The sequence below is a fragment of the Equus quagga genome, chromosome 4, assembly GCF_021613505.1.
Source record: "Equus quagga isolate Etosha38 chromosome 4, UCLA_HA_Equagga_1.0, whole genome shotgun sequence".
In the NCBI taxonomy this organism is placed as follows: Eukaryota; Metazoa; Chordata; class Mammalia; order Perissodactyla; family Equidae; genus Equus; species Equus quagga.
Genome location: NC_060270.1, coordinates 124,039,389 through 124,111,477, shown reverse-complemented (window position 1 = coordinate 124,111,477; position 72,089 = coordinate 124,039,389). Strand labels below are relative to the sequence as shown.

The following is a 72,089-nucleotide window of genomic DNA, read 5'->3' as shown; positions in this document are numbered from 1 at the left end:
AATGAGTAGTTCTAGTCCAAATGTCATATATATGTCTATGTCACTTATTCAGTTCAATTCAAATCAGCTAAAAAGTCACAAAATCTGTTTCTTCATAAAATTGCAGCATTCTGTAAAACATAATCAAATGCACAAATTCTGATTTGACATCTTCAAAAACAGGTCTCTAGGCTTTGATTTACCATAGTCAAATGTGAACCAAAAGCTTACCTTCTCCATTTTGGTCAGTATTTTCTGAACAACCTATCTATGAGGCAATTATATCATTTAAAAAAAAGATAATTTTAAAAGTGCTATAAAATAAAGGCAGTATATTAAATTATTATTGCTATTAAATAATTAATATGTCATTCATATATGCAATTTGTGGGTGTGACTTGTATTTGGCTGCTCTGCTACGATTATTTCAGTTGCTAACCACTGCTTAACCTGGACACAGATTAAGATATACATGGAATACTACCAAATTAATCCGAGTTTGGAATCATATTGAAGTCTCTTAATTTTATAGTAAGCTGATAATGTTTGAAATGTCTACGTACATATATACTTATAAACACACTATAGTGACAGGCATGGAAATGACGGACTTTATAGGGTATTTTCACAAATATGTAAAAGAACACATGATTTTTCTAGTAAATCTAAATTTTCATAAGTACTCACCAAACATAAAACTAGTAAGGGAATTTTGTTATATACTTAATAAACATATTTTTGCAATAGAAAATTAAAGAGCATAAAGGCATTTTGATATTTTTTCAACACGCCTACTAACAGGAAGGTTAAAGGAGCATTGCGTTGTTTAACCAGCTGAATTCATTTACCCTATGCTTTTTACAAGTATTTCTGAGCACATGTTACGTACAAGGCATTGGAGCAGACAGTGAAAATAGGAAAAATACAAAGATTATCTTTTTAAGTAATATATGTTCTCAAAAATGTTTATAGATTTTAGGGATATTGTTTGTGGTCTGATCATATCAAGAATTAAATAGAGAGTAAGAAGCTCAAATTTATTTTGTAACAAATTTTAAACCATGGATCATTTGTGAGCTTTAGTCCAATGAATATCTAGAAGGAATATAGACAATAGTTTGAAGGCGACAAGACCAGACAGGAGATACTGCACTAGTATGAGGCCCTATGGCTACGGAATTAAATATTAAACATGGGAAGAATATAACCTATAAAACATTTTTTCGTCATTGTATGTCATTAAATAGGACCAAATATCTTTTATTTATCCAAAGAACATGAAATCAACAATTCAAAGAGACTTATGCACCCTTATGTTTACTGCAGCGTTATTCACAATAGCCAAGATGTGGAAGCAACCCAAGCGCCCATCAATAGATGAATGGATAAAGAAGATGTGGTATATATGTATACAGTGGAATACACTCAGCCATAAAAAAAGACAAAATCATCCCATTTGCAACAACAGGGATGGAACTTGAGGGTATTATATTAAGGGAAATAAGCCAGACAGAGAAAAACAAACACCACAGGCACTCATATGTGGAACATCAAATAAACACATGAACAAAGAGAGGAGATTAATGGTTACCAGAGGGGAAGGGGGCTGAGGGTAGGCGAAAGGGGTAAAGGGGCACATATGTATGGTGATGGATAAAAACCAGACTACTGGTGGTGAGCACGATGGGGTCTATACAGAAACTGAAATGTAATAATGTACACCTGAAATTGCACGATGTTATAAACCAATATGACCTTAGTAAAATAATTTTTTAAAAAATCTTCTAATTCCTCATTGGAGACATTTTCTCTGGCAGGATCTTTTGCACCCACAATACTTTGACTTTACCTGTATCATAAAACTTACTGTGTTGCATTTTAATTATATATTTACATGCCTATCTCCTTGGCTAAATCACAACTCCCCTGAGAGCATGGACTGGGTCAAATCATCTTTGAAAGCCCGTGCTTAACAAGCGACGGCGAGGAAGTAGTAACTCACTGTAAAAACGTTGTTGAGGGCAGTGTTTATCAACCGACAGAGTGTTGTCTCTACGAGAAACCAAAGGAGAAATACCATTTTCTCTGCTCTCAATATCACAAATAGTTGTGCTTTTTAGAGAAGTTAGATTATTTTTATCTTGAGGAATAAAAATTTCTGTTTGTGTTTCCTTCTTTCCCACTGGCTGTTGGAAAATGAAAAAAAAAAAGTTATGCTCTCCAGAAACAAGTGTATAGAATGCCATTTTATTTTGTGTAAAATACTTACTTCCTGTTTCCATCTTATTTTTTGCTTCCTTATTTCTACTTGCTTCATCTCTTTTACTAATTTCAAATTATTTTCTCTTCTTCAATTATTTACGTTTACGTAAGTCGCCTTAAACCCATTTTTAAACAAACTGGATTAAAATGATTAAGCAAATGGCAGGTGTTCAACAAACATCTTTCCAGTAATTGAAGAATGGATTCTTGAATTTAAAATTAGATTGAATTCAGACATATACGTCTCTTTTAAAATTCTCTTCTCTTACATTAGGTAAATTTTACATGTTCTTTAACCTTCTATCATCAATACAAGTTCAATAATAGAAGTTATAGATAGGACAAACACTAAGTGCTAGAAGCACTCTATACAGGTCTTCTCTTCCACATTTGTAATATAATACATGTAATGAAACTCTTTCCAGAAGATAGTTCTAGCAATTCGCTAAATAATATGAGACTTTAGAATTGTGCTATTAAGATAAAAGTATAACTTGTATTCTTCCATGTAAAATAACTATGATCTAACTGCTCTGAAATTTTTATTTAAAGTCATTTCTTTTGAATTTTTATTACAAATGACCCTTAGTAGTCATACTTTAGTAAGTTTAAGCCACATGAGGAAAAAAAACTATGGGAAACTTTAGGAGCAATGGGTGGAGTGGGAAAGCCCTGTGTTTCTCCAGGATTCCCAGAAGTTTGCATGGACTGAGCTGAAACGTGTCATAGCTAAGGCATTAAAAACAATAACAAGGGCTTCTTTCTCAGTTTGTGGTTCCGACTGCAAAAGTAAAGTTTACAGATGAAAAGTAGGCCGCAAAATCCTTTAGGTAAAATGACACAGCCCAGACCCACATTTTTTTTTAACAGTTTTCACAGATATTCCAAAAACAAAATTTCTAGGCCATTTAATACCTGTATATTTAGCCAAAAATAAGGAAGGATTAATATATTAAGCTACATAATTTATTTCATATTAGTAAATATCTTGCTCTCCAGTCGTTATCTTTGTGAGAATTTCAGGTTGGAAAAAAACCTATAGCTTATATTAAACCTAAAAACATTTGTACAGCATCAGTTTATCATAATACCTGTTCTATATTCATCAAGCACAGCTTATACATGACCCATACCATATTAAGTTTGGGAATTCTTTCCTTAAATAGCTACTAGATACTTGGGTACTCTTATTTATATCTAAGTAGGAAGAAGCAATCTTTAGGGGAAATTATATTCATCCTGTTAAGGAATATAAGACAGACATTCACGTGAACTTTTGAAGACCTCCTCTCCTGAAGAGGAGATTATACAAATTTTTGTTTGTTAAGAACCTTTTCAAAGGTCATCAGTGTTGCACTTTCCAAGGAGATATTTCAGACTTTTACTCCAAAAACTGCCGAATGATCTGTGGAATACCAAGGTACATGAAATGATTGGGTGCACCTCAGCACATAGCTTTTCAAAGAAAACAATAAAGTCAGAAGAGCAAACAGCACGTTGTGATAAATTACAGACATCCTCAGAAGGGAATTTCAGATTTTCCCCTAAAAGATTATTTTCCACTTTTGCAACGTATTTCATCATTCTGTTGCATCATTATCAATAAAACACAGCTTTGTGTGCAATCACTTACATGTTGAAAACATGACAGCTAACTCAGGGATATTACTCAAACAGTATAAAAATTACTTTCAGATCTTTTCAGACCATTTGCAAAATGATCCTTTATTGAACATAAAGATTCTAACATTTTTATGAATTTAGCTTTTATCGTTTGGATACAATGTCATGTCAGTTCAAAATTAAGAACTAATAAAGGAGTTCCTAGATAGATTAGGGAAAAGAGAAATCATTTTCTCATTAGAACTCAAGGGGATTGTTTTCACACAACTTATCTTGGAAAAAGTTTGAAAATATATAATATTTAGTAGGCTTCTTACTCCCTCTTGTGACAGATAAATGAAATGTAAATGCTACATAACAGTTTCAACAGGGTTTTTAGTGAAATTCCCCAACTCTGGTTAGATCATAAATGTTCATTAGAATTTTAATATCTAATATTTTACATGTCTAAAAAGAATTCATTGAAAAGTTCTTTGTGACAGTGACATTAAAAATTTACCTTTTTTGTGATTTCTGTTTATTTCAAGATACATATCTTTAAATGTCTAAATTCCTTGCTAAATAAAACAAAATTAGCATGCCAGATCAAAAGTAGGCAGCAAAATTCTTCAGGTGAATTTAAACAGAAATGACTTGTAGCCAAGGCCCATCTTTTTATCGAATAGTTTCCGCAGATATTTGTACTGTGATATAGCCAGAGAGGTGGCAGAAGAAAGGACTTGTCCTGAGAATGTCAAAAGACTCACAGAAATGCTCCAGTATGCGCAGATCTGGATCCTTAGCATAACTGTGTCCTTTCAGTTCTCAGAGAACAGCTGAGAAAAACCAGTTAAAACTGCCCCAAGTTAAAATATAAGGAGGTGGGAGCTTATCTGAGATGCACTCTTCCCTGTTCCACAGAACTGCTCCTAAGCCTCAGCATTCAGCCTTTATCTCCTCTTTTCCAAGAATCCAAAGTTCTCTAGGGGCCGAGGACCAACATGCATGCTTAAACCTCCCATACTCTATGTCCTGTATTCCATACCATCTCACCATTCCTCATACCTGTCGAAAGTCCATAAGCACCCCATCTATTCCTTTCACGATTGATTCTTTGTGTTCTATTACTTTAGAGATGAGATTAGATAGATAGATACACTCACATACACCCATCCTATATTTGCATTTAACAGGGGTTCCCGGAGATATGATCCTTTAACCCAAAATAGTACAGCATTTTAGGCACCACTGTATATGAAGGAAAAGCATGGAGCACCTGTTTTAGGAGGTACTACATTTGGCACTTTACATACATTATCACATTCAAACTTCATGATATTCCTGTGATGCAAGCTTAATTATCTTCAGTTTATAGGTGAAAAAATAAGACAAGAAGTAACTTACTCAAGGTTACATGTTTAGTAACCAACTAAACGGATCCAAGTTTGACACCCATGTTGTCTGGCTCCTCAGTCTATGTTGCTTACATTTAGCAAATAAGGACATAATTTTGGCCCAGAAGATTTTTCAGGTGATTTTCAGACCTCAAATATAGGTTGTTGTCTTCTTTATCTACATCTAGTGATCTTCCAGCTAAGATGTGAATCACGCTCAGTGCATCAAATATGGGAAAGTTCTCAAAACTAAAGTATGAATATGAGATCACTAAACTAAAATCCGCTCAAATCCCAGGATTTTCATTATTATTATTTATAGTCCTCTAATGGGTGCTTTATTGCATTACGAAATTCAGTGGGGTTCTAGCTGAACTTTATTATGCACCATTAAAAGCATTTGAACATTCACTTGAATTTGTCTACCCATCATTTCTTGAAACTTATTATGATTGAAACCTATTATATATTATATGAGATTATATTTTATATTATATTAAAACCTATTATAATGTGAACACAGTTGTCATGGTCCCTGCCCTTACAGTTTAGCGGGGAATACATATAAGAAAACAAACCTTCAAAGCAGTGGGCTAAGTGCTATGATAGACGTAGGAGAGCAAAGAAGAATGAAGTCAGGTAGTGGACACGGGTCCCGGGCAACATTAGAGACTGGCTTTCCAGGGAAAATGATGCCAAACTGAACCAATGAAAGAGAGGAAGTAACAATGTTCCAGGCCAAGGGAACAGCACTGAAAAGTGGACAAATATTTAAGATTTGTAAGCAACAGGATTTTGCGAGACCTTTGATATAAAGCAGCAGAGAAAGATGAAGGACAGACTGTGGAAGGCCTTTAAATTCAGGCATTTGGACTTGAGCCTAAGGGTAAAGCTGACAAAGTGACAAGCAAAGGAGAGACACAATCTGATAGGCTTTTAGAGGTATCATTCCAGAGAAGAGCTTGGAAAGAGGCCAGACTTGAGGCAGGGAGCCCTACTGGAGACTGTTTCAGCAATCAAGAAGAGAGTAAGTGGTTGCTTGGCCTAAGGTTATAGTTGCAGCGATACTGAGAAGTAGACGTATTTTTAAAATATATAAGCCACAGAATCTTTTATGTATTTGATATAAGGAGGGAGAGAAAGAAGGATTCAAAGGAGACGTTCATATTTCTGCCAATTGAATGAAAATACCATTTGTGAAATATAAAGCAATAAGGAAGAAAGTTTAGCCAAAGGGAGGAAAAACAAGAACATTTCATATTTCAGGAGAAATGAAGTTAGTTTGAATTCTTAAATCTAGATAGTTTGTAATTTGAGAAAAGTGAAGCATGTTTTAAATAAGCGCTGTGGAGAATGGGAGCATGAAATGACTAGAAAAATAAGGAAGGTTTGTCCGGCATCCTGAGAACCCAGGTGCAAGTGACAAGGAAGAACCAGTGCTGGCAGCATCCTGACCAGTGATGTGATTTCCACCCCCAGTGCTCAGCCGTCCCCCTCTGGGGCATGGAGGGGACCATCGGGTTGACCCAAGATTGATGCTGTGCTAGGGAATGAAACAAAATGTCAATGGGGCGAGGAACGGTTGGGGGGAAACGTGGACTGGACACAGCTGAGGAGTCAATGTTTCAAAACCAGATGAAGTGGAGTAACTGAATGGGAGTTAAAACTGGTTCTCAGCCTTGACAGCATATTGGCATTACCTGGGGAGTTTTAAGATCTACTAATTCTTGGATTGCACCTCTAGAGATTCCGGAAATTCTGATTTTATTAATCAAGGATGTGGCCTAGCCTGGGCATCAGGATTCTTAAAATTTCTCCAGGCAACTGTAATGTGCAGCCAAGGCTGAGAAACATGCCTTGAGCTATAAGGATAGGAGATTGAGAACTGGTTGTTTGACTTTAACATCTGAAAGGGGGAGAAGCAGTGAGTGACAACAAGGTCCAGGATGTGGCCAAGGGAATGGCTGACCAGAGTGCTACGGAAGTAAAGGTCACTAAAGATTTGGAAAGAAAGGACCTGCACACAGAGCCAGATGGACTCTAACACTACCCAGGGAGATGGCAAGACCTAGAGCAGAGAAGGTTGTGAGTCAAAGGCTTAATTTAAGCTAATCTTAGATTTAAAAGACAAGTATAAACCAGGTGTTGATGATTCACTTTACAAAGTATACAACATAACTCCTGAAGTAAACCTAAAAATTATTTTATATCTACTTATAAAATATTTATAGTTCATCTTTTTATGTATAAAATACAAAATAAGATCCGTAACACTAAACTTGTGGTATTAATAAAATAAATTCAGATGACTTAATTGACCTTTCCAGGAGGAGAAAATATATTATTGTATCAGTGACCTATAAAACATAGTATATGGAAGAAAGCAGCCTTCTGTTTCAGCAAACGTCCTTTTATGGGAGTGGATTTTAACACGAATGAATGTGCCTACCCTCTTTTCAGAGCTTATATTCATCTAATAAGAATCTATTCCTCTTCCCTGATGTTTATCTACCTCAAGCCACTTATCAAGGTTCGCAGCGAGAAGGCAGAAAATTTCTAGCAATTTTTACCTGGTTCCAAAATATACCCTCCTAGTTCCCAGCAGTTGGTCCAAAGGAGAAAAAATATATAACACTACAAATTATTTGACAGTGTTATAATAGCAACGGCGCCTAGTTAGGCTGGAATCTAACTATGTGGCTGCTGACAGGACCATTCCATTCAGCATGACTATCATAAGGAGCCCCTTTAGGCTTTTCAGTAAACAAATTCCTTTGGTTGCAGTTCAAAACTGATTCATCTTACAGCAAAATATTTATGTAGTTGACATAATTTTGGAATTTTCTCTTTAAATTTCAGAGAATTGTACCCGTTGGAATTATGCTAGATATGTGATGTATGCTTTGTTTTCTAAACTACACATGTTGCATTTGTTTTCTGACATAACGTGAATATTTTTTCCCTCTCTTCAGAATTTCTTGGTAGTTTTGTCAATTCTGATATGTCTATACATTCACTGATAGCTTGTAGACTTGACTAGCTGGGAACACGGCATTAACAGTAATTGGAGAGTCTAATTTCCCAAGTACGTGTTCACTGTGTAGATATAGTTGTTAAGAACTAAATCAAGACAAATCTTCCCCTGCAGGGGTCAAATGCAGCTTTTGATCTAATATTCACCATAAATTGGAATATCATTTAAAGAAGCTCCAAAAAAGAATAAATTGTAACTAGAGTAAAAGTATTTTAAAAATACAAAGAAAAAAATGTGTAAATCATGAAGAGTATATCAGCAACAGAATCAGAAAGGCAAGTGCTGGCACTGGCCTATCTAAGCAGTGTTGAGTAGAACTTATTTCTATTGTAGAAATGCTGATAAACCCTCAGATCAAATATGTCACTTATTCTGATTCCATGTGAACCAAATATAGTTCTGGAAATTGTGGGAAAAAACACTCTGGCCAGAGGACAAGAGTGTTGGGTTATGTTGGTTATTATATTTCTTATTGTCAAATAACTCACTAGCTTTCTGATTTATATACTTCAATCTCTTGTGAGTTTAGTCAGTGTGACTCATCCAACACATCTGACTAATTGTAAAGTATTGGCAAGATTGAGTCTCTGAATCTTTTAAACTGGACTAGAGTGAAATCACCAATGTTGTAATTCTACCTTGTGAGGCCTCTCGGCCTCTTGAAATTGGACCAGCTGGCCTCCCCAACCTCAACACTTCCAAACCTCCAAAATGGATTTCTTTGTTTATAAGAAGAGATTAGATATAACACAAATAATAGATAGGTTCTCCTGTCAATTAAAGTGCCTCAATGTGATGGACATATGAACACTATAATTGAACATTTATATCAAGACTTTCTCTTCCCATGATTCATTTACACAGAAAATGTGTTTTCTAAAAATGAAAACATTTCAATCATGATAAAAAGGGGGAGACTATATAGCACATTTTGAAGCAAAGTTGTTAAGCTATTTTCATAGTATTATTGCACATATTCAGGAATGGACAGAGCCTGCACAGCATCCTTCCTCCCTGGGTTGGGAGGCAGGAGGGGAACAAGGGAATCAACACAAGGACAAGAGGAGAACGAGAAGCAAGGGATGCTTTACTAATATCAGAGCAAGCACAGGATCACTCAGAGCTGTGCCCTCCTCGTGAGATCAGGAATAAGACCTATGAGAAGCCACGGACAATCCACTTTTCCCTACGGTGATCTTCATCTTCCATCCACTCCACTTACACAAACAAACAGGAATATAAAGTTTGGGATCTTACCACTTTCTGGATAGCTGTATGGACAAAGAAAGGTGAGAAAAGGAGGTGTCAGCCCTGGATGCAATTACTATACAGCTTTATAAAGTGGAAAACCAGAAAGAGCCAGGCTGGTGCCTTTTCAGGTACGGGGACCCTCCCCACTTAATTGTGGCCAAACAAGGTGTGAAAGTAAAGAGTGGTCAGAAGGCCCGGTGGTCAAGGGAGGAGGTAGAGGCAGGTTTGGCTCAGAGTGGAGGAGCTGGAAGTTCCCCTAAGGCTACAGCATAAAGGGAAAAACCACAGGCCCTGGTATCAGATAAACCTGAGTTCAGTATCAGTTCATCCCTAATTAGCTTTATCATTTCTATATGATACTCAATTTCTAGTTTGTGAAGTGTAGACAGTAATTTCTACTAGAGATATTATGAAGATTAAACAAATGACTAAAAATAGTGACTGGCACAGAGTAAGTACTCAATAAATGACAGCTTTGATTATTAAATGCTATGTTTGTAGACTATTCATACTTTATTTAAGGGAGAGTTTATCTAAAAGATAAAGAGCCAGGTCTCTTTAATTTATTATGCTTGGTAATCATTTATTGAGCATTTTCATTTATACCAAAAAGAGCTTTAAAATATCTCTGTTAAGAATAATTTTGTTTGTGTGACTTACTATCATAATCGTCCAAAATAATAAGAACTTCATTTCTAATTATCCAGAGACTGAATTGTTCTCTCACATACATTCATTTCTATCAACACTTAAGAGTTTCTAAGAATCTTTGTTTGGGATCAATCTAGACAATCCAGACATAAATCTCTGTTCAATGTACTGCATTCATTTAGATAAATATTCTCAATCTTGGTCACTAGATCATTTATTTCCTTGTCTAGGAAATATATACAGGCCTTTTTTCATTTTCTAAAAATTAATTTTATTCAACATCGCCACCCCCTGGGATTTAAAGTCATGCCAAAGGTTGCATAGCATCAGATTATTTCATCATGGAATTGTGAAATAAAAAAATTGTTCTGCCAAAGGCATTTGGTAGACAGTAAAAGGTGAAACTCAATATGCTCTTACTAACGTATGTCCTTAGCAGCTTGTTTTTAAGACAGCAGTACAGAAGGTCACTATGTGATTAAACTTGAGTAAACTTTAATTCACAGTTAAATTTTACCTCCCTTCTTCTTTTTGTAACTTATTTATATTGAGATATAATTGACATATAGCATTGCGTAAGTCTAAGGTATGTACAACATATTGATTTGATACATTTGTATACTGCAATCTGATTACCGCTGTAGAATTAGCTAACATCTCTATTACATTACATAAATATCATTTCTTTTTTGTGGGGGGAATAATTAAGATCTACTCTCTTGGCAACTTTGAAGTTAAAATACAATATTGTTGTGTATACTCACTATGCTGTGCATTAGATCTCCAGGACTTATTTACTAGTTGCAACTTTCTACCCTTAAACAACATGTCCCCAGTAACCCAACCCCTCAGCCCCTGGTAATCCCCATTCTTTGTTTTTCTGAGTTCAGCTTTTTAGATTCCACATATAAACGAGATCAAACAGTATTTGTCTTTCTCTGTCTGACATTTCACTTAGCACAATGCTCCCAAGGTCCATCTGTGTTGTCACAAATGGCAGAACTTCCTTCTTTCTCGTGACTGAATAATATTCTTTTGTATACATACACCTCATCTTTTTTATCCGTTCATCTGTTGACAGACACTTGGGTTGTTTCCATATCTTGGCTATAAATGCTGCAATAAACGAAGTGCATATACCTCTTCAATATTCTATTTTCATTTCCTTTGGATGTATACCCAGAAGTGGAATTGCTGGGTAATATGCTAGTTCTACTTTTAATTTTTTGAAGAACTTCCATTCTGTTTTCCGTAGTGGCTGAAAAAATTTACATTCCCACCAACAGTCTACAAGGGTTCCCTTTTCTCTATATCCTCACTGACAATTTGTTAACTCTTGTCTTTTCCATGATAGTCATTCTAACAGGTGTGAGATGATATCTTATTGTGGTTCTGATCTGCATTTCCTTGATGATTAGTGATATCGAGCATCTTTTCATATACCCATTGGCCATTTGGAAAAGTTGTATGAGTTCTTTATATATTTTAGATATTAACCCCTTATCCAATATATGGTTTGCAAATATTTTCTCCCATTCTGTAGGTTGCCTTTTTATTTTGTTGATTATTTCTTTTGCTGTACTTTTTAATTTGATGTTGGCCCACTTGTTGATTTTTGCTTTTGTTGCTTGCGCTTTTGGTGTCATATCCAAAAAAATCATTGCCCAGACCAATATCAAGGAGATTCTTCCACAAGTTTTCTTCTAGCAATTTTACAGTATCAGGTCTTGTGTTTAAGTTCTTGATCCATTTTGACTTAGTTTTTTGTGAGTGGTGTAAGGAGTCCAATTTCATTTTTCTAATGTGGTTATCCAGTTTTCCCATAGCCATTTTTTGAAGAGACTGCCCTTTTCCCATTGAGTATTCGTGGCTCCCTTATCAAATATTAGTTGACCTTATAGGCAGGGATTTATTTCTGAACTCTATTCTGTTCCATTGGTCCATGTGTCTATATTCATGTCAGTACAACACTGTTTTAATTACTATAGCTTTGTAGCATAGTTTGAAATTAGCAAGTGTGATGCCACCAGCTTCGTTAGTCTTACTCATGATTTCTTTCACTATTTAGAGTATTTTGTGGTTCCATACAAATTTTAGGGAATTTTTTTCTATTTCTGTGAAAAATGCCATTGTATTTTTGATAGAGATTGCACTGAATCTATAGATGGCTTTGGGTAGTATGGAAATTTTCACCGTATTAATTCTTCCAATGCATGAACATGAAATCTCTTTCCATTTGTTTGTGTCTCCTTCAATTTCTTTCATCAAGGTATTATAGTTTTCATTGTACAAATCTTTCACTTCCGTGGTTAAATTTATTTCTAAGTATTTTATTGTTTTTGCTAAATGGAATATAATTGACATATAACATTATATTAGTTTTAGGTGTACAACTTAATGATTTGATATATGTATATATTTTGAAATGATTACCACAGTAAGTTTAGTTATCTATTACCACATGTAGTTACATTTCTTTTTCTTGTGATGAGAACTTTCAAAACCTACTCTCTTAGCAACTTTCAAATATACAATACAGTGTTGTTAGCTATAGTCACCATGTTGTACATTACATCCCAGGACTTATAAATCTTATAACTGGAAAAAATTTGTAACTTTTGAGCATCTTAACCTATTTTGCCCATCTCCCACACCCTGCCTCTGGCAACCACCAATCTATTCTCTATAAGTTCAGGTGGTTTTTTGATTGCACACGTAAATATCACACAGTATTTGTCTTTCTGTCTGATTTATTTCATTTAGCATAATTCCCTAGATCCGTCCATGTGGTCACAAACAGCAAGATTCCTTCCATTTTATGGCTGCATAACATTCCAGTGTGTGTGGAATATATGTATACACCACATTTTCTTTATCCACTCATGTGTTGATGGACATTTAGGTCATTTCCACATCTTGGCTGTTGTAAATAATGCTGCAGTGAACATGGGGGTGTAGATGTCTTTTCAAGATAGTGATTTGGTTTTCTTCAGATAAGTACCCAGAAGCAGAATTGCTGGATTGTATAGTAGCTCTTTTTTAATTTTGGGGGGAACCTCCATACTGTTTTCCATAGTGGCTGAACCAATCTACAATCCCACCCACAGTGCACAAGGATTCCCTTTTCTCCACATTCTCACCAATACTTGTCATTTCTCATCTTTCTTATAATACCCATTTTAACAGGTATGAGGTGATATCTCATTGTGGTTTTGATTTGCATTTCCCTGATGATTAGTAATGTTGAACACCTTTTCATGTACCCATTGGCCATTTGTATAGCTCCTTTGGAAAAATGTCTTCAGATCTCTCCCAAGTTTTAATTGGATTCTTCATTTTTTGCTATTGAATTGTATGAGTACTTTATATATATTGGATATTAACCCTTTATCAGATATACGGTTTTCAAATATTTTCTCTCAGTTGGTAGGTTGCCTTTTCATTTTGTTGATGATTTTCTTTGCTGTGCAGTAGCTTTGCAGTTTCATATAGTCTCATTTGTAGATTTTTGCTTTTGTTTTGGTGTCAAACCCAAAAAGTCATTGTCATAAGGACAAAAAATCATTGTCATCACAAAGGAGCTTACCTTCTATTTTTTCTTCTAGGACTTTTATGGTTTCATGTCTTATGTATAAATCTTTAATCCACTTGGAGTTGACTTGTGTGAATTGATGTAAAAAAAAAGTGATCCAGTTTCATTCTTTGGGCATGTGGCAGTCTAATTTTCCCAGTACCATTCGTTGAAGAGACTCTCCTTTCCCCATTGTATATTTTTGGCTCCTTTGTCCATATTGACCACATATGAATGAGTTTATTTCTGGGCTATCTATTCTGTTCCACTGGTCTGTGTGTCAGCTTTTATACCAATACCAATACCAATACTATTTTGAATGCTGTAGCTTTGTAACATAGTGTGAAATCAGGAAGTGTGATGCCTCCAGCTTCGTTCTCCTATCCCAACATTGCTGTGATTCTTCGGGGTTTGTAGTTCCAGACAAATTTTAGGCTTGTTTGTTCTATTTCCATGTAAAATGCGGTTGGAATTTTGATAGGGATTGCATTGAATCTGTAGATTTCTTTGGATAGTATGGACATTTTAACAATATTAATTCTTCAAATCCATGAGCATGGAACATTTTTCCATTTATTTCTGTCTTCTCAATTTCTTTCATCAATGTCTTATACTTTTCAGTATACAATCTTTTGCCTTCTTGGTTGAATTTATTCTTAGGTATTTTATTCTTTTTGATGTGATTGTAAATGGGATTGTTTTCTTAATTTCTCCTTCTGATATTTCATTATTACTGTATAGAAATGCATCAGATTTTTGTACATTGATTTAGTATCTTGCAACTTACAGAATTCATTTATTAGTTCTTCCAGTTTTTTGGTGTAGTCTTTAGGGTTTTCCATATAGAATATCATATCTTCTGCAAATAGTGACAATTTTAATTTTCCTTTCCTTTTTGGATAACTTTTATTTCCTTTTTTTCTTTTTTTTTTTTTGTCTAATTTCTCTGTCTAGGACTTCCAATACTATGTTGAAAAAAAGTGGTGAGACTGGGCATCCCTGTCTTGTTCTTATTCTTAGAGGAAAAGTTTCAGCTTTAAACCATTTAGTATAATGTTTGCTATAGGCTTGTCATATATGCCTTTATTATGTTGAGGTACATTCCTTCTATACCCATGTTGTTGAGGGTTTCTATCCTAAATTGATGTTGAATTTTGTCAAATGTTTTTTCTGCATCTATTAAGATGATCATATGATTTTTATCCTTCATTTTGTTAATGTGGTGAATCACGTTACTTGATTAAGGATATCAAACCAGGGGACAGCCCGGTGGCACAGCACTTAAGTTCACACGTTCTGCTTCTCAGTGGCCCGGGGTTCGCCAGTTCAGACCCTGGGTGCGGACATGGCACCGCTTGGCACGCCATGCTGTGGTAGTCGTCCCACATAGAAAGTAGAGGAAGATGGGCATGGATGTTAGCTCACGGCCAGCCTTCCTCAGCAAAAAGAGGCGGACTGGCAGTAGTTAGCTCAGGGGCTAATCTTCCCCCCCCCAAAAAAAAAAGGATATCAAACCATCTTTGCATCCCCAGGATAAAATCCTCTTGGTCATGGTGTATTTTTTTAAAGTATTGTTGAATTCTGTTTGCTAATATTTTGTTGAGGATTTTTGCTTCTATGTTCCGCAGGGATATTGACCTGTAATTGTCTTTTTATTATTGTTTTAACCTCCTTACTCACTATTTGTCCGTTCAGAGATTCTCTTTCTTCCTGATTTGGTCTTGGTATGTTGTATATATCTAGGAATTTACCCATTTCTTCTGGGTTGTCCAATTTGTTGGCATATAGTTGTTCATGGCAGTCTCTTATGATCCTTTGTATTTCTGTACTATCAGTTATAATGTCTGTTCTTTCACTTCTGACTTTACTTATTGGAATCCTCTCTTTTTTCTGAGTTAGTCTAGCCAGTTTTTTCAATTTTTTTTACAGTCTCTATTTCTACTCTGATCTTTGTTATTTCCTTCTTTCTGCTAACTTTAAGCTTTATGTGTTCTTTTTCTAGTTCCTTGAAGTGGAAAGTTAGGTTATTTATTTGAAATTTTTCTATTTTCTTGATATATCCATTTAGTACTATAAACTTCCATCCCAGAATTGCTCTTGCAGCATTCCATAGGTTTTGGTATGTTGTGTTTCTATTTTCACTTATTTAAATATTTTTTACGTCACTTTTGATTTCTTCTTTGACCCACTGATTGTTTGGGAGTGTGTTGTTTATTTACACATAGTTGAAGATTTTTCAGCTTTCCTCCTGATGATTTCTTGTTTCATATCATTGTGGTGTGAAAAGATACTTCATATGATTTTGATATTCTTAAATTTGCTAAGTCTTGTTTTGTGTCCTATCATATGATCTATCCTGGAGAATGTTCCATGTGTGCTTGAGAAGAATGTACATTCTGCAGCTGTTGGATGGGATGTTCTATATATGTCTGTTAGGTCCATTTGGTCTAATGTATAGTTCAAGTCCAAGATTTCCCTTTTGATTTTTGGTCTGGATGATCTATCCATTGCTGAAAGTGGGGTATTGAAGTCCCCTCTATTATTGTATTGTCTATTTCTCCCATCAGATTTATTAGTATTTGCTTTAGGTGCTCTGATATTGGGTGCATATCTATTTATGATTGTTATATCTTCTTGATGTACAGACCCCTAGATCATTATATAATGACATTTTGTCTCTTGTTACTGTTTTTGTCTTAGTCTGTTTTCACTGTTTATAGGTATAGTTATCTCTGCTTTCTTTTGGTTTCCACTTGCATGGAATATCTTATTCCATCTCTTCACTTTGAGCCTATGTGTGCTCTTAAAGCAAGGTGAGTCTCTTGTTGGCAGCATATAGTTGGGTCTTTTTTTTTTAATCAATCCATCCACTGTGCCTTTTGATTGATAAATTTGATCTATTTTTGTTAGGAGTTATTATTGATATGTAAGGTCTTACTCATGCTATCTCATTAATTACTTTCTGATTGTTTTGTATTTCTATTGTTTCTTTTCCTCTCTGTTTCTGTCTACCTTTGTAAATCAGTAATTTTCTGTAGTGGAATGCTCTGCTTCCCCTTTCTTTGACTTTTGTAAATCTATTGTAGAATTTTGTTTTGTGGTTACCATGAGGCTTACATAAAACATCTCATAGACAAACAGCCCATTTTAAGTTGATAGCAATTTAACTTCAATATCCTACAGAAGCTTCATGCTTTTACTCCCCCTTCTTAGATTTTTATGTCATTATTTACCTCTTTTTGTATTGTGTATTTGTTAACAAATTATAGTAGCTATAATTATTTTTAATACTCTTCCTCTTTACTTTTACACTAGAGTTCAGTGGTTAACAAATTATCCTATTACAAAATAAAAGTTTTCCAAATCTGGCTGTATATTTACTTTTACCAGTGTGTCATATACTTTTGTATGTTTTCATGTCATTGATTAGAGTCTTTTCATTTCAACTTGGAGAATTTCTATCATTTCTTGCAAGATAGATCTAGCATTAGTGATCTTTCTCAGGTTTTGTTTGTCTGGGAAAGTCTTTATTTTTCCTTTGTATCTGAGTATAACTTTGCTGAATAGAGTATTTCTTGGCTGGCAATTTTTTCTTTCAACACTTTGAATATGTCATGCCATTCTCTCCTGGGCTTTAAGGTTTCTGCTGAGAAATCCACATAGCCTAATGAGGGATCCTTTGTAGGTTTTAGTACTTTTCTCTCTGGCTGCTTTTAGGAGTCTCTATTTATCTTTAATTTTTGACAGTTTCATTATAATGTGTCTTTGAGAAGGTCTTTTTGCATTGATATAATAGGGTGATCTATTAGCTTCATGAACTTGGATGTCCAAGTCTCTCCTCAGATTTGGGACATTCTCATCTCTCATGTCTTTAAATAAACTTTCTGTCCCTCTCGCCCCCTCTTCTCCCTGTGGAACCTTGATTATTCTAATTTTTTTAATGGAATCCCACACATCATGTTGGCTTTCTTTGGTATTTTTCATTCTTTTTTCTTTTTTCTGCTCTGACTGGATTATTTCACAATTCTTGTCCTCTAGCTCACTTATTCTGTCTTCCATTTGTTCTACTCTGATGCAGATGTTCTCTGTTAAATTTTTCATTCCATTCACTAAATTTTTCAGCTCCAGAATTTCTGTTTGGTGCTTTATGATTACTATCTCTTTGGTAAATATCTCATTTTGTTCATGTATTTTTTTTCTAATGTCATTGATTTGTCCTTCTAAGTTTTCTTGTAACTCATTGATTTTCTTCAAAACAGCTATTTTGAATTTTCTATCAACTAGATCTCAAAATTCCATGACTTTGAACTTAGTTTATTAAAACATTTTTTATGTTGACATGTTGCCCTGATTTTTCATGTTCCTTGTAGTTTTGCATTGTTGCTTTTGCATTTGATGTATCAGACACCTCCTTAAATCTTTATTAATTGTGTTCAGATTGGGTATACTGTTCACTGGTGCTGTTATATCTAGGGTTTTCTCTGCCTTCTGGGTTTTCCAGAAAGTGACTCTATAGCTCATGTTTATGGTTTCTCCTTTACCCACAGATCCTGTTCTTTTTTTCTGATAGCACTCCATTCACAGAACTTTCTTTCACTGCTGCACTCAGAATCATGCACAAGGGAATGGTCACAGAGTGGAGGAAGGTGTGGGTTTAGCACTCAGGGTGTTAGGTGTGCCTGTGGACCTGGTGGGGAGATCCTCAGGGAAGGTACTCCCAGATGCTCGTGGGTGAACTTCCTGCCGAAGTCCTGACTCAGTCAGCAGGAAACATGTCCCCTTAATGCCCTTTGGTATTCTCATCTGCATCTTTCCTGATCTTCTCCCTCTTCCCAGTCATGGAGCTCTGCCTCACTACTGAGTGCTGCTGGAGAGAAATTGGTTTTTCCAGCCACGTCCTACACAACTGGGACAGCTGAGCACTCACTCACCACTCTCCTTCTCCCCCAAGGGAAAAGTTACCACTCAATAGATAGTTCCATCCCATGCAGTGTTGCCTTGGGGGTGGGGAAGGGCAGTGCAGGGGAAAATGTTTATCATCTCCATTGCTACCAAATTCATTTTTTTTTCTCCAGCGGTGTGCTGGAATCTCCCCTTTGGAAGTCTGGACTTCCGCAAATTCTCTCTTGTCTAAGGGTATCTACCCAGGTCAGCACTCTCCAGATATTTCCCCCCACTGCAGCAAGAGAAGCTGGGTCAGGCTGGCTGCCTCCACTGGCCCTGCAGCCCATGCAGAGTCTGTCTGCCTATCACCAGAGGCACAGGTGGGCGAGACTTCCTCCAGTTTCCCTGGCATATGGTGCCAGATCCCACAACTCCCACAAAGGTGCTTCTGTCTGTGAAGGGATCTCTAATTTGTTGTTATAAAGGGGAGACAAAGGAGGAATGTCCTGCCACAGTGATGCTAATGTTGCTCCCCTGCCACCCTCTATCACTGTCATTTCTCACATTTATGTTTATGTACAGAGAGATCCCAAAAGAAAAGATAAAGTCTGTATAGTGGGAAGAAAAGGTCACAGGATTTATAATTTTAAAATGTGAGATTCACTTTCTGGTTCCAACAAATTCTAGCCATGTGACTTTGGGTAAGTTACTTGAATAATACTCAGCTTCAACTTCTCAACTGCAAAATCTAAAAACTATATACCTTCCAGGGCTGTAGGGAGAATTCAGCGATAGATTTGTAAAGAGCCTAGCCTAAAATAGGTACTAAAAACTTAATGAACAATTGAAAGTAAAAGTGCTTGGTAAATTGTGTTACACAAATACACATGCACAAATATTCACTATATCCTTAAGAAGTCAAGGAGTAAATCTGTTTGGATGAATCTTCCCCCTCATCTGTTTCCCTTTTGGTTTGACTTCAATAAATTAACAGAAAATGAAAAATTACCTTAAATTATATACACAGGTTCAAGTGAGCAGACGTTATCAGTAATGAAATAAATTTTTAAGTAGCATTCTGGAAACACAATTGTAGGAACTTTTTCCATTTATCAGTGACAAGAATACATTAATGGAACATGAATTGCTAGAAGAATAGCTAAAGCTTGGCTTATGGTTATAAAATTAGAATTCTATTAGATTAAATCATGTCCACTACAATAGTTTCATAAATGTCATTGATTTTCCTGTTAAGTTTTTTATTATTATTGCAATACACTACTCTTCCTGGTGAAAGACATTGGAAACTCAATAGCATCATTGCTTGTGAAATTTTTAATCTGCTTATCAAATCTCTTCCTTGACTAGGAGGAGGAGATGGGACGGGGAGAAGGAGGAGGCTAGCAGACTCAGCAATAATAAGGATAATGTCTCTGGAGCCAAGAGGGCGCAGAATAATATTCCTGGGGCCCATGATAGCTACTCTGTAACAAACTATTCCTTGAACTTGTGAGATTAACTTTGTCCTAAGGATCAAGTCCTTCTTTAAGCATGCTGAAACAGCTGCTCCATAATTCAAAGAAAGTCAGTGGCAAGTACAATTAGGAGTGTTTCAAAATGCATTTTTAAATAAAGAATAATATGGGGCTTTTTTAACAATTACAATAATCAATACTCTAATGAAGTATCTGTAAAACTTTAAATTTAAAAATTAATATTGCAGAAAATGTAGACTTTTTTAAACTGACAACTAAATTTGAGATTCTTCTTTGATATAAAACTGTTGATGTAACATTCATCATTAGATTTCGAAAAGCAAGTGAAACATTTTTCAAAGTGTCTGACAGCTATGAACGATGTATGTGAAATACCAAGAAAAGGCAAGCCCTATTTTAACATTTAGGGGAAACAGATCAGGTTAGCAACTCACCTCAAGGGATCACTTCTAAACTTTCTCAGAGTGGGGGCGGGGGAAGAAACAGCGTAGCCTTACGGGCACCCAGCAGACCAAGAGCTGTGAGTAGAAGTACTCCACCCACACACAGCTGCATGGCCCAGTTTAAGCATGTGATCTTGAGAGGGAAAAGTTGGAAAAAAACAGAGTCAGAGATTGCACAATTCAGGAGATTTTTGCCAAAGTGCTCCCCAGCTTGCCTAAGACACTCTGTATCTGGCTCTGAGACGTGCTGAAAGGGCTTTCCTTGATCTCCACAAGGCCAGAAGCAGGACTCTCTAGCAGCCAATTGATTCTCCTGGGTCAGTTGGACCCAAGTTCAACAGCCTCATAACATCTGGGCTGCAGCAGAGAAAGACTCTTCTCTTTGTTATTGTGTCCAGCATCAACCCAACACAAAACTAAATAGCTGAAGAATATTCTTTCTTTCTTTTGCTATTTTCATGTGTGATTTTCCTAAATAAAAATAAGGCAGAGTTTGTTTATTAATCAAGCTGTGGTAGTAGGCGTCTCTTTTCTTTCTATCGTGGTTTTCCAGAAAAATTATTTGGGAAAAAAAATCAAATATACTTATTCAATGATAAACTATTTGAAAACATGGCCATAAAAAAGAAAAATGGAATTCTTCAAAGTGAAAATCTGATAAGGTCAATAGAAAGTTACAGTTATAAATAGAATTATTAAAAACATTGATATTCCCATCAAGAAAAAAATGACAATTTATCCCATGTTATATTCTGTATGGCAAAAGATACTCTATAGCTTGAATATATTTGATTTTTTAAAAATATGGATGTCAAGTCCTCTCCTTTTAACAAAGAGAGAGTGAGTGGGGGGAGAGAAAAGAAACAAAAAAATTAGGAAGAAAAAATAGAAAGAAAGTCTAAAGAAATAATAAAATTTCCCTTCTTTAGTGTGAGAGGACATATAGTAAGGTTCCTAGAGACAATGATAAGCACTCTCTGATAAAGTGTGGTATGCATTAGGACTTCCGTGTTTGATTCTTCACAAGCAATAGTCAGAGAAGACAATCAATGTATGACTATTAAAATTTTCCTGGGGTCCTAAGAGCAAAAATGCACAACCAGCAGTTTTTCCAACACAAATAGGTATGTAGATATCACATATGGCCCTAGTGTGGTTAGTAACACATCCGAACACAAAAATGCACTTTAAGACACTTTTTCCATACTATTTTTTCTTATTAACCCTGGTGTTGTCTCAAGCACGAGTCTTCTCGGTGTGGACTCTGGCAGGGGACCACCATCATTCTGCTGTAACTGACACCTGGATGATAGATATTTTAAGCTTCTTTAGCAGTCTACAACCTCGTTCTGCTTGAATCCAAACTAAATGGCTCCTGTATTTGGACAGAATCACGACACTACCTATGCAGCACCATTAACTATCCTCTGGAAATGGTTAACTTCATATTTTAATATTAACTTTAATATTTAATTACTTTATGCTAAGGGCATGTGCATTACAATAGGTCTGCTCATCGAATAGTCAGTCCAATAGTTGGTGGGCCTTCTTGATCATGGCCATAAGAAGATACAAGATAAAGGGAGGCTGCCCCTAACATAACCATAAGATTTGAAAGAGGTCAATAAAGAAAGATATTTGCAGATCCCACACACTTGTTCACCCAATAAATAAATTATGCCTTCTTCAATCAATGAAACCTTATGCAGCCATTAAAAATGAAGATTATGAAGAATAAAAAACCTGAAAATGTATATATTAATTTTGATATTAAATATTATTTATATTTATATTTATATTATATATTATGCAAATATATACACACAGACATATCACTGCAATCTTAAAAATATGTTGAAAAATATACATGGAAAGAAAATGAATCAAAATGTTCACAGTGATTGTGTCAAAGTAGAAGACTATACATTATTATCTTTGTTTCTCTTCTACTCTTCAGAAGTTTCTGTAATTCATTTTGTTTTCAATCTCTTTTAAAGGAAATTACTTGTAAATCATTGTGAAAAACTTCTTCAGATTATTTTCTTAGCAAATCCAATATGGCACATAAATGTACATTGGCAGATATCTGCAGAACATATCCACCATGACTAAGGTAACTTTCTAAAACCAGATGCACAACCCAATTAAAATACACAAAATAAAATCCCTGAATGAAATGAGGTCTTTAGTTTCCAAAAGGCACAAATTTTTTATTTATGACAAAACTTTAGCCACAAAATGGAAATCCCTTTTCTTTTGAAATAAGAGAATACAATTGGAATTTTTACCATACAAAACAGAGGAGAGCAATTTTTAAATTATTAAGAAATTCCTTAATTGTAAGTTTTGAGAAATTGCATTGTTTCCTGACATAACTGTTTTTAATTTCACTATTTTCCTATTTTTAAAAAATGAGGTCATCATTCCAAAGAGAGAAAGATAAATGGCTGCTTTTTATACCGTTTTTAAATGTTTAAGGATTTCTAAGTATTTCATGCTGAAACCTAATCACATATCTCCAGTTCTGCCTGTAATATTATTAGCATAATATTCTCTCAGCACAGCTCCACCAGCTTTTAACCTGCCTGACACTTTTCCTGTATTTGTGCTCTGTCTAACACAAGCAAGCCCGCAGCTTCCTGCGTGATGATGATAACATATGCCTGGCTTTGTTGTTGGCTGCTGGAGTGAAAGAGAAGACAATGCCCTCTAACCTGTGCAGAGTAGAATAAAGCTTATCAGATCCTCCCCAGATATCATTAAAGGAAATGGGCCGAGAAGGCTGCCTCTGGTAGGAAACATATATTTTAGCAAACTGTCACTGCTAATCTTTTTTCTTATGGCACTAGAAAATCACTTCTGCAAATTTCAGTCCTTCCAGACAATGAAACCCTACTGAGATAAACTGAAGAAAGTAATAAGAAAAGCATAACAAGCAATAAATTATCCTCTTGCAATCACTATGGCAAATGCTCTTCACCAAAAGAATTTATTCACTATGTTTATTGGAAATTGAGTCTAAAATCCATTCAGTGTTTAAAAAGTAAGAACTAATGCAAAACTTTATAAACTTGTTTATAAAATACAAACATATCATTTTACCTACATTTAAGTTGCAATAGCTTTATTCCCAACTAAGTTTATTCAGTCTCTCAGGAGATTCCATTAGGCAGAATAGTGATGGTCGCACATTCAGTTCTCCTTGCCCCTCCTACTCTCTACCTTCACATGGACAAGAAAATTGTTAGATCTAATAAGTGAATTTAGTAAAGTTGTAGAATACAAAATCAACATACAAAAGTCAGCTGTGTTTCTATACACTAAGAACAAGCAATCTGAAAGGAAGTTAAGAAAGCAATCCTATTCACAATAGTATCAAAAAAGAATAAAATACTTAGGAATAAACCTAACCAAGGAGGTGAAAGACTTGTATACTGAAAATTACAAAACATTAATGAGTGAAATTAAAAGAGACACAAATAGAAAGACATCCCATGTTCATAGATTGGAAGGTACAGTATTGTTAAAATGTCTATACTACCCAAGCAATCTACAGAATCAATGCAATCCTGTCAAAATCCCAATGGCATTTTTACAGAAATAGAAAAAACAATCCTAAAACTTGTATAGAACCACAAGGGACCCCAAATAACCAGAATAACATTGAGAAAGAAAAAAGCTGGAGGCCTCACACTTCCTGATTTCCAAACATTACAAAGCTACAGTAATCAAAACAGCATGGCATTGGCATAAAGACAGATGTATAAACCAACGGAACAGAATAGAAAGCCTAGAAATAAACCCATGCATATATAGTCAACTGATCTTCAAGAAGGGTGCCAAGAGTACACAATGGGGAAAAGATAGAGTCTTCAACAAATGGTGTTGGGAAAACTAGATATCCACCTGCAAAAGAATGAAATTGAACGCTTATTTTACACTATACACAGAAATGAACTCCAAATGGATTACAAACTTATATGTAAGACCTGAAATTATAAAACTCCTAGAAGAAGACATGGGGGAAAGTACTCATGACATTGGTCTTGGTGATGATTTCTTGGATATGACACCAAAGGCACAGGCAACACAAGCAAAAATAGACAAGGTTGGTGTGTGGGGGCTGCCCCGTGGCTGAGTGGTTAAAGTTCCACACACTCCACTTCAGCAGCATGGGTTCACAGGTTCGGATCCTGGGCGTGGACCCACTCCACTCAACAGCCATGCTGTGGAGGCATCCCACATACAAAATAGAGGAAGACTGGCACAGATGTTAGCTCAGGGCTAATCTCCCTCAAGCAAAAAGAAAAGAGGAAGATTGGCAACACATGTTAGCTTAGGGCAAATCTTCCTCATCAAAAAAAAAAAAAAGACAAGTGGGACTACATCAAACTAAAAAGCTTCTGCACAGCAAAGGAAACAACAAAGTGAAAAGACAACCTATGAAATGGAGAAAATATTTGCAAACCATCTATCTGATAAAGGGTTAATCACCAAACTATATAAGGAACTCCTACAACTCAATAGCAAAAAAAAAATAAGTAACCTGATTTTTAAAATGGGCTAAAGACTTGAGTAGATATTTCTCCAAAGAAGACACACAAATGGCCAACAGGTATACAAAAAGTTACTCAACATCACTTATCATCAAGGAAATGCAAATTAAAACCACAATGAGGTATCACCTCACACCTCTTCAGATGGCTATTATCAAAAAAAAAAAACCCAGAAAATAACAAATGTTGATGAGGATGTAGAGAGATTGAAACCCTTGTGCACTGTTGAGGGGAATATAAAATGGTGCGGCCACTGTGGAGGACAATATGGAAGATCCTCAAAAAATTAAAAATATAATTACCATGGGATCCAGCAATCCTACTTTTGTGTATTTATCCAAAAGAATTGAAATCAGGATCTCAAAGAGTTATCCATACTTCCATGTTCGTTACGGCATTGTTCACAATAGCTAAGAGGTGGAAACAACATAAATGTTCATCAACAGATGAATGGATAAAGAAAATGTGGTATATGCCTACCATAAAAAAGAAGGAAATCCTGTTATATGCTGCAGCATGGATGAACCTTGATGATATTATGCTAAGTGAAATAAGCCAGTCACAGAAGAGCAAATACCGCAGGATTCCACTTCTATGAAGTATCTAGATTAGTCAAACTTATCAAAGCAGAAAGTAGAATGGTGGTCGCCAGGTGCTGGGGGGAGGAAGAAACGTGGAGTTGCTGTTCAACGGGTAAAAAGCTTTAGTGACGCAAGATGAAAGTTCTAGAGATCTTCTGTACAGCATTGTACTTGTAGTTAACAATACTGTACTGTACACTTCAAAAATTAAGAGGATTAAAAAAAGAGTACTATACTTGGGTAGCACATAAATCACTTCCTTGATGATATGGTTGCAATTCAAAGATATAATTCAAAGAATAATCAATGCAATAGCATTTGCATCAACTTGTCCATTTTTTCTTAAAAAGAATTACTCAGGTAAAACATAATACTCTCTGTGTCATGCAATATATAGAACTCAATGTAATTTGACCAACTTACAAGTGTCAAATAATAGTGCAGCCCTCTTTTATTGGAAACTTCCTACAACAGACACCTCACTCCCCCCTCAGCTCTTGGATCCCAGCACAGTTTCAAATTCTGAGCCCTAATCTGTCTCACATGCATTTTCAGAATTTCTAGATTTTCAATATGATCAAGTTACCCACAGATCTGTATTCTCTTCCTCTTTGCATTGTTTCTGTAATCCATACAGCTTACCTCCAGCTGGAGATGGCATTGTTTAAACACTACCCTGTCTGTATTTTGTACACTGTGTAAAAAGCTCCCATAGCCTGTTGGCAAACCTCTCTGCAGTCTCTGTTCTCAGCTCCTGGTTTCCCAACATTTAGTAAAGGCTTTTTTTTGTTTAAGGAACAAATTGAGCTCATGTAAAAAGGTGGAAAAAGAGGTATATGGGGAACCTCATAGAACCCCAAAGCATGAAGAACACACAGCCTTTATGGAAAACTAGACCTGGAAACTACAAAATTATTAATATCATTTGCTCTCCAAATCTCTGCTTCTCCCACTGCTTAGGAATGTGGGCCCTGAGTCAGACTACCTAAGTCTAGAATCTTGTTCCACCATTTGCTAGCTATATGACTTTGAACAAACTAATACATCTAATCCTGATTTTCCCCATCTCAAAAAATGGGGGTCTAAAAAGTACCTTTCTAATAAAAATATGGTGACATCAGAGATGTAAAGTTCTTAGAACAATACTTGTAGTATGTAGTAAGTGTTCCATATGTGTCAGGTATCACTTTATTGTCTTGCTTCTTTCTTTGTCTACACTGAATCACTCGCGCTCAACGTGGCTGCTGCCCAAACTCTACAATCACCACCACCTTGTCCTTCTTCAAAACTGACTCATCATCCTATTTGAGCCATGCAACACAAACAATGGTGTAGTTAATATTAAGTCAACTGTCCTCTGTGGCTAAAATAATTGTTGCCCACAACCAGAATTTTGAGACATGAAGGGTAGCCCTATCCAGGAGATGAGAGTATACTAAATTCACACAGGCAATGGGATATGTCTCAGACACTGTGTCCTGAATCTATAAACTACTTACTGTTGGTAAGTTAATGGTCACAGTCCCAGTCCTTTTTCTGCTGTGTTTCTAACAAATTGGTGGCACATACAGGGCTAGATCCAAAGGGAACTAATTTCTACTCGAGGATTTTTTTCCTCTACTCTCTGCCTCTAAATAGCTATTTTATACTAAACAATTCTTTCATCTCTCTGACCACTGGTTTTCTCAACCGTATCATGCAATTTATATAGGTCAGTGTTTCTCAAACTCTATTTCCATGCAGCCACGGCAGATGGCAGCTCACAGGCACGACACTCTCCTGTGGATTGTACCACAGATGAGATGGACAATAGATTACGGGCAATTTGTGGTACTTTCTCTGTATCTTCACCCCTTTCCTCCAACTCAAAAAAATATATACAGATCAGTGGGTAAATCAGGGCACTTGAAACAACATAAATAGATGATCTCTAAAACCTCTTCCGTTCTAACAGTTACAACTCTAAGAAAGCTCAAGACAAATTCAAAGATCCTTCAGATCATCTAAAGTAATATAAATTTGCTACATTTCTCTAGTCATCTAGGAGCCTTATTACATTAAATGAACAAAGGTTTGGGTAAGTATTCTCAGGAATGAATGTTTCAGATGTACTGGAAAAAAGCAAAGTAGTTGTTCCTTAGACTGGTTGAAGGGCTAATAAAATCATAAAGCTGTTCCTTGTCAACTAACATTTACAGAATTATTTTATGAAATATTGACAAAGATACACAGAGTTTATGATTCAGTCCCAAAATTAGCCTACTTTCTTATTCTTAGCACTAACGCAAGAAATAATTCGTATAATATATAAAAGAATAATTTATTTCTAACATCTTTCAAGTTTATTTTTGGGTTGTAGTTAATGTGGGCACTTCCTTCAGTCAAAAACTTTGGCCCTCTTTGCAAAAGAGTTTAACATAAGGTAGACAAATCTAAAATTATCTTCCGTCTAAATTATTAGGATAAAAATGTTTCATTAACAAAAACATTCCATAGTTTTATATTATCTTATTCCAATATTTCTGCAGGGCCAGTTGCCCTCTCAGGCTATTCCCACTGGGCACATTCCTGCATTAATGGCAGAAAGAACAATTCTTTAAGCACAGGATTTCCTTTTCAGTGGCTGCAAAGTTACAAAGATCTTGGTTTGGAATACCTTTGAGCCAAGTACTTGATAGCAAGTGATAATAGCATGTATTTGACAGACCCCAGATAAAAATGTGGATCTACCTTCAGAAATAATTTTCATTCATTTTCTATTTTGTATTAGAGACATTAACTTATGTTCCTTCAATTCTCCAAAGTAAATGATATATTCTATTATTTACTTTAAGATTATATATGCCTAACCTAATGTAATAAAATGTACCAGCTGAGCAACTCTACATTAACAGTTATGTGACTACAGTTATGAGTAGCGTGGGCAATAGGTTCCTATCAAGACATTAGATTTTCTGATTAATTCTTTCCTTTTTTTTTAGAGAATAATCTGAAAATCATGCTTACATTTGGTTCTAGAAGAGAATTGCAATATCTTAATCAGTGAACAATATAGTTTTCACAGTTATGCAACCAGTCCAGAAAATATCAGAGCAAGTCTACGAAAAGGATCCCAAGGCGAATCATAAAGGTGTAGAATTGTAATCATTTAAGTGAACTAATAGGTTGGAATTCCCCAGGACAATGTTTAGGTGCCAATCCATTTCATGGACAACATGAAGTTACTGTCAGGAGTAGCAGTGGAGATTTGCAACTATAGTAGTCAGAATTCTAAAACTGTGAGCCCCAATTCCAACCTGAACTGGCTTCTAGGCTGGATGACACTTTCTCAGCAAGGAATGCCATCTACTGCGAATAAAATAAAATGGCTTAAATAACAAACACATTCAGTTATCTCACATAATAAGAAACCTGAAAGTGGGCAGTTTCGGGTTTTGTTGACAATCTAATGATGACAATGTTCTGGGACTTTATCTCTGCAGTTCTTTTGGCCTTTCTTACCTTCATGCTTGCAGGATGGCTGCCATAGCTCCGTATATCTTTTGTCTAAAGGCAGGAATCTGGAAGGGGAGGGAGCAACCAGCGAAACTAAAGTAGGAAAAATTTGTGATCCTCCCACCTTTTTATAAGAGAGGGAAAAATATTTTCTAAATGTTCTCCAACTTATTACTCCTTACTTTTCATTTGTCTGAACAGTCATATGGCCATTCCTGGGTGCAAAGGATTATGGGAAAGGGACTACTTGTCTAAGGAAAATATGATTGCCATGGTTGGCTCAGACCACTTTTGAGTCTGCACAAATAAGTTTGGGATTTTGTTAGCATTAAAAGAGGGTAAGTGTCAGAAAAAAAAAAAAAAGGAATAAACTACTGATACATGCAATAACATGGATAAATCTCAAAGGCATTACGCTAAGTGAAAGAAGTCGGACTCAAAAGGCTACATACTGTATGATTCAATTTATGACATTCTAAAAAAGGCAAAACTGTAAGGACAGAAATCAGATCAGTGGTTTTCAGCGGCTGGTGTTAGGGGAAAGGGATTGACTACAAAGAGCCATGAAGGAGATTTTTCAGGTACTGGAAATGTTCTCTATCTTGATTGTGGTGATAAACTACTATATAAATTTATCAAAATTCATAGAACTGTACACCTAAAAAGGGTTAGTTTTACTATATGTAAATTATCCTTGAATAAACAAAAAATGTTTGCAATTTCTCTTGCAAAGGCAATTAGCAGTATATAACTCCCTCTGTTAATATTTCTCCCTGAGACCCTTAGGATATTCTAAAACTCCACATGGAGATCTAGAATTAAATCAATTATTTTAAGACCCTACCTCAAAAGTAGCCTAGGCCTGGAAAATCATTTCAGCAGAGACTATTCAATTAAGAATTAAAAAATCCAGGTGTGCCAGAAAGTTCCTGGAATAATCTCAGCTTTTGTTTTGGCCAAAATCTATTTCCCATGGTCAGTGACAACATGTGGAGCCAGAATTGGCCAGAAAATAGTCCTCTGGCTGCGTTCTCTGTGCACAGCATTCAGAATCTTATGTGCCTTTAGAGGAGGACTCATTAATATAAAAATGTGATCAGTTACACATGAGTGGTCTCATTTCAGGATAAAAACTTTTAGAAAATGTTAATCTTACAAAATTTCTTTAAACAGAAATTTCTTACACAGAAAACCTTAAGTTTAAGGTATTAGCCTCTTTATACTTCTTTGATTAAATCATTAAAACTCTAGTTCAAGAAAATAAAATATAAAATACTAAATATTCTCTTACAATAGTAAAGCCCCAGTACTTAATCTTGTTAAAAGAGACACGTTTGCTTCTCATTTTTATTTTAGATGATGCCTCTGAGTTAATAACCAAAGTTGTATTGGTAAAAATTCTAGACACATTTCCAAGTCAGTATTAGCCACTGGTCTAAAGCTTAAATGAAAATAGTGTCGGCACAGTGAGAATTGAGCAGTGCAGTCACTAAAACTAGGCAACAGGCCTGGAAGGCTTATAAATGACTCCCTGCAACATTACTCCTTTTGGTTGGTTCACATCACCGTGTTTTTCACAAAGTTACTAACATGCCAAATATACACAATAGTGAGTTTGAATAAAATCTGAAGAAGTCGATCATTTCCATTACTTTAAAAATCCAGATGTCTAAATCACAGAGCCCAAACATTCAAACATTTGAATATTGCTTCTTCATTTTCTCCAGATGTTTGGAGATTTTAGAGGAAAATTAGGAGTGAGAAATAGTGAGACAAAAACGGACCAAGTAGAATTTTTATTTTGAATAAATTCTGAGAAAGAGTTGATAGCCATTTGAATGACTATTTGTGCTTTTTGAAACAATGGACAATCTCCAATATCTATTCTAAAATTTGAACAGTGATTTGCTACTACCTTGCATCCATTCTCTTGATGTGGTTAATCTTGAGAGGTCATTCAGAGATCAAGAGCTCTCCATTAGTGTAGCTTTAAAGAGTGCAGAAACTCCCACTAAGTTTGCCAAGCTTCTCTACAGTGGGATCTGTGTTTCCTAGTTGAAGATTCAGACATAATACCCTTATAAACACAGCAGTTCTGCTGAGTAACCAAACTTAACCTCTCAAAACAAAGCATTTCTATTAAAATAACTTGTTTGGCACATCATTAGGGTTGTACTATTATTAGTTCTAGACAAACAGATGTCTTCCTGGATGAAATCCAAGCCAGGCATCTTTTTTTTTTCTTTTGGCAAGCGAGTGATATGTTAAATTATACTTTTTCCAGTTCAGTAAGCTTTTAGCATTACAAAGAGTTGCAATCTTGCAATTCCCTTTCACTTGAACTTTTAATCTACTCTTTTACAGTAGATATTACAATAACTTGATTCTTTACAAAAGCAATACAGTAAATTTCATGTTTTCTAAAAATGTAGATATACTGACCGATGACTTTATATAAAAAGTTCAAGAACAAAACATTTATAATCCTTTTGAAAGCATCAATATCTATTCTTTTAAAATGAAAAATAGGCATTAATATTTCTAAAATGTGCATGGTAATGTCAAAAATTAAAGCATCTTTCAATGGTACCATCATTTGTGAAGGACTTTAAAATGTACTAAACACTAAACATTGCAACTTTTTCTTTTAATATAGAAGCAGAAATCCTCTTTTCAATTTTCCCACATAAAAATACATTTTAGTAGTGTTTTCCATAATAAAGAATTTTTTTTAATTTGCTCTGTTTGTACGCCTAAAAGTTGAACGAAGTAAATGTTGCAGAGGCAAGTAATTGTTCCATTACACATTCTCACTTTCTTCCTTTTAGTAACAGAATCCCCCTGAGTTTTAGCTCAACACATGGTTGTCTAGCTAGATGTCATATTTCCCAGGCTTCTATGCCACCAGGAATGGTCATATAAATATGATCTGGCCAATGGGATATGAATGTAAGTGATGAGTGCCACTTCTGGATCCTTTCCTTCAACAGAAAGTCCTTCCTTTTTTTTCTTCTTCCTCTGTGTCCTCTTTCTCCCCTCCTGTGGGCTGCTGCCAAGGAGCTGGATTCAGCACTAGGGAACAAGAAACAGCAGGACAGAAGGAACCTTAAATTCTGATTGACATTAAGGAAAAGAGCCACCTACATTCCCTGAACTGCTTACTTACTTCTGGAATGTTCTTAGAGAGACAGTTTTGTCTGAGCCACTGTTCATTTAATTGTTTTTGTTACAGTCGCTTATCCTAGCTGATGCATCAATTTTTATAATGTGGTTAATCAGCACAAATATAACACATGAAGATGTTTTAGAGGTCGTATTATTTTGTCTGCTAACAATCTATTTGGGGGGATGTTCAATCCGTGTTGTTCAGGGAGGAATGCCTCTATCACCAGACTTTTCTACAGAGGTACAAAGAACCCAGATCTGGTCACTCAGAGTATTGCATTGTGCTGACTGTATGAATGTTTCATGACTGGACGCATGGCCCATGCCAGGCCCATGAAAGCCTTCCCAGCTTTTTTGGTTAAAACTATCAGCAGAAAGACTCATCTTCTCCGTCAGAGTTTACAGGTATTAAGTACCAACAAAACCTGGATTCTTGAGGCTCTCTTCGGCACCAAGTGGTGAAAATCTACCTAGAAATAAAAGCAACACAAAAGAAAACAAAGCCAAGAGAGGAAGAAAGAGGGGGTTCTTGATGCCATTGTGTAAGCTCCCGCATCCAGCAATGCTACAGCTATGTTCATCCTGGGCTTCCCACTTTTATAGGCCAATAAATTCCCACTTTTGGTTAAAACTAATTAAAGTTGGATTTCTATAATTTGCAATTAAATGACTAGACTAAAACAGTTGTTAATTATAGTCATTTTAATTGACAGAAAATATCATCAAGACTTTTCATCTAAATATAGGTCTTCACTTCAAAGTCATCCCCATGTTCCCAGCAATGTCAGCTGGAGATTGTTGCTAGTCTTCTTATTTTACATGATTATTGTGGCTTATTAAAAGCTAAATCTGTGACATTTTCAACTCCATGACACCAAGTCTGATGAGCAATTTTAGCCTATTATTTCTCTGCTGTCATCCAAACACATAAATGCTCTTTAACACATATAATTTAATTATGATATATAGAATGTAATTTAATAACATTATCATTTGAATTATACTTTTTTTTGGTAATATGTAGCATCTTTATCTCTTCTTTGAGGTAATGAAAGAGATATGTGATTTATTTGGAAGAGAACTTTCAAACTGAATTATATAAATATAAATATATAATTAGACCTATTTTTGTTCCATTCTATGTGGAGTAAACAAATAATACATAAATTTAAATAGGGTCTATTACAAATTGGCGACTCACATTTGTTCCACTAGGTGAAAACTTGGGAGTCTTGGCTACCTCCAGTCACTCCCGGTTCATTCAATGGAAAATATTTGAGCCAAACAGGCAGGGTTCTAAGCACTGAAAATACCGCATTGAAGAAAACAGTCAGCTCTTATTCCATAACAGGTGAGTTCTCTTAGATGTATTGAATCTCCTCGCACCACCTTATGGGAGGGTTCTCTTCAGTATCCACCCAATCACAGTCGTCATTGTCTTGAATGTCTTTCTAAAAGTCATAAATCCTGAGGAAAAATTAGAGTCACAGACAGTTGGTCTCATTGGACAGCTGAGATCACCTGTAGCTTCTGTCTACATTTCCTTAGAACCTTCACCCCTGGAGGCATTAATCCCATTTTGTCTCTGTTTATCCAGCATAAATACAAGCCCCTTAGGACTCTTCCTGTCATATGTTCTCATTCCGTACCACCCAATGCTTCTTCAACCCTCAATGCTAATGCGCTTCTTTCCCAATCCTGTCCTTTGTACTCTCTGGAATTCTTTTTCATTGTTTAACTTTGTTTTTTAATTAGTTTATGTTAGAATGAATAAATATCACTTGTGATAAAAGACAGTGTTCAGCATGGATTTAATTTTCACTTTGTTGTGTTTTTTAATACTGAGCAAAATCGTTCACGTAACAACGTGGGATGGGCCAGATGGTAACAGAAGTTTGGTATTAGCAATACAACTCAACTATCTGAACTCTTTTCAAGTTATATGCCAAAAATCACATAATGATCTATTATCAAAAAGTGTATTTTAATGATCTGTCAGCTCCTTCAATTGTTTTGAAAGCAAAGAATTAGAAATGCTTTGACTTTCAAAAGGATTTGTTTCTGAGCCATTAGAGATATTCACTGTCCTATCATCAACACAAATTTTCCTTTTGTTTGATGTCCCAGTGATTTTCACACCCTGGGGTGATGGACACCAGATTGTTTGTAAGATATGATTTTGTTTTCTAAAGTGAGAGAAGTATGGTTACAAAAAGAAAGCAGGAAAAGAAGACAAGCATGATGTTTTAACCAAAGTTCTCAGCCTGATTAATATTAAGAGAATGAATATGGAATTTGCGGATGTGGACGTTGACTCTTCTAAAATTATTGCAAGGCTACAACTTTGTAAAGTCTTTGTGGACTTTAAGAAGTGCGCATATCTCAGTCTAAACACTGCTGATCCACTGCCACATAAAATCTCACCCTTGGGTTGGCTGGCTTTAGTGACATTAAGTGCCGTGTTCTCTTTCTCCCTTTCTTTGAATATACATATTCCATCAAAATATAAGTCTGTATTCACTATCTTCACTTTCTTACCTCCTACTTATCCCTGAATCATACTGTAAATGGTAATCCATTTTCTTAACTCCACTGAATCAGCTCATGTAAGAGTCACTGACAATTTCCTAATTTACAAGTCCATTAACCTCTTTTACTGCTCAAATGGCTGGACTTATTTGCAGCATTTGACCCTGTGACCACTCCATTGTTTTGGATTTTTTTTTTTTGAAAGTCACTACTCTCTACACCTATCCCGCTTTATTCCTCTCTTTCCAAGGCCCCCTTTCACTGTCAATCCTAAAATGTTGTTCTTCTGTAAGGTTTCTGCCATTGGCCTTTTTCCTTCCTCACTGAACAGCTCTGCCTGGATGACCTACCCGACTTCTCTGCCCCCTCCTATATCAGGATGATATCTGTATCTCCAGCTCAAACATTTCCACCTAATGCACATGCTTTGCACCTAATGTCTGCCAGACAGCTTCACTTTGCTCTCTGCTACACGGCCTCAAAAAGGCAAAATCTGAACTCATTATCTTTCCTGCCAAACTTGTGCCTCTTTCTGGAGTCTCAAATTTTAACGAATGCCATTACCAAGGGCTTCTAAATTAGAAACCCCAAAAGTCTTTCTTAAGTCCCCAACCTTCTGCTTCCATAGTGACCAAGTCTAATGATCAAATCTCTTAACACATGTATCTTCTCTATACAGGTCTTCATTAATCTATTCTTTTAACAAATATTTATTGCATATCTACTATGTTCCAGGTACTGTTCTAATCATAAATAACAGAAGATAAAAACAGACACGCTTTTGCGTCAGCCCCACAGCACTGTGGTTAAGTTCAGTGCACACTGCTTTGGTGGCCCAGGTTTGCAGGTTCAGATCCTGGTCGCAGATCTACACCACTCGGCAGCCATGCTACGGCAGCAACCTACATATAAAAGTAGAGGAAGATTGGCACAGATCTTAGCTCAGGGCTAGAATTCCTCAGAAAAAAAAAAAAAAAAAAAAAAAACATATACATGTTTCTTGTATATATATTCACACACACACATATATATGTATTACATGTGTCTGTGTACATACACACAGAAAACTCCATCTTAAGAGTTTTAATATAAAAATAAAACTTCTTTTATTTTGAAAATAAAACTCCATATAAAATTTCTTCAATCCAAATTTTCAAAAGATTATTTTGCCAAAAAAAATCAGACCTGTAGATATAGCAATTTACCTAACATTTCTCTTTCTCTACAATATGGAACAATTTAATATTCCAAAATTTCTGTAGTTACACTATTTGATATTGGCATTTTATTATGTAATTGGTTAATATTGTGAGTAAATTAACATTGAAAATAAGTCTGTTACTATGAAAAAATAGCACGGAGGGGTGGAATTTCCTGTGAATCTTAAGAAAAAATTTCAAAGAAAAACTACAAGATTATAACTAAAAATTAACTAATTAATGAGAGATTTACAATACTTCCTTAAATTCAGAATACATTGCCACTGAGTATCTCCCTATCCCCTGCAGCTGATCACTTATTAAAATGTTGACCACATTAAAAAAAAGTGTCCAAAGCAGCACACTTTAGGGCATTTTTATGTACTGTTACTTGAAAAATACTTCAGCATGTTATTTTTTTTCCTTTAAAGTGTAGTAACAGTTGTTTTAAGCAAAATGACAAAATTTTTGCATATGAGGGAAAACAGAACTCAGTATGAAATAACTTTCACAAATATTCAGCTGTTTCTGGCCTATGAAGATAGTACCTACAGCACATTTTCACTATTTAATGGAAGTTGAAGCTAATGTTCAGATGAATTAAGGTCAACACAAAGCCAAAGCCAACGATGCCACACTGGGTAGTCAGAGTGGGAAAAAATAAGTTAAAAATATCTAACTCATGAAGTACCCAGCACGTCCTCTTAACAAGAAAGCTTATCAGTCAGCATGACACTAAGCTGGTCAATTATTGCTCATATCCTTTAAGGCATATTTATAAACTAGATAACGGAAGGGGAAAATGTTACACTTTTGATCTTCTCTATTGGCCAAAAGTTTTTCATAACCTATTGAAGAAAAAAGCCACTGACTGAAAACCCAAAATACAGATGCAGGAAACATGCTTGTGACTGTCATTCCTGTGTGTGCTTGTTTTCTTTCTCCATTCCTTTGATGTAGATTAGCACAAAGTTTAACTAATTAAGTGACTGATGTTAATTTGAATAGGTAAAATAAAAATGAACATTTGGGTAGAGAATAATTATGATAATACACAAGCTAATTACATTAGTAAATCTACATTTCACAGCATCATCCTTGGAAAGATAAATAAAAACCTGAGTGTGAACAAGCAGTGATTTAATAATTGTTCGCCTAGTAACATTCAGATTCATAGTGCTAGGCTGACACCTAGTGGAAGAAAAACAGGATCCCAGGGCTGCCAAGGAATCTGTTTTTAAGCTTTTCACACTTAAATTAACCAATAGAATAAATAATACAGACACAGACGCAGACAAGATACACATATCATAAATATATGCCAAAACGTAATATGGCCTTGGGGCCAATTTAGTAGGAAATTACTTGAAAGCAATTGGAAGCAGATGCTTTCGGATCTCAAATAATAATACCTCACCAAATACTATGAAAACTAGATTATTTAAAAACAGCCGTGGGGTTTTCTTTATTTTTATTTTAATCAAAGTTTTAAATGAACATAGTTTAAAGAATCAATGTTTGTTAAGACCAAAAATGGATCCTGCCCCCTCTACAACCCATTTTCTTCCCCAGAGGCAAATACTTTGAATTATTTTAGTTGATTCTTTCTATTTTTATGTCTATATCTTCAAACAACTTCTTAATTTTTCCATTTACTTCCCACTATGAAAGTTAAGGGGTTAGCTTTTTCTCACCCCTACCCCACCACACACATTTGCCCTTCCCATCCTCTCATTCTCCCAAAAGAGTTCCATCATACTTTTAGTTAGGTCATTATTCAATATGTTAAAATGTGATGAATATAACGCTAATCAGAATAAAGCCATGTAGTAAACTAAGATTATGTTTTGCATTTCTGTACAATGTTTTTTCTCCTAGAACTAATAATTGTTGAGGAAGGGTGTGTTTGGCCCTAAGCCTGGGCTCCCTAGAAAATAGAGCCTAAGGTAAAACTCGGATGTGAGAATTTCACTGGGAGGTGGAAACCCAGGGGCGCAGGATAAAGAAAGGAGACGAGGCAGGAAAATCGTGCACGCAGATACCAGGCGGTGAGTTCTTGAAGTTATCTCCGCTCGGGATCCAGCGCAGCTGATTGCTCCATCTTGCAGGACCAACTCAGAGTCTGTATTTCAGGACAGTCCGGAGTGGCGGCAGTGAAACAACTTCTCCACCAGTCCCCGTATCCCATTAGTCTCCTCGGGGATGTTAAATTCCCAGCATTTCTGAGCCTCAGTCCTACTTGTTTGGCCGTAGTTTCATCGGGTTCAGTATGGAAAGTCCAGCTTCCCAGGCACTGCCCTCAGACCGGGCAAGCCAGGACGGTTGGTCATCTGAGGGACATCTCACACCCAACAGCAACAGGTGCGCCGGGGGAAAGTAAGGCCGGAGACTGGAGCCCCAGCACGAGAGGAGGCGCGGTCAGATTGGACCCCCATAAGGAAACAAGTGCCTAAAGGCCACCAAACGAGTTGTGACTAAAATAACCTGAGGTGGCATATAAGAGGTCTGATACAGTTTGTTTCTTAATTTTATGTCCTTGTCACTGATTCAGCCAGAATCTCTGAAAATTATACTAAAAACATCCTCTCAAACCTTTTAGACACATCACATATTCTATCAATTTCATCTTCTTGTAAAAACAAATCTCCTGGACTTTTCTGAACTGCTCCAGTCTGGACGTTTTTCCTTCTGTTCCTTGTGCACAGTTGTCATCCTAGGCATTCCCTCCACCTATATCTTCTGTTAGATTTCCCCTCTGCGGTAGCCTGTGTCTTTCTCTTCACTGGTTTACTTCTGTGTTTTGGTAGAGCACATACTCCAGAAGCTTCCTGAGGAAAAAAAAATTTGATGGGAGGTAAATATTCTAACACCTTGCACGTCTGAAAATGTTTTTATTCTATCTGCATAATACTAAGTTTTGCTAGGCATAGAACTCTAGGTTTGAAATCACTTTTCTTTAGAATTTTGAAGGCATTACTCCATATCTTATAGCTTCAGTGTTGTTGATGAGAAGTTAAAAAGCAATTCTGATTCCAGATCCTTCAGTCTCTCTCTCTCTCTCTTTCCCTCACACACATACACACACACACTGTAGAACTTTCTCTTTGTCCCCATGATGATGAAATTTTACATTCATGGGCCTCGGAACTGGGCACTCAGGGCCGCCGCATACAGCACACAGGTGTGTGCTCCAAACTCCTCGGCTTATGCATACGGGGTGCCCTCTTGGAGACGTTCAGTGCCCAACCTATACAACCACCTCAGCAGACGTGTTTTTATACTTGATAAACTCTTTTCAATCGGTTAACTCTTGCCTTTCATTTCGAGCAAATTTTTTTGAATCATTTCTTTATTTTCTCCTCCTTTCTTTTCTTTGGTCTTTTTCTGGAACTTCTATTAATTGCGTTTAGACCTCTTGTACGGTCTTAAAATATTTTCTCACTTAAATTCTGGTTTTTTGTTTGTTATTGGTGGTGGTTAGTTGGGTTTTGTTGTTTTGTTATGTTGATTTTATTTGGGGGGGACAGTCCCTCAGCTTTTAACAATCCTCTTGAGTTTTCTTGTGTCATATTTTAAACTGCTAAAAGCTCTCCTGTGTTCTCTTAATATTTCTTAATTACAGCATTCTGTTCTTTCTTATGGTTTCAATAGACTTACCTCTCTGAAAAGATTATGCAGAATTTTTCATATTTTCTTCTCCCTGCTGAATCTCTGTTTCTTCCTCAAAGTTGTTTGCTTTTAGCTACTTGATCTCTATCTTTTGTGGTAAAGGTCTCCCTTAGGTTTCTATTCCTTGGTTTACAGCTCATATTTAAGAGCGGGTGATAGAAAACCCCAGTTTGAAACTCTGAGTGCACAGGTGGGGCTTGCTGACCAGAAGCATCACAGCAGGTGGTCTGGCCAGGCCATGTCGCCGTCATTGGGGAGCCCCTCTTGTAGATGTTAGGTCTTTCATCTTGGAGCAGATTCCTAGAGAAGACTCTTCCTTTCTTCTTCTTGGAAAGTGAATGCCTGACAACCAGCGATCTAGTGAATAGAGCAAGGGGCTGGGATTCAGCCTCTAAAATGCCTACACTTACTTAGTGCCCTGTTTTCAGTACGATACCACCACCCTTGATTATGCTTGGGATTCCTCAGTGTAAAGCCCTTCTGTTTTAGCTCCTCCAGAGAAGAAATCTCTGCTGATTCACCTGGGTGGGGTCTGTTGTCTAAATGTTCAGAATGAGGAAAGGGAACTAAGGTTATAACTCCTCCCTAAGCAGCTTTCGATCAACTTTCCTTATTTTAGAATATCATCCCCCTGCACCCTCCAACTGCCAGAGGTAGCTGATCCGGTAAATCCTTAGGCTCTTTATTCTTCGAGGTAAACTGGACTGGTTCTCACCTTTTGCAACACAAGTTCAGTACACGGCCCTCATCACTTTGCTATGACACCACTCATCAGTCATTCCATTTTTCAAAGTTACATTACTGTTGTCGCTGCTTTCCTCCTTTTGTATCGTGTGGGTTCGTGCCTTTTAACATATTCCTTTGCGGTAGCTTCCGTGGGATTTTGGAAGGTATCTTAATTAGATTCATATGTTTAATTTACCAAGATGCAACTTTTTATCTCCATCAGCCTATAGTTTTTTTGTTGTTGTTTTGTTTTTTGCCACTTGGGGCACTGAGAAGGAAAGCCAAAATATACCACAGATATCAGTTTATAAGTGTTTCAGTGCAACAAAACCAAAGATGGTATCTACAGAGTCCACCTGTCCGCCTCCACATCTGAATTCCCTTAGATTCCTCAAGTTTGTGCCTCTAGAAACACATTTTATAGCTGGCTCATAATTGCTCAGCCCTGTGGCAACTAGGTCACACTAACAAAAAAATTCAAAAAGGACTGCTGTATAAAAAAAAGACTATAATTTATTGATATAAAGTAAGAAATACACTATCACATGAATAAAATACTCAAATTTTATGAATGCAATTCTGTGCTCAAAGAAAGCCAAAATATTAATAATAAGGTTATATTAAAAGAATGAAACCTTAATCATTAATGGTATGATGCTACATTAGTTTGACACACTGTGTCAATTTGCCAGTCAAACCATTGTCAAAACTCTTAATGACAAATAATTCAATATAAAATAAGTTTCAAAACAATTAAGGCTTATTTCCAGGGGGAAATAGAGATATTGCATTAAGATAAGTCCAAACTGATATATCCAACTCTTTTTTTTTTTTTTTTTGTGAGGGGATGGGCTCTGAGCTAACATCTGTTGCTCATCTTCCTCCGTTGTTTTTTTTTTCCTTTCTCCCCAAAGCCCCAGCACAGTTGTATATCCTAGTTGTAGGTCATTCTCGTTCCTCTGTGTGGGATGCTGCCATAAGTGGCACATAGGTGCGCACCCAGGATCCAAACCAGCAAACCAGGCCGCTGAAGCAGAGTGCATGAACCTAACCACCTGGCCGTTGGGCCAGCCCCCCAACTTTTTAATATGCGTCTCCTTTGAAAGCCCCACAGGCACCACAATCTTAGCATGTTTAAACCTGGATTCAACATCTTCCTGCCCAACCCTGTTCTTCTGTGTTACCTATCCAGGGGTTTGAGACTCATCTCTAACTTTTCTCTCTCCCTATCATGCATATCCCATTGGCTTCTAAGGCATTTTCATGGACCTGAGACCCATTCTTTCTTCTGTATCTCTATAATCATGAAGTTAATGGAGAGCCTCATTTTAGTTACTCATTTGGTCGCAAAAAGCCAGAGATTCACGCAAGCCAATTCCAGCAAAGAGGTTTTATTGCAACAAGCGTTAAAAGATAAATCAAGACACATTAAAATTTTCAAGAGTTTATTTCAGCATCTATCCATTCAAATCAGGCAGTGCCAAACCAAAGGTGATTAGGAACACTCCACTAACAAGAGCTAGGTGAGAGGGTTTTATAGAGAAAATGAGGAAGCAAAGCAAGGAAATTATTTGATGGGCTACAGCTTAGTAGTTGCTTTATTTGGAAAGTTTGCTCTTTATGATTAGTTGTTCTTAAGTTTAATTTTCTCAGATTTGAGTGCATTGACTCTGGTTTAGGTTTTGGTTTGCTCATATAGGCTACCAAGGCATTAGAGCCACCTCAGTCTGATGGCCTCCTTGTTTGGTTACTTTAATATAAGTAAGTGGGGAATCACACCATAATCTGGAAGGAGGGACTATAATCAGGATGGTCCTCGGTGATGTTAGAGCCAGAGAATTGTTTAGATTCATGGTAGCTCTGGGGACTTTGGCAGCAGGAGTCCACAAAGCTTTACTCTAGTGCTCTGCCATGTTGTGACCATGTGGCACTTTACAGGTCTGCTTATTACTATCCCCCTAAGTCTAAGTATCCCAAGTGTTAGTTCAGTCTCCAATAAAGGAAGCCTACATCATCTTCATGAGCCAGGCCACTGAAGTCAGACCGGTCTACAAACCCTTGTTGAAGGTAGTCTCCACTCCTGGTCCAAATAGCTGTAAATAGAGGTACAGTGATGCGTGCTACCTCCCATGCACTGGAGAATCTAGAAAGGAGAGTCACGAGAGGTAGACATGGGTGTGCAGTAGAACCTTCTTTTTTTTCTTCTTTGCCTTACTTATGCCAACATTGCCTAGACCTATCTAGAACTATACCAGTGGAGTTCAAGAAACAACCTTTGGAAATCAAGAGATGAGACAATATTCACACAGATATCCATTCCAGAGCATCATCTTATTTTGATATTTCCCACAGGGTTATGTCAAAGTACCATATTTTTTAGCTGACGCTGAAAACACACACACACACACACACACATTTCTGTTCCTTTTGCTTAGGGAATGCAATATTTTTCTACTTATAATATTTATATAGCTCTACCCTGAGAATTTCAGGTGTTGTCATTTCTTATAAAGGCAATGTTCAATAGTATATTGAAATTATAGATGAGCTAAATTCAGTTCTTGTTGTGCAGTTAATAGTGCCAAATAACATTTAAAAAATCACCATCTGGAGGGTACAGAGACAAGACAGACAATGTTTTTTTCAACTTAATGATAAACAAGACAAAACAAGATGCTACTTTAAAATTAATTTAATTTTTTTGATTTACCTAGACCTTAATGTCAAATATTTACAGTGATGATCTTATGACCCATGAGGCCCACAAGAAAGATTCTTCAATGAATAAGATGCTTATATTTATACATAGAATACTGGAAGTTGTGTACATGTTTAGAGAACACTCAAAATGTTTTCATGTTGATTTTCTTTCAGTATAGTAACTAAGATAATATTTCCATATGTCACATTTATAGCAAAGATTCATGAATGCTACTGAAACTGTATCATAAATCTTAAATTACACATTGCTTCTATGGCAAGTGAACAGTGAGAGGCAGCTGGTTTAAATAAGTTTTCAAACAACATTAATCTACATAGTTATAGACTCTTAAGGTTAAAATGTCCCTTAGAGGATGTTTGGGACAATCTCTCACCTGTGCAAGAAAACCTTCCACAGTATCCCTGAAATATGCCCAGTCAGGATGCCCTTAAATGTCTTCTGTGATGGAAATCTCCAAACATCATAAGAGAGCTAGTTCATTTTGGATGGCTGAAATCATCTAAAATTTTCTTGTTATCATGAGCTAAAGTCTGCCTCTCTAACACACCAAGTCCTCCAGAATAATATAGATCAAATGTTAACCTTTGACATGTGTGCCTTTTAAAACAGTATTTCTTCTTAAGTGTTCTAGAAACCCTTCATAAGATGTAGTGCCGAAAGGCGTCTGGATGCAGTTGGAAGCTAAAACAAAGGAGTCTGCCTGTGCTTGATTCCTTTATGGCATAAAGATTAAATAACTGCAAAACAATAGGAGAAAATCTGGAGCGCTGATCTGGCATATTTGAAGAGAACTGTGCCAGAGGAACCAGGGAGATGTACCGTGTAGACCGTGCTGCTAATCGAGGAACTTGTCTACAAAAATCAGTGACTAACCCTGACCTCATCAGCCGTGGCAACAGCAGGGAAAGCAAAACGATTTCAAGAACAGTGTCAGGAGATCTAGAGGCAAAGAAAGCACACAAAATAAAACATTAGTGGCATTAGGAAGGAGTTTCTCCCTTTAACATCAGGCCTCTTCTCTGACGCCGTAGGCAACCAACTTAGAAAGGAGCTTGACCACACTGAGTAAAGCCCCTAAAAAAATAATTGTTTCACAAAATACGTGAAGAAACCTCACAGAGACAAGTTCCCCTAGTGGTATTGACCACAGTCCTAGCTTCTTCCTGTTCCTGGATCACTGAAATATGAACCACCCACCAGCCTAAAATGTTGCAAGAGGATTCTAACAATTCCAAGTAGATATTGATGCAAAATAAGAGGACTCCATTGGCCCCTGCTTAGGGGCAAATACCAAGCCTAGAAGATATTACCACCATCAAGATGAATAAAAAGAATGAGGCAACTTAGAAAAGATCAACAAAAAAGGCACACCTCTTAAGAAGCAGAGAAAGGATGTGCTTTTAAAAAAGAAATTGCAAATGTTAGATAGCATCTATTTTAATGCTTGGTTAAATTCACGAAAACATGGTCTCATGGTTTCATAAACAAAGAAACAAAATTAAGGGTGATAAGATACCTGTCTGTAATCAAAGGAGAAGCGGCTGAGACAAAAGGAGAACTGTATGAAAAATTGGCAGAAACAGCAAATGAACTAGATTTTTTTAAAGTGTTGTGAATTAAACATGCAGTGACATAATTTTCAAATGCTTTAGGACAAAGAGGGAAAATATGAAAACTTCTCTCAGAAAGCACAAGAAAAGACTGAGGAAAGAATGATGAAAGAGTAATTAATAGATAAGAATGACCAAAAATAAGCAAATAAAATCAGACACAAAATACAGATAATTTGTGTTCCTTAAAAAGAATCTGAAGCATTAGAACCGAAGCAATAATCCATAACATCATAGACCAAGCCACTTGGTTGATCAAGTGCCAGAAAAATTTAATGAATAACAACTCATGAAATGATCCTGATTGAAGCCTTAAATACAAAGAGTTTTTAAGCTTCAGGAATAAAAATGTTACCAACACACAGAGGATGAAAAATTAGGCTGGCCTCAGATGTATACTGTCCATATTATGGATCACCTGCACAATATACAGCAATATCTTTAGAATTGAAGAAGAAAGATTTTAGTCCAAGTATTTTATAACCAGCCAAATTGTCATTCACCTGTGAAAGCAATTTTAAGACAATTTAGGTTGTTCAAGACTACAGAAAGCATGCAATTCACATTCTCTCCCTGCAAAAAGTATTCAAAAAGTTATTTAAACCAAACAAGAAATGAATCAACTAAATAAAGAGAATAGAGAAGCTATGATATAAAAGGACAGATGGTAATTAATAGGAATCATTTAAACATAAGATTAAACAACTCTGGTTTTTCTAGTATGTATCCTCTGGTGCCTTACTCATTAATCATGCATGGGAGATAAGCCTTCTGGATCCTACGTGTCGGAAAATGACTTTATTTTGTCCTTACACTTGTTTGATAACTTAGCTAGACATAAAATTCTAATGTCAATGTCATTTTCCCTCAGAACTTCTCCAAGTCTTTCAGCCTCTGATGCAAATGAAAAATGTGACCCTTATCCAATGTTTGTCTCTTTAAACCTACTTTTCCATTCTGTAAAATGTTAGGTTTTTCTCATTCTCTTCAATGTTCTGAAATTTATTAACCATTTATCTAGATATGAATCATTCACTCTACTCAGCACTTGATAAGCTCCCTCCATTTGAAATATAGCTCTCCCCTTTGTTGTAGACTTCTTCTATTCTATCTTTGATAATTTCCTCACCTCCATTCTGTCCTTTGGAAGTCTTTTTGTTTTTATTTTTATTTTTAAGATTGGCACCTGAGCTAACAAATGTTGCCAGTCTTCTTCTCTTTTTTTCTTCTTCTTCTCCCCAAAGACCCCCAGCACATAGCTGTATATTTTAGCTGTAGGTCCTTCTGGTTGTGCTTCGTGGGACGTCACCTCAGCATGGCCTGATGAGTGATGCCATGTCTGCTCCCGGGATCCAAACCGGCAAAGCCCCAGGCCACCAAAGTAGAGTGTGCAAACTTAACCACTTGGCCATGAGGCCAGCCCCGCTTTGGGAATCTTAATAGTCTGAATTTGTCTATCTTAGATTAACTCTCTCTCTTTCTTTCTTTCTTTTTAATATTTTGCACCTTGCTTCTTTTTTACTCTATATTCTAGATCCTTGACTTCATCTTTCAAAACTTCTACTGAGTTTTTTTAATCTGACAATCGTTTTTAAAACCAAAAAGCTCTTTCTTATTCTCTGATTGTTCCTTTTGGCTGGCCAAACTGCTTTAACCTCCCCTCTCTTACCCATTTTGATAGCTCTCCAATTTGTTAATATCACCTTCACATATTCTTCAGATTTGGGGGAGGCCCCTCTAGACTGTAAACACATGGCTAGCTTCTGCCAAGACTTGAAAGGCAGAAGTGAAGTTCTCCAGACCATGCAGCCCAACTAGCAACCACAGGAAGGAAGTCCTTTGGTTTCTCTGCAGCAACAGTAGTTGAGGTACCGATGTCTAGTCCCTAACTTCTTGAGTGACACAGAGGGATTTCCAGTGGAAAAATCTCCCAGTATGCGTGAAGGACTTTGTCAAGTGCCTCACTTTAGTGTGGGATCAAAGATTGATTCTGTGGCCTTTCTAGACACTCTACAAGCTAACCTATGTCCCATAATAAATTCCTTTATACTTGGAACCAACAAGAGTGATTCTATTGTCCAACCCAATGCTGGCAGATAACAAGGAGTAAACTGTTTCATACTCATACCCTCACTTATTCCCCCTTTCATCAGTCAGCTCTTTCTATCCATATTTTGTTCTAGTAGTCTGTTGAAATTTGCCAATAGCCCCAGATTCATTCACCAATGGCCCCAGATTCATTTTCTATTGCTATGGAAATACTACCATAAACTTAGTGGCTTAAAATGACACCCATCTATTAGCTGGCAGGTCTGTAGGTCAGAAGTCAAGGCAGGCCTGACTGGTTTCTCTGCTCAGAGTATTACAAGGCTGAAACCAAGGTATCTTATCTGCAAGCTCTGGGAAGGAATCTGATTTCAACCTCATTCAAGTTGCTGACAAAATCCAGGTCCTTATAGCTATAGGTCTAAGCTCTCCATTTCCCTTCTGGCTTTCAGTCAGAGGCTGCTTTCTTCTTCCAGAGGCCCAGCATTCCTTGTCACCCAGGCCCCTCAATCTTCAAAGCCAGCAAGAGAATCATGCTTCAATTCTGACTTCTCCTTCTGCCACCAGCCAGAGAAAACTCTCTGCTTTTAAAAGATTTGTGTGATTAGATTAGGGCGACCCAAATTATCTCCTTTTTAGTTAACTCCATCAACTGATTAGTAACCTTAATACATCTGCAGAATCTTGACTTGTAACATGATATATTCACCGAGGAGAGAATTAATAAGGGCAAAAGTCATTGGGGTCATTCTTAGAATTCTACCTACCTCAGCCCTTTCTCTTCAACGTCAGAGGTTAAAACTTTTTGAATTTTTTTGTTATTTTCAGAGGCTTTTCAGATGGAAGAGGAACTAACATTATCTACTCAGTCTGGCATATTAAACTAAAAGTCCCAATCACACTCGTAGTGAGTTGCAAATTTATTTATATTACACTTGGGTGTGCAAATTATTGAAGTATGTTTTCTTTATACATGATTCAATCACCCGTGCTAGCTGCTGTGTCCCTTGATCACAGCAGGGGGAAAAAACCTTAGTAAACTGTAAGTTTCGTCTGATTTAATGATTAAAGTCTTTTTAGATAAATGGTGTCTATTGTCAAAGAAAAATTGCACTGGACAGACTTAAATAGGCAAGCAATTCAAGACACTAGCAGTAGGGGAGAGATTGACCTCAACGACGCTGAAACTAGAGGCAGAGGTTTTGAAGCCTGGGGTGAGCTAGTGGGAAAGTACTGGAGGACGTCAGGGGCAGATTGGTCAGTGTTATTAGGACATCTGTGCTTACTAACTGGTGATTACTGAAGTTAGACTCCATGCTGCCACAAAGACTGGGAGAAAGGGGCATTATCTTTCTTGATGATTCCATTTCAAAGGGGATGGCTCACAGGTCCTTGAGAAAGATATTATTGGCAGGAGGCTGGCAAGATTTACATCTCAAACGGGTAGAGAAGAATTTACAATTGAAAGTTTTCTAAAGTAAATGCTCTAAAAATAAAGGGAGGTCCTGGTCCTACAGTCAGGAAGAAACCTGTCTAGAGTTTAGTCAAGCTAAGGGGAATGATAATGCCGCCTTGGTCACTATTACGGATAAAAATGCTTAGCATTTCAGATTTTCTCCCATCCCCTATTTCTCTCCAAAAAGGTATATGAGTGTAGGAGGAAAATGAAGTTTATGTAACCACGTGTCTGATGACAAAAATGAGGACCTTGAACCCATAAAATGTCCGCTGGATACTTGCTGGTCACTTCCGCACTATGGCCAGTTTGAACTGCTCCCTGTTGGTAATCACTGGGTTTTGACTGGCCCTATTTGACTTTTTTTTAAAATGGAAGGTGTCATGTTGGCATCTCCCCCTGGAGTCCTTGGTTCTATTTGCTTCCAGTCTTGAAATCGTTGAGTTCTGCATCCTCTCTGTCAGACCCTAACTAGTATTCTGCCTTTCTTTTGTGTTCATTCTCTAGAGGTAAACACAAACTCTTATATGCACTGCATGTCTTTAATCCTTGAGAGCCAAGGCATTACATCCATTTCACTTACCTGTCTTCCACTGGCGTCTCTGCATACTGCTCATCCTGTGTTAGGCTTCCTGGGAGCCTGCACCTCCCTAACACTATTCCAGAAGTAAGCATACTGCCCACACACACATGTTCCAGGTGTTCTCAGTCTTTCCAAACTCATCTCAATGTTTCAATCCATCCCTCCACCTACTCCCACCCTCACCCCAACACACACACACCCAGGTTGAGATTGGCAGCTGACTTCTTCCACTGACTTCTGTTACTCTTCTCCCCATGACCCCCACCCCTAGGCCATTCTCTTCCATACAATTCCAAGGTCTAGGCCCAGCTTTTTATATCTTAATCTGGAGCTATAGTAATTTATGAATTCCTATTTTACATGACCAAATTGTATTGTTAAAGATGCTAAAACTTAACTCATGAAATTCAAAGCTTATCAATGACTTATTTCTAGCTCTAAGCACTTCCCTCTTCCCTGGGGCAGCATGCTTCAAAACGTAACTTGGAGGGGAATGCTGTGAATTTAAGGGAGAAATCTAATTCCCTGATTTAATATTTGTAAAATATTACCCCTGTCACAAACTCTTAAGAGATGAAGCAAACATATGGGATAGTCACCTGGCTATAAAAATGTTTTTAAAGTCTTAATTGACAGATACAAAAACAAATGTCTTTCAGCTAGACTAAAGTTCTGTTTAGCAATCTGTGCTTTCTCTTTTTAATTTCCATGAAAGCATGAATATTGTTACTTTTATCATCCCCCAAAATGGAATTTATGAACCTATATTCAGTTCACATAATGAATATTGTGTCTTAAACATGTGACCCTTATGAAAATGGTGTTATCACACACAGAGCAAGTATCATTATCTAATTATAATAAATAAAACACAACAGTTTTAATTATTCACTATTGTTTTTTTTTAAAGTTCTCTTCAGGTAATGTTTAAATAATTATATATACATAATGCATATATAATATATATGGAGATATATATTACGTGTATATATATATGTGGAGAGAGAGAAAGAGAGGGAATGGTGTTTGACTAAAGTGCCTTCACTCTGAAACCCAACTCACTTGTTAAATAGAAAGTGTAGATTGTCATTAATTTATTTTGGGTTTTTTAATTATAAGTATTAATAAACTAAGAGAATTCAATTTATAATCTCTTTTGGTTTCAGTATGAGGTTTTTTCCTAATGTATAATGTTTTAACATCTGACACCATTAAATTGATGATAAAGTTGGGAGTATAGTAGTATGTATATTAGTTATTAGAATAGGAGACTAGAAATGAAATTTAGTAAGTTAGAACCTTAGACCTAGGACCAGACAGTGTTTATCCAAATATCTCACATGTGAAAGCTGCCACTTCCATCATCTTTCATACTGTGGCCTTTGCCATTTTCTCCTCTCCTGTTCTTGACATAACCTAGTTGTGGCTTCCTCCCACGATAAAACGGGACATATATCCTCCATCTCTGCTTATGTCACTGGACTATCAAGTGGCTCTTTCCTGATTTCAACTTCCTGAAGAGATTCCAGTAATAGGGCTTCTTTACTTGAGTCATATCTTAACTTGTTACAGCTCTCCCCTAGAACCTGGTAACAAAGCTCACAGGCAATTTGAAGTATTGGGTCAACACTGCAGACCTTGGAAATCTTATTCCTTAGAACAGGGGTCTGTTAAACTAGAGGGCACAGTTAATGGGCCCTACCCAACATGCAATTTAGAGATGATCTCTTCGCTTTAAGACCACACACACACACACACACACACCCCGATTTAAGGATCTAGCTTCCTAGGGTTAGACCTCCTGTCTTCTACATCTTTGCTCTTCCCCAGCAGCTCGCTCGGATTATGCACGTAGTGACCAATTGGAAAATGTTTGTGGAATACTGCTGAAAGTAAACATCACTCTGGGCTTTCCGATAAAGATGATGAATCATCACAGGATAACTTTAGCATCCAGGGCCCACACAGAAACTTGGCTGCGAGACTGTCCTAACACAGATTTCATGAGCCCTGCCTGCGAGGATGCCGCTGAAGGAACGCGAGAGAGTTGACAGCTCCGCTTTAGGCCGCCAGCTTTTCAATCGGCCAGCCGGTTATCAGAAAAACTCCTGAGAGAGGAGCATTGCTTCCGGAAGGAGTGGAGGCGGCTGCGAGCTGTGGAATCCACACCCGCCCGCACCTTCGCCGCCAGCCAGCCGGAGCTCTGCGCAAGGCACGCTGGGACCCGCGGATCTCAACCACCGTCACCAAGGCAACCGGCGAGCGCGCGGTCGTCACGGAGACCGGCTAGCGCCTCGGGGAGCGTCGGCCGGCGGCAGCCTTCGCCCGCAGCCCAGGCAGGATGCTTCGCCGGGGCTCTAAGGCCTCTGAAAGGCGAAGGCACTTGAGCGACCGCGTCAGCTGGCAACAAGAGCAGGCGCTGAGCAGCAGCATCTACCTCCTACGAGAGATGGGCCCCACCGGCTTCCTGCTGAGGGAGGAGGAGCCGGAACCCAGGGATTTCCGAGTAACCACCGCCCCCTCCTGGCCACGCTCCCGCCCTGCCGCCGGGCCCCCGGGGCCGCCCTTGTATCAGGCCCCCCGCAATCCCTGCAGCCGCTCGCTGCCGCACCCCACCTGCCAGTGTTCCAGACTCCAAAGCTATGCAAGTTACAGGGAACTCGAATTTGTTAGAAAAGTTTCATTATTGAAAGTTAGGAGTCCAAATTGAATCCAGCTCTTGGACGATGATGACCCTTAATCTTTAGGCTTGAGAAACTGAGACGTTCTATATGAATATATGGTTTGCATTACAGGCGTTCTTGGATCAGTTGTTAGCAGTCACTAGCCCTGTAACGCAAACGAAATGAAAATCCTTCAATCTGTTTACGTATCGTAAATATTTGCTAAATAAGATAAATCGGTTTTTCTTTACTCTTTAGTAACTTTCAAGCTATAACAAGAGCCCTTTAAAGTATTGTTTAAATGCCGATGCCTTGGAAAGGTCTTAATGAATAAAAATTCTTTTTAATTTTATTGAAAGACCGCAGATATTTCATATTCGTATATCCCACTCACCGCTCAAAAATCAGCCTCTGCACCACCTCCCAGGAGTTAACTTGGAAAATTTTAATTTAGTGTCATGCATTTTAGGTACTGAATACAGATTACTAGCCGGTGCTTATTTAAGGCATCCTTCTTTTATTTTGTTGCTTACAAAATATTGTATTTAATAAATTGTTTAGTCAATATAGTCTTGGTGAATAAAATTAGTTTCCCTGAATAAAATTAAAGTCAAACAAAAGTACAAAGTACAAAAGTACAAAACAAACAGAAGTCCAAGATGAGCTGTCTTACAAAAGGTTTTTATGGCCATTGCAAGATAGCATTTCCTTTCAGTAAGAAATTTAGAGGTTTTTTTTTTCTAACTTATAAAATTAGATTTCTTTTCACCCACCTGAGTGCAGGTCACTGAAAAAGTCTTAACTGATAATGCAAGTTGTTGACTGAGGCAAAGAATATGGAAGTGAAAAACCAGCCTAGAGGCTCGTGTCAAGACTTTAGATGTCCCAGTAGACTATTCAACATTTTGGAGTCACCTAAACTGAATTGAATTCTCTCTTGAAATCTCTTTTAATCCTGTTATCTATTAACTTAGGTTTACTCTAGCTCTAAAAATTAACTGGAGTGTTTTTTTTTTTTAACAATACATTTTTCCCTTAAAGGTTTTTCTAGGAAATCCTCATATTTGTAACTGTTCCACGTTTCTGAAAGGAGGGGAGCTTTGTAAGCATATATGCTGGTGAGTAACTTTGTAATGAAGGTCTTCCACAAAGAAACATCTTGGTATATAAGATGTTTTGCCTTTTTCATGGTTTGAGTACTGCAAGATTAAAGAAATTTGATGTTGGGAGAGTATAAAGGTCAAATGGTCATAGTTTATCAATATACTTGTGGATATTTTATTTCATTCTGAAATTGAGTAAGGTTTAAGTTGAGAAACATACTACCACCTCTGTATGTTTGCAATGTTAATGTTTTTAATAAGAAAAAAATCAACTTTTAGACTCTCATTAGGTACAAATGTGAAATCTAACTACAAAACAGAAAAAAACTCCCTGATTCACATCACTGATGAAAATTATGTGGCTCATTATGATGTTTGTTTAATTTATTTTCTAAAATAAACATTTGACTATGAATCTTTCAAGATATGAGTAGCACTCTACTGAAGATTACTTCTATCGAATCTGAAATTTTTCTTCTAGTGTCAGGACCTATTTGTAGAAGAGTCCTAGAAATGAAAAACAAATTCTTTCCATTTAAAGCCAAATCAACTCATTTTGTTTACCTAAAGTTATACCAATAAATCATTAATTCTATTATTATAGAAAACTTGTAATTGATATTTGAGGGAAAAAAATTAAACAAGAAATTGAGAAAAGAGTATGTGTCTCATATTTCTAATGCTTTTCTTTTTGGCAAAAAAATGGTTATGTAGCTGTTATTTCTAATGCTTTTATTTACCAAGTGTTTTGTTTTGCTTTGATCAGTTTTTATTGAGCATCTACTAACATATGTCATTAGCTCTAGTTAGCATAAAGATATAAAACATAGTCCTTTAAAACTTGCAATTTGGTTTTGTTATACTTAAAATAGGCTTTTTCTATTTTTATTTTATACCAGTTTCCTCAGGGCAAGGGCATTCTGTTTTAGTTTTTATGTAATGTAACTCATTTTTTACAGTATATTAAACCATAAACTGAATGGAAATATACTCCAAGTATTTAATATACTAAAGTATATTTAATATGGTTAAGTAAGAATTTAATATATATTTTCCACTTTAAAAGGAAGCCATATTTCATCTTAATTGGTGATATTTTAAAATATTTTTTCTGTATACATTAAAGTGGTCTATGTAGAAAGTCATTTGGTACTCTACCCAGAAAATTGTTCCATTTCCAAAACTTCCAGGGAAGTTTAAAGGAAGTGCTATGAATACCTGAATGCCCTCACTAGCCTCTCTCTGTGAATGACTGTGTCATAAAAAAATTCATGGACTCACTCTGGCAAATCTCTTTACTGCAAATATCTTTTGTTTCCATTTAGTATACTTTTCTCACATATGCTTATTTTAAAAGATGAATTTAACGACTAACAGAAAACTAATGAAGTTTTAAGTTTATTCATAATACTTTCAGCAATATAAATTCTATAATGTTATTCCTATTCTGAAATTAAAACAAAATAATATCTTTTGAGATTATGTCAGAAGTAAATGTTTTATTTTTCTACTTGTGAATTTTAGGATCTTGTTGAAAAAATTCAAGCTTCCAAGGAATCATGAATGTAAGTTGTATTTTTACTAATTTGAAGTTAGGAAATTTAATCTTTTCTTTATACACATATTCTAAATTTAGACATTTTTCTAGACAATCTGACAACTCTCTGTATCCCCATTTGTTACACTTAAGACAGATGGAACATTTTTCTTTATTAATAAAAAATGTAAATTTATGTATCGTTTTCAAATTTAAAAGAACTTAATAAAAAAAGGAGTGAAACAACGGCCAGTTATTCAGTAGAAAAAATCTCTCTCATGTGTTCTAAGCAAAGACTCACAGTAGTTTCTGTATCTAAAATTATTTTAATTCTGAGAAAAATCACAGACGTAACTTTTTAAATCCCAGAAATAGAAGTTGACATGACACAATAATTTCATTCAAAAGTGTTTACTGACTGACATTTTTATGCAAGAAAAAATATATTTTTTAGAGTAAAATAGTTTTTATGTCAGTACTTAACTTGAGTTTAGAGTCAGGCATATAGTTGTGTAACTTTAAATTCTAGCGTCCTCAAAAATAAAAAAGAAAGGAAAATAATTTTATTACAGGCCATTTGGATTTGTACATTTTATAATAAAGAAACATCATTAGGGAAGTGTTCCCTGCCCTCAAGGAGTCATTTGACCTAAATAAGCCCTAGACCTATCTAAGAACTGCTGTGGCACTTTTAAATTTATTAATAAATGTCCATAATATTCATAAAGAATTAAAGTAATAATCAGTTTTTAATTTTTTTCAGAGTATTGGCTCTATTTAGGCAAGTTCATTTCCCCCCAACTATTAAATAAGTATAATCACAATAGGCATTTAAAAGTTATACTAGATAATAATATTAGTTTCGTAGGGATTTTTCTTTTGTGTTCTTCTCTCACTCTACACATTCCCTGAGAAATGTCTCCCATTTTCTGTGTCTCCAGCTGTTACCTCTATGCCAGTGATTTCCATGTCTTAGCAGACCGGTATTTCCATCTGCCTTCTGGGCAGCTAATTTTGAAGGTCCCGCAGGCATTTTAAATACCAAATTTCACCCATATGTGCTCCACTCTTATATTCCCGACCTCACGTATTGGCTTTCTTTTTTCTTTAGTCTCCAAAACTAGAAACCTTAGCATTCTCCTTGATTCCCACCCCCTTCTTCTTCTCTCATATATCTGCTCATTCCACAAAGTCTGTTTGTATGACATCCTACTTACTTCTCAACAGTATCCTCATCTCTCCATCCTCATTCTCACCTTTGTTCAAACTTCATCAGCCCTTAGTACTCTTCTTTCCAGCCTCCTTATTCTCAGTGCCTGCACTTTGTTGCTCCCTCCTTCACACTGTAGACAAAAGATTCTTTCTGAAAGGTCACTTCTCTCTACTTTGTGCTCTCTGTTAATCCCTTCATACGCAACGATTAGGTTGTATGATTTCATACATGTTGTTTTCTTCTCTATTTCTCCATTTTACCCACCTGAATTTAAATGTTTACATCCTTTCCAAAATCTTAGTTGTTCTGTACACTATTTTCCATATCATTTTCAAAAGCTTTTATGCTGGGGCTGTCCGTTAGAAATATGTGAGCCACATATGTAATTTTCTAGTAGCCATATTATAAAAAGTAAAAAGAAACAGGGGAAATTAATTTTAATAATATATTTTAATTTAACCCAATACATCAAAATGTTATGTCAACAGATAATCAATATGAAAATTATGAGATATTTTGTGTGTTTTTTTAATTGTCTTCAAAATCTAGTGTGTGTTTTACACTTAACAGCATATCTCAACTCAGACACTATACTTTCATTGGAAATTCTTGATCTTCATTTAAACTTCATAAAATTTTCAGTTGAAAAATAGTTCACATAGTACCCAAATTGTTACAAACATACTTATAAATGTTCCAATAACTACAGATTATCAGTTTTCAATTTCAATTTAAATGAAACAAAATTTAAAACTCAGTTTCTCACTCACGTTGGCCATATTTCAAGTGCTCAATAGCCACGTGTGACTAATGGCTATCATATTGGACAGTGCAGCTCTACTCAGTTAAATTCAACAATATTTACTGTACTGCGTATCTACTAGGTGCTTTTTATAAATTGAATCATATGAATTGCTAATATTTGGATTTTTTTTCATCCACCAAAACAACAATTTCATATGGATCACCCTAATACTTCATATTGTTTTATCCTGTGTACTTCTTAAAGGCAGAAGCCATGTCTTTTGAAAATGAAAACCATGAATTTTGAAAATTCATGCTTCCTACTAAAATAAAGATTTTCCATATCTCCTGTATTTAAAACTTTTAGTTAGTCAACATTGAGGAAATTGGATATGCACAAATATTCAAAGAAAAAACAAGTCTTAGTGACCTTGAAATTTATCACTTAAATGAAAGCTAGAACAAAAATACATGAAAATTAAAATAATTCAAAGAACGCTATAAACAATTATTTATTAGGATTATGTAAAATATGTACATAAGTGTGGAGGAGATGATTACTAGTAATGAAGGAGGAGTGTTTTAAACGTCATTCGTAGATTCTTTTCTAAAACAAATCTGGAAACAATTATTTGCACCCTGGTGTTATATATCAGAAACCCGAACTCTTTTATTTTTGAAGACCTGTAATCATGATCACGCAGAAATTTTATATAAAGATATCAGTTTTTGGACACTGAACATTCTTTTACCCATCGCCCAACAAAAGTTTCCCAGCAAAACCTAGATTTATTACCTACTGGTTTCTTCTAAATACAATGTCTAGTTAATGCCATCTGTTCCTTTTTCAATTAAATATTTACAAATAAAATTAAAACCACATTAAAGGAATTTTTTTTAAATTCCCACCACTAAGATATACTCAACTTTTTTATTTTCTATTTTCCTTTTTGACTTTATGTATGCCTAACAGTCTGTGGGAATTCTATGTTCTGCTTTTATCACAACTGTTACCGTATGAATATTTTCAATGCTACGTAATCTCTGTAATTAAAGTCATCAATGGCTAACATATTTCACTGAATATAGTATATCATAATTTATTTAACATTATTCCATTGTTAAGCATTTATTTCTAACTACTTGTTATCTTTTTGTACTTGAAGATTTTTATTCTTTCAATTATTTCTTTAGCCTAAAGTCTCATTAACTAGATTTTAAAGTAAAAATATTAATATTTTTGTGTCTGCCCCCTATATGTACTGTCAAACTCGTCTTTAAAATACTTTCACGATTTCTAATTTCAGCAATATATCAAAGTTCTGCTAGTTTTGTTAGTTTTTCGATTTATGTTTTAGACACATTTGACCACGTTACCGAAGCATGTAATGAAAGACATTAACAGCATAAAGTCCCCAAAGAAAATAATTAAAGATACATAGAACTATTTTGTAATGTTGATAATATTTCTATAATATTATTTAAAAAGATGAAGTCACACAAAACGGGAAAAAATGCCAGATACAAAGTTCATAATAACCTATTCATTCCTAGTAAATTAAATAAGAAAATAGTTTAAATTCTCCTATACATCTAACATATCCTTAGAAGATCTAAAATGCTTGCAAATAACTTTTTAAATACAAAATACAATATACTTTTGCATTTTTAAATACAAAAATAAATAACATAAAGCAAACAAAACATAATCTACTTCTTTATTATCGCTTATTTAGTGTTTTATTCTGTGTCTGTGCCTCATTCTCATGTTGACTCACTTTTCTTTGATGTTAATGAAATTGAATACCTCCTACTGCCTTGTTTCCTATTTGTACTTCTTGTATGAATTATACTTTGGCTATTTATTTATTGGGATAAAACTACAAACTCTTCCTAAATATAGTGATTACCCCTCTTTGCAAATGTTTTCCTAATATTGTAATACACTTTTATATGGCTTTATTAAATTTTGTTATACATATGGATTTTTTGTGTCTTGTTAAAGCTATCTTTTCCTTTCATATGTATTGTTTCAATTCTTTAAAAGCTATCTTTCTTCCATACTATTGATAAAGAGCCCTTTGGAGGTTTTTTCCGCTAGTTTTCTATTTTATTTTTATTTCTCATTATAGCATCCATGTGTAGTTGTGTTGGTGTAAATTGGATGTTGGTATTTGGTTTCAATTAATTAAATTTTCTCCATATTGCCACTCAGTCATCTCAATAACAGTTATTGAATAGTGCTTCTTTATATCTTTGTTTCATAATATTTAGTACTTAGTGAATTCTTATATACTATTTATAGTTTTTTTATAATACATTGTGATGTCCGATAAGGTTAGCTACCTTGTTCTTCCATATAAAAGAATATTCTTTCATAGTCTCATGCGTTCATTTTTCCAAATTAATTTCAGAAGAATTTGTTTCTCCCTTTTATTTTCCAATTCATGTTATACCACATGGAACAGTTTATGGCCAGCTCTTTTTATGAACTTTTATGTTTCAGTATTTCTGCTGCCCTAAAAAATCTTTATTCCCAAAAGCACATCTTTTGTTCTTCATTTTCCTCCCCCTTTTTTTAGAGAGCATATGCTGCTGTGTCTCTGTGACAAATAGCCCTTATCCTCCAAAGTAATGGTCAATTAAAGTATGATACCCTCCCACGTCCCACCTGCCACCCCACCTCAGACAAGGAACAGAGATTTCTGTATTGAAATGTATCTATGATATTTTCAGTGTTTAATTGGGAGTCTTTCTAGTAAAATGGAGCTTTTCATTATCTGGCAAATAATTCTTTAACCTATATGTATTAAAGAATATATAAAGTGAATAGAACTCAGGGGGACCAATAACACCTGGCATTTAAATTACGGCAGGTTAAGGAGAAGGAGCATGGGGACAGGCAAGGAATAAAGAATTTAGGATGCCCTGATCAAAACAATATCTACTTAGAACACAATTTCTTGTAAGGACAGTAGGATGGAGAAAATTTAGCATTCAAAGAATGCACATACAAGGGTACAGACGATATAGCTTCTAATAGATTGTCCTGAGGAATACTGACCAAATCACTGAAGGACGCTTGTAGACACGTGAAACTGAGACAGGAAAATAGGCACAATTATTTGAGTCTTGCTCTCCCATTATCCATTCATTCATTTACTTATCTAACAAATATTAATTACACTAATTACTCAAACATGCTTGTTTCCCCTTGATGTATTTGCACCTATTTGTTTTAATACTCGTGTATCTTGATAAAATATTTGTTTATGGACAAGTTGAACAGATCAAAATGTAAGACATGATTATAACACCAACCCAAGGATGAACACTATCATATAATAATCCAAAACTCTTCTAATGCATTGTTTGCACTGACTTTTCAGTAACAAGAAAAAAAAGAGAGAATTTCCATTCTTTTTATAAATGACTCTTCCCTGACTTTTTGGCTCTGAAAGAAATACAAAAGTGGTAAAAGTCAGTGTAATAATTCAACCAAAACCATCTTTCTGATCTTTGAAAGAAAATTCTAACTTTCAGCATAAGTTGTTACATTTCTATATCTCCAATTTGCCACTGAATTTTCGTACTTGGGGATTTTTCCCTAGCTGCGTTGCAGTTAGGTCTTGTGGAAGGAGAAATCAATGATCTGCTTCGGGGGATACACCGAGTTCAAACTCCTCAACGAGGAACGAATGACACAAATGCACATATTGAAGAAGATGGGTACATTAAACAGAAAGAAATTGCTTCAGATGATATCTGCTCTATTTGTCAAGAAGTACTTTTGGAGAAAAAGCTCCCTGTCACCTTTTGCAGGTGACATGTTTTTTTTCTTTAGATTCTAAAAACTTATGAAAAAATTCTAATTTAATAAATTTGTAATTGATTGTGTTATAAGACATGTTGATAGAGAAACAATATATGTTTAAACAATTATATTTAATTGGCCTTCTTTTGTTTCCTAATGTGTATGTTGTGAGATGTCCTGTTCTTACGCTAAATATTTCTGGGCTACATTGTAAAGGGTGAACATTAAAACAACGCCACTTAATTCCCCTTTCCACTTTAAGTTATTAAAATGGGATAATTTTTACTTTTTTGTTTTATAGACGTGAATAAATGCCATAACTTCGAGGAGTTACAAAGAGTTTTCTGAAAGTAAAGATTAATTTACCTTAAAATTATAAAAATTCTTTTTGCTTTTTCAAACTTCTATCTTTAAACTTAAATAGTTCAAAATTTCACTTATAGACAAATGTTTATTGAGAGTGTAATATTTATATTATTCTTCAAGGCACTGTAAAGTTGGACTTGGAAAATTTGGGTAATCATTTGCTACTAAGCTTTTTTATTCTTTTTTTCACCTGATTATTTGCCCAAATTCTCATCCACGTTGTAGTTTTTTATATGGTTATGCTTCTATTGCATATTTTAAAATTATTAACTATTTCCACAAATATTATTTCTCTCAGATATTTACTGAGTACTACCACATATTGTGTGATTTCTAGAAAAATGAGGTGACATCTCTGCTTTCTGTGATGCCTTCTATTTAAAAAATAATTATTATTGTTACCGTTTTTTGTTTTGTCAAGACTGTATTCATTCTCACTTTTAAAATAAAAAATAATTTAATAACACAAAATATTTTACCACCATTTCATTGGACTGGAGGATTTGTTTGGAGTTCTGATGTACTAAATTTAAGATGATAGATTTATTGTGTTCCGATAAGATAAATAGATAGATAGATGGATAAAGAAATAATAAAATAGAATAAATAAAAATAGAATAAAAATAAAATAGAATAATAAGATAGAAAGATGGAAATAGATAGATAGATAGATAAAGATAGATAGATGGATAACTTTGCTGTATACAAATTGGTAAACAAATTTTATTTCTAACAGGTTTGGCTGTGGCAATAGTATTCATATAAAATGCATGAAGATCTTAGCTGATTATCAGGATATATCGAACACTTCCATGCTGAAATGTCCTCTGTGTAGGCATGAGTTTGCACCCTTAAAACTTATTTTAGAGGAATTCAAAAACTCTAGCAAACTTGTAACTGCAGCTGAGAAAGAACGACTGGACAAACACCTTGGAATTCCCTGTAATATCTGTAAACAATTTCCAATTGAGGGGACATGTTACAAGTAAGTGTCATCAGTGAAATTATAAACACGTATTCCTTTTTTTTAACTTTAGGAAACTCTGAGCGTTAGAGCACCAGTATTCTAGGCTGCCTTCCTCCTCTGCGCAGTGTGTTTGCCTTAAGTGAGGGCTGCTTACTGGGATTTCCAGACTGGTGATCTCTGTCAGCTCAGTACCTCAAGAACTGCAGTTGTTATATTTTCTTCACTTACACCAAAGTATTGGCCATGCACTCCAGTCTAGATTGAGTCTAAAGTAGCATCCTACCCTGGAAGCTCTGGACATAGGCTTTGTTGCTTTGGCCAAGATAAGTTTCCAAGCTAAGAGCTCTGCTAGACCTCTCACTCCTGTAACTTTCTTTGAACCACCAATGAGATCATGGCCAGAAGCTCCTAGGATTGAGCCAGAGGGATATTGACTAGATTGACTAAATATTTAATCGAATTCTCCCTACTCCATATTGCAATGAGTACATTTTGTTTTCTTTCCTATCTTATACCTCAACAAAAACAACAACAAGATGCAGGTATTTCTCATTTTATTGCACTTCACTTTATTGAGCTTTGCAGATACTGCGTTTTTTACAAATTGAAGGGCTATGGCAACCCTGCATCGAGCAGATCTATCGGTGCCATTTTTCCAACAACATTTGTTTACTTCGTGTCTCTGTGTCACATTTTAGTAAGATATGTTCATTGTTGTTTTAGATATAATGCTATTGAACACTTAAAAGACTACAGTATGGTATAAACATAACTTTCATATGAACTGAGAAAACAAAAACATTGTGTGACTTGATTTATTGCAATATTCGCTTATTGCAGTGGTCTAGAGCAGAACCTGCGGTATCCCCAAGGTGTGTCTGTACTTATTACAGAAAACAATTTTCATTACTTTTGTGAGTAATCTCCAAACTTTCCCACAATTGCCACAATAAAACATCTATTAATTCCTATGCTTAGAAAATTCCTTTCTTAATTAAAATTTGAGTTTGACTATATGTTTAAGAAGAAAATACTTTGTTTCAATCTTAAAAAATTTTTGAAAATTTTTACTTTTCAGTCTTCTTGGAATAACATTATGATGAACCCAATTAATATATCTTTTTAAACCCTCTGATAAGACCATAAAAATTTTTTTGTCACCCCAACAGCAAATGATACCTTTCTCCTTTGAACTTTTTTAGTCCTTTGTTTTCTCTATGTGTCACATAGAAGAAAATCAGCCAGAGCACCATTAGCAAAAGTTTTCATTGGAAAATGGCTGGCCAGAGAAGGCTGCAAAGGAGCATTTAACTTGAGGGAGAAGGGCAGAATTTTCATAGAGGTTTAGGAGAAAATGTTCAGCTGGTTTCAAGAATGTTGGCTAAAGAGGGCTCTAGGAAAAGGAAAGATTTGGATCTTCAGTATTGACAGCCATTGTTCAGGCAATTTAAATTTTTTCAAGAGGGATGGATAAGAACAGCAAAGGGCTGAGGTGACAAGTGAAAGAAGGGGTTGAGAGGAGCAGCCCTGGAGGGCAAGGACATGGAAGAGCCACAGTGTAAAATTCTCAGTCCTCACAGTCATGTATTCCTCAAATTGTTCTTGTGTGGTTTTAGTAAACTATTTCAAATCTTGCTTTGAAGTATTTTGTTAATGACAGTGCACTCCTCTGTCACTCTGAGCTTTCTGACTGATCTTTCTGTCCTCGTGGATGGCTCTTCCTCGTACACCTCAGTACGGGCATCTCCACTGTTCTGCTCCCTGCCCACTGCTCTACACACGCCTTTGAGAATAATTCTCCTCTGTGATCTTGGCTCACAATTATTCACCTCTCTGTCAATCTCCTTTTACAAATTCAAGAATGCATTTCCAACGTGTGTGACTTCACCCTCCTTCCATTCCCTCAAATGCTGACATTTCAGTTATCAGCGTGCAAAACTGTTTCCACAAGTTTTATGGACAGATTGAGTAGGAAACAAGATAAACTAGAAAGCTTTTCAGTTCCTTCTTCATTCGAGTTTCACAATGTAGCTACTTATCTTTTGGGAAGTTAATTTCAAAAATATGATATATATGTTAAAATATAGAGATGGTTAACTTTTTCTAGCCCAGCATATTTTGATGTATCAAATAAACTGCACCATAGCTCTGACCAATTAATGTTAATTATTAAGAATCTTCCCTGTATGTATAGATAGCAATAATGAATAAATTAGTGCTTGCTGCTAAGATGTCTAAAAAACATATTTTCCAAAATTTCTCATGGAAATCTTCTAAATCTTTGATAACTTGAGGAAGAATATAAGTTTATTTGATTACTGCTTAAAATATTTTTTAATGAATATTGATGCAAGTAAATTAAAATTCTGTGCTGTGGCAAAATTTTTATAAATGATATAAGTTTGAGATAAGCTTCTGTGGAAAGTGAAGTTTTTTTAGATTTATCAATAGTTTTAATTGAGAACTTTTTATACATATAGCTTTTTCCATTTTGTGAGGGAAAAGAGAGAATAGAATACAATTCCTGTCTTTAAGAAGTGTTCTGCTAAGTATAACTCTAGCATTCATGAAAGAATTGGAAAACACTGGATAATCAAATGGTAGAATATCTAATAGGCTGCAGATCCTATAGAAATTTAGAGAAGGAGGTAAACAAAGGCTAAAGTACTGCAGGAAGACATCATGGAAGGGATGGATGATAGGGAAAATAATACCCTCCCAAATACATCCACATTTTTATGCTGGGAACCTGTATGTTAGGTTATCTGTCATAGGGGAATTAAGGTTGCAGAGATGGATTTAAGATTGCTAATCACCTGACCTTGAAATAAAGAGATTATCCTAGATTGCCTGGGCCCAGTATAATCAGAATGGTTCTTAAAAGTGGAAGAGGGAGGCAAGGAAGAGAGTAAGAGGGAAATGTGACTATAGAAGACAGGCACAGAGAGATGTTGCACTGCTTGCTTTGAAGATGGAGGAAAGGGCCACAAGCTAAGCTAAGGAATGTGGACAGCCTTTCCAAGATGGAAAGGGCAAGGAAACAGATCTCCAGAGCCGCCAAAAAGAAATGCAACCCCGCAGACCCCTTGATTTTAGCCTGTTGAGACCCATGTCAAACATCCATCCTACAAAATTTCTAAGATAATAAATTTGTGAAGTTTAAGCTGCTAACATTGTTGTAATTTGTTATAGTAGCAATAGGAAACAAATACAGGTTGAGATTTAAGGTAGGCTTGTCATATCTGCATAGTTCCCAGGAAATTTTGGCTAAATTTGTTTACCAAAAAAAATCAAAATAATTGGATTTTCTTCTATGTTTTGGTGTTTTTCATCTTTAGGTGTACCAAATGTATAGAATATCACTTATGCCAGGAATGTTTTGATAGCTGCTACCATCTTTCTCACCCATTTACATTTCGTGAGGTACAGTATCCATCTTGATTTCGTATAGCATTTACATTGTCCTGTTGTAAATCTGAGTAAAGTAAATCTAAGAATAATAAGAATAGATGACACTTTGAAATAGAACTGACCTGTTTTTAATAAAAACCTAAGACCATATTTTTAGGAAAGCTCCTTTTCATAGGGACTTACAAGGCAACTAGTTCTCACATTGGTAATTTACAAAATCCAGCACAATAACAAACATCTGATGACATTATACATAAATCCTAAAGATAGGAATTGCAGCCATCAAACTTGAAAGTTCATTTTTAAAAAAGATCTTGGCATTACAAATTGACTTACCATAACCTTAACAACCATTTGTGGTTTTAAAATTTCTTACATCAACAATAATGAAATTCATGGAATTCTATGCAAACTTTTGAACCATACACTTAAAAAGTAAGTATCTCCTGGTGCTAAAGAAAAATGCAACTTTCTACTTACTACGAAAGGTAAAACATCTACAGTTCCCATTATCAATTAATATTTTTACCTTAAAAAGTAATGTTGTTATAGTAGCTGTGCAATAGTATATTAGCCTCACTAATAATTTCTAAATTCTTTAATGTGGTAGAAAAATAGGTCTGTTAAAAAATGATGTCTTTATTATTCATATTATTATGTTATTGATATTCAACTTACTAATTTAAATCTACAAAATAAAAATTTCAATGATTTGCAAAGTAACATCTACTTTTTACCTATTACAGAAGAGAAATCAAAGATGGAAGTCACTAGAAGGAAGATCAGATGAAATTGTAAAAAATAGAGATGTTAAAAATGAGATAGAAGAAAAGATACCACATTTTCAAGAAAAGCAAGGGTAAGATTCTCACTGAAGTTTACATTTCTTGTATGAGTGGGGATATTTAAATGATTTTTCAGTTTGAACAAGTTTTATTCATTCCTTTATTCGATAAATATGTGTTGAGCACTTATTATACACCAGATGACACTATAATGTGCAAGTGAAGCGCGAGGCTCTAGAGTCCAGCTGTCTGAATCCAGTCCTATTTCAACCGCAAGTTGGCTATTGTGACTTTTGGCCTAATTACTTCACTTCTCTCCACCAAATATTTTTCATCTTTAAAATGGGGATAATTATAGAACCAGCCTCATAGGAATTTTGTGAGTATGTAATGAATTAATACACACAGTAAATATTCAAATAACGTCTATTATTATTATTAATTCTACCAGAGATTGTACTAGATATTAGGAAGATAGATGTTTTCCTCAGTAATTAAATGATCATCTAAATAAATGTAAAATTAAAACTGACATAAGTTATATAAAGAAAAAATATAGGGGGATTTGATATTTGCTTTGAAGTAATTGGGGTCTAGGGGAAGGAAGTCTTCTCCGCCTCATTCCCCGTCTCTTCCACCTGCCTGGAGGAAGAGAGCTGAGTGGGTTGGTTGTATTTCAGAGCACTGGGCTATTTACTAGTCGACAGGCCTCCAGACCTTGCGTCATACTCCTTATCCATTAAAGAACATTAAACATGCTATGTATTATTAACATATTAGGTACACTATAAAACATACAAAAGAGATCATTTAAAAGGATGGGATAAAATTGAAATAATTAAAAAAATGATTTCAATGAATTAACGCAAAGAAATTTTGCTTATGTATATATATATATATATATTTATTTATATGTATATTTCTATCCAACCCAGTAGATATTTAGCCTGAGGTTACTCCACCCTCTCAAGACTACCGTTCCTGTGGAGCGTAAAATGCCTTGTGGGTATAAAATGAGCCTATACAAGGGCTCTCCAGCTCCATTTCCCCTGGCCCTGGCTAGGTATCACACTTCAACCTATTAGAATGAGAAATTGTGTAACTAAGGATTTAGGAGATATTGTTGGGGGAAGCAAGAGAATATTAGGGGTAGCAGGACATTCTAGGCAGAGAAAGCAGAATAAATGAAAGAGTTTCAAGATAAAGAAAGTGGTTAACATGGGGCCGGCCCGTGGTGTAGTGGTTAAGTTTGTGCGCTCTGCTTAGGTAGCCTGGAGTTCACAGGTTTGGATCCTGGGCGTGGACCTAGCAGTGCTGGTCAAACCATGCTGTGGTGGCATCCCACATAAACTGTAGGAAGATGGGCACAGATGTTGGTTCAGCAACAGTTTTCCTCAAGCAAAAAGAGAAAGATTGGCGACAGATGTTAGCTCAGGGCCAATCCTCCTCACACACAAAAAAAAGTGGTTAACAACCTTAAATAATAATAAAAATACACAGTTTCTTTTTTTTCACTTGATAAATAGATGACTTTGGTAAAAGGAATTTCTGTAGCATGGTGGAAGTATAACTACAGAGTAATAAGAAGTGTAAACTTTTCTGAAGAATACATTTGAAATTTGTTCTGAATTACTTTTGAATAATATAGAAATGCATCTCACCTTTTAACCAAGATTTTGTTTTTAAATATTTGTTTTATCTGTTGCTAATGCATCAAATAGCAGTTAATTTACATTATATGATCTTAGCTATGTTGGTTGGTACTTTTAGATTCATATTAACGTGGTGCAACAATACTGAAGTAGCAAGTCTATACCCCAAGGGAAAATGAGTTTCCTCATAGATTATGATCTACCAATTTTCATAGTAGCCTGGAATATTTCATGTGGCTTACCGTGCACCTAACTTCCTACCAGATGGCTGAGTGAATTGGGTTGTATTTTTCTAAACACAAGCTTAAGTATTTGCTCAGACTGAAATAGTTTGAGTATATGCTTCTCTGATTTCACTGATGTGAAAAGTGCAAATCAAAAAATTTCAGGTTGGTATTTTTATTTGAAGTGACTAAATTGAATTTTGTTCTTTATGAAGTTGATGTTGAAGTTGGGTCCATCTTGTTCAGGACCAATACAATAGATTTTTTTTAACTTTACAATGTATGAGATTTATTATCTTCAGTTCAAGAAAACATTGCATGCGTTTGCATTATTTATATGGAGGTTATTACCTGTGCTATTGATTACTTCCTGATCTGTAATCACTTGTGAAAATCTGTGTCTCTCTGCTGCTTCTCATTCAGCCAGGTTTACACACCCAAACACGTGGTAAAGTCACTGCCTCTCATACTGATTACAAAGAAGAGTAAGCTGCTTGCTCCAGGTTTCCAGTGTCGGCTTTGTTTGAAGGCATTTTGTCTTGGTCAACATACAAGATTGCTACCATGTACTCACAAGGTAGAAGTCATATCCTTTTAGTTTGACTTTCCCTGTAGGGCCAGTTTTCACAAATGAAATGACAATGTACGTCTCTCCTTTTACTCTTTTAGTCGTGTTATGTGCAGAGATGTCCAAATTGAACAGTATCCATAGGAGAGTTTCAGCAGACACTATTGCAAAGGCAGCTCTGCGCACTAAGGATGGCTTCCTATTGACTAGGACTCGTTTCTGTGTATACTGTCTAGGAAAGATAAAATGGCATTTTAAATTAGATTCTTTTATCTACATTTGATATTAGTAAAAAAAAAAGCTTATAGAATACTAACTTCATGTATTTTTTTTATTCTTTGGATGGAACAGAAATGCTTAATTTGACATGGTTAATTAGTATTTCAAATGAACTTGTTACAGCACCAAGTGAGTCCTCTCCTTGGTAAAGTAAAATCAAAACCTACACCAGGAATAGTTGTCATACAAAGCAGAATTTTATTTACATCATGCAGCAAACAAAATGGAGACCATAGGGAATAATTTCACGGAGCTATGGCTCCCTGAACAAGGAGAATTCATGCCTTTTATTTGGGGTAGAGAATGAATATGCAAGAGGGAAATTTTGTTATTCCATGTAGAGGTGGGCGTGGACTGGCGCATGTGCAGTTTAAATACGTTTCCACCTACATCACACATCGTGTTAATAAGGCTGTAGCTCCTCTCGGGTCAGTGAGTCTAGTACAATAATGAAGCAAAGGTTACTTTTGTACATTTTTTCATTCTTTGGCACAGGTGTTCTTCCTGTGGTATGGTTTGGGCCAGTCTGAGCCAGTTTAAGCCGGTGGGTGGCTGTTCATCCCCCTGAAAAACAACTTTAAGGAACAATTAAATGTTGTTGGAACTTCCTTTAAGAAACTCGGGGCAGATAGCTGGTGACAGACTCACTGGAATCAAAGTCTAGCATTGCTTGATCTCTATATAGTTGGTAACCTGTACAGTAAACTGTGTAGTGTATTTTCTGAGATAAAGTTGTTTCAGTAAATAAACATTTGTAGCTTTAGAATCACCCTTGCTTAAAATGTCTGAAAGTTTTTCTTCCCAAGAATGTGGTTTGTTCTTTTGTATCTTACCATCATCAGATCCATTTTCAACTCCAGTTAGTTATGACTGTTTTTATTACTTAATAATTTTCATTCATTAGAAAGCAACAGTGAAAGTAATGGCTTGAGTAAGTAGTGAGTTTTTAACAAAATTACAAAAATGATTATCTGTGGAAAGCTTTCCATTTTAATGTTGAAAATGGAGATCAGCCCATAACCAATTGTATTTTTAAAAGAATCTCTTCAAAATATTTCCAATAAACTTGATAAATTATAATTACCTTCCAATTTAGCTAAATAGTTGTAATAGTAACACAATAATGAAAGTGGGGAAAATTTACATAGGCAATATACATTATAAACATGATAATTATATCTCTGATTAACATAACTTTTTTTTTTAAGTTTCATAGGAAATGTATTGACAGTTGGTTATTCCAAAAGTGCAATTCATGCCCTATTGATGGACAAGTTATATATAATCCTTTAATCTGGAACAATACAGCAGTGAATGGACACGCACATCAGTCTGTTTCAAACACAGACATCACTCATCTGTCAAAGCAGCAAGAATCAGAACTTTTTATTCCTGGTACTGGATTAGTCTTAAAACAAAATAGACTTGGAATTTTACCTGGCATACCTGAATGTAATTCTGAAAAGTTAAATACACCTCAAAGTCCGACAGATACCTATCAGAATATAACAGTTGATGATCTATTCTCTATCAAATTAGATGATTCAAATTCAAGAAAATTAATCTATGAATATAAAATTAGCCAGCATTTCCCCAGGTATCTTCAAGATTTACCGTCTGGATCCTTTGGGAAAATATCATCTCAAACATTTCTTCCTTCCATTGCTCACAAGAATATTATATGTCCCGCTGGAATGGAAATCCCGTGTATCAATGAAAAATACCACACTCGTCAAAGCCAGAAGATGACCAAAGACTGTAAACATATTAAGCACAATCCAAAGAAAACTCTTGGTACTAAAATAAGAGAGAACAACACGAGATCAAATTCTTTCCTTCCAGAAGATTTAAATCATATTGCCAACTGGGATACAACTAAACCTAATTTGTCTAAAAGGTATAATAATTGTACGGGGAAAATTAGACAAAAATGTAGTCATCTATCAAGAAGGCCTATATCTCACCCTTTAAATACAAAAAGTACTGAGCTATCTTTAATACTGGAGGGAATTCAGTTATAAAAATGTATTTTTGATTAACATCAGAAAATATTTGAATATGGAACATAAGAATGTTTTATGTAGAACATAAAAAACACTACATACTCGTGACAAATGTATAGAAAATTCTCTGTTGTTATTTTCCCTACTCGTCTCTGAATAATGACACTTAAAGGAAATGACCCCATTCCTTATAAAACTTAGAGCATCAGGTGTCTTGATGAAAATGTTCAGGATGTTTTGAATTATAAATAATTTTTGGAACTTTTATATCTGATTTTACACTAATTAAAATAATTACTTTTGCTAAAACTAAGAAAATAGGTTTTCCTTGTGTTGAGTCACTGTTTTCAAGCATTCCACTTGGTAGCATATAACATGCAGGGATTCTTTCCAGGTACTTAGATGTTTTTTGCATTTTCGTGCACTAATAATCACCACAAACTTAGAGATAAGTCCAGATGGTAGTTTTCTTTTTTATTTTATTTCCTTAAAGAAGTCTTCTTATATGTAAAATGAAATAAAAAATACTTATAATGCTATAAGCTATGCCAAGTTAATAACGGTTTTACTATTTTATTTTCAAGAAACTTAGAAGTACTACTAAATTTCTTGATACAATCAATATTAAAGGATCTGTTTTTTGGAACTAGCTCTATTTTGAAAATAACTAACATTGTTCCAAAATGTCGATTTGAAAAATGTAACCCTTAGGTTCTTATTTTGTCTATTTTTAAATGTTGTGGGTCAGTAGCTACTTAAATTTTATTTTTTTAAAAAACTGATAATTTCATTGATTTTTATTATCTGTAACAAGGGAAAAAACCTCACATAATATTTGTCATGATCGTGATGGAATGCATAGTTTTATGAAACAAATCTTGAATCTGTCAAGCAGAGAAAGTTCTTTGAAAATAGCATTTGAATTTAAAGAAATAATTAATTAAGTTGAGGCTAATCACAGACAGAAAGTAATTACTAAAATGTATTTCAAACACAGTAACTGAGAGTTAATTAGAACGTGAGCTGCATTTAAAACATGAATGGAAAGTTTGGCTTGTTTCTGATGTATAAATGGAGGGCCAAATATATTTGTCAGCAATCCAGGGTTTTATCAGCCTTTTTTTTTTTTGGTAAGGTAAGGTGAAGGAAACTGAAAAATAACTTTCCAATTAATAAAATATTATTTATGTTCTAATAGATATTGCACTCTCTTTTTAAAAGAATCCTTCAAAAAAGGATAGAATATGCTTTAAAAAGCAAAACATATGAAATAGCTATAAAAGAATAATAAGAAATTGGGGTGCTAGTAGAGAAAAATAATGATGCTGGAAAATTCATTTTTCAGTTAAAAGAAAGATATAATATGGACACTATTCCTATAGTAGTCAAACTCATTAATGATCATTCTGCAATTATTATTTGTTTTATTATTGTAGTAGCATATACACAAAGTAGTCTACCCCTGATTACAAAAGGAGACTAGAGACCAACTGCTAGAGTAACAGTTTCTTGTGACTGTCTGAACAAGCTTCCCCAGCAAGAGTCAGGGATGTGGATTAGGCGACAAAGTGGGGGAAGTTAAATAGTTCTTTGGTTTGTTATTTATTAGACAAAATAAATTTCACAAAAGGAGTCTGATTTCTAAGAATAAACGTCACCCTGTTTATGAGGAAGTCTAAATGGCCTGAAATGAACGTAATACAGACCCCTGAGCAGTGGTGAATGACGTGGCAGGCTGGTCAGAGGCCTAGAAGAAGGATTGAAAGATTGCAGACAAGCAGGTTAGGTGTGGATGGACATATGGACTTCCCAAAGCTCCACGCATTGGGAGAATTTTCTGTCATTGCTGTCTTTCA

At 35.6% G+C, this 72,089-nt stretch overlaps 1 protein-coding gene across 1 annotated transcript; it reads left to right on the top strand.

The window, feature by feature from the left end:
* The first annotated feature begins 50,969 nt into the window (after positions 1-50,969).
* On the top strand, positions 50,970-70,299 carry ZSWIM2 (zinc finger SWIM-type containing 2). Its single transcript, XM_046659440.1, has 9 exons — positions 50,970-51,410; positions 52,609-52,685; positions 54,195-54,235; positions 59,776-59,986; positions 61,081-61,329; positions 64,650-64,734; positions 65,469-65,581; positions 67,807-67,960; positions 69,439-70,299. Exons 1-9 carry the CDS (start codon positions 51,246-51,248, stop codon positions 70,249-70,251), a joined length of 1,908 nt encoding a protein of 635 aa, XP_046515396.1. The 5' UTR covers positions 50,970-51,245; the 3' UTR covers positions 70,252-70,299.
* Positions 70,300-72,089: the final 1,790 nt, after the last annotated feature.

What these genes read in the sequence shown, in the direction of transcription:
- ZSWIM2 (XM_046659440.1), top strand. Translation starts at nt 51,246, where the DNA reads ATGCTTCGCCGGGGCTCTAAGGCCTCTGAAAGGCGAAGGCACTTGAGC. An exon ending in GCTTCCAAGGAATCATGAAT is followed by an intron (nt 54,236 to 59,775) that starts GTAAGTTGTATT and finishes ATTTTTCCCTAG; the next exon opens with CTGCGTTGCAGTTAGGTCTT. An exon ending in ACCCATTTACATTTCGTGAG is followed by an intron (nt 64,735 to 65,468) that starts GTACAGTATCCA and finishes TACCTATTACAG; the next exon opens with AAGAGAAATCAAAGATGGAA.